Source organism: Emys orbicularis, chromosome 10 (assembly GCF_028017835.1).
Source record: "Emys orbicularis isolate rEmyOrb1 chromosome 10, rEmyOrb1.hap1, whole genome shotgun sequence".
Lineage (NCBI taxonomy): Eukaryota > Metazoa > Chordata > Testudines > Emydidae > Emys > Emys orbicularis.
Genome location: NC_088692.1, coordinates 25,744,494 through 25,816,582, shown reverse-complemented (window position 1 = coordinate 25,816,582; position 72,089 = coordinate 25,744,494). Strand labels below are relative to the sequence as shown.

General features: G+C 44.3%; 1 protein-coding gene across 3 annotated transcripts; it reads left to right on the top strand.

Annotated features, from left to right (window-relative positions):
- Positions 1 to 18,962: 18,962 nt before the first annotated feature.
- On the top strand, positions 18,963 to 44,658 carry HAPSTR1 (HUWE1 associated protein modifying stress responses). 3 transcript variants are annotated; one of them, XR_010561712.1, is made up of 5 exons: positions 18,963 to 19,188; positions 20,145 to 20,225; positions 25,548 to 25,823; positions 41,409 to 41,795; positions 44,143 to 44,658. XR_010561712.1 is itself a non-coding variant. In XM_065411917.1 (5 exons), the coding sequence occupies exons 1-5, from the start codon at positions 18,963 to 18,965 to the stop codon at positions 44,176 to 44,178; spliced, it is 681 nt and encodes a 226-aa protein (XP_065267989.1). In that variant the 3' UTR covers positions 44,179 to 44,658. The 3 variants fall into 3 exon arrangements, 2 of the variants coding, with proteins under 2 accessions (XP_065267989.1, XP_065267987.1); XM_065411917.1 differs by having other exon boundaries at positions 41,409 to 41,470; XM_065411915.1 differs by having other exon boundaries at positions 41,409 to 44,658.
- Positions 44,659 to 72,089: the final 27,431 nt, after the last annotated feature.

Genomic DNA, 72,089 nt, shown 5'->3' with positions numbered 1-72,089 from the left:
ACCCTAAGAAGGGACCTTCATAGTGCCCATCCTCTGAGGCCCACAATGATGCAGTTACTAATTAATGAAGCTTCTCAGTGACCCCACTGAAGTAGAGGTTTATTATCCCCATTTTGCAGATATGTAACTGAGGCCCTGAAAAGTGAAGGGCCTGATTTGCGGAGATGCTGAGCACCCTTGTCTCCCATTAACTTCAATTAAAAGTTGCGGGTGCACTGCATCTCTAAAGACCATGCCCCAAATGACTTGCCAGAGTTCAAACAGCAACTGAACCTTTCCAATACCTGAGCGGTAGAATTACAAATACTGTCTGTACCACTTAGTGTACTTAATCTTCAGCATGGTTACCAAACACTAACTAGTCAATCCTTACAAAACCCCAGGGCAATGGTTGGTTTGATTAGCTACATTTGACAGATGTGGGAGCTCAGGGAAAAAGTCAAATTACTTGGTCAAGGCCAAGGGCACGGAGGGCATATTGTCAGAGCTGAGATTAGAACGCTAGCCATTCCTGGCACCCAGTCTCCTGCTCATACCACTACTTTATAACTTCAACCAACGTGCTAAAGATGTGTATGGTACTTGTCAGCACTCATTCTTTTAAAATGATATGAGACAATGAAGGGGAAAATTCTGTGGTCCTTCACCAAGCAGAATTATCCATTGACTTCACAAGTAATTGCACTTGATGAAGGACCACATTATTTTGTCCACATTGTTCATGATAGTAGAGGATTTATAACCCAGGCTAGAGCTAAGAGTTATATGGATAAACACGACCCTTCCCCACAAAGCTCTGCAAATGCACCTCAGCCCAAAACTGCAATACCCCTATTCTGGGGCCAGATCTACACTATAAACTCACAATGGTATAACTACATTGCTCAGGGGTGTGAAAAATCCACATCCCTGAGGAACGCAGTTACACTGACTTAACCCCTGTTGTAGACAGCACTATGTTGATGAGAGGGCTTCTCCCATCAACACAGCTACCGCCTCTCATGGAGGTAGATTAACTACACTAAGGCCTGGTCCACACTACCCCCCCACTTCGGACTAAGGTATGCAAATTCAGCTACGTTAATAACGTAGCTGAATTCGAAGTACCTTAGTCCGACCTTACCGCGGGTCCAGACGCGGCAGGCAGGCTCCCCCGTCGATGCCGCGTACTCCTCTCGCCGAGCTGGAGTACCGGCGTCGACGGCGAGCACTTCCGGGATCGATTTATCACGTCTAAACCAGACGCGATAAATCGATCCCAGAACATCGATTGCCTGCCGCCGGACCCTCCGGTAAGTGTAGACGTACCCTAATAGAAGCAGCTCTTCCATCAGCATAGTAGCGTCTTCACTGAAGCGCTACAGCAGTACAGCTGTGCTGCCACTGCAGCGTTTTAAGTGTAGACCCACCCTGGTAATTCTGGGCTTTTCTTGAGGAGACTGTCAACTATGTTGAGATATGCACAAGTGTAGGATCGATTTGTGGCACATGGTACCGGGGACTAGGACTGTACAAGCAAATTAATTCCCATTTGTGAACAGAGGCAGAATCTGGACCAGTTCTAAAAGGCTACACGGGGCCCTATTCTTCAATCCCAACACAAGTAAAACTCCGTTGACTTTAAAGTGTCTTTGAACTGTCTGACTGGGCCCTAAAGTGTGTGTAGCAAACCAATTTCCCCATCTCTTAATTTAACAGACATCTGCCAGGAGGCATCAGCAGCCAGAGCCAGCTGAGTTAACACATTGAAAAAAGAAAACTATTATGGTGGGCCATGTTTATACTATAAAAAGTGTTTTCTGTTTCTATATGTGTTCGAACTGGGCAGAGGGTTAACTCTGGAAAAATAGGTGCAGCCTAGGACGTCAAGACATTCTGAAAACCATGACACAGCATCAAACTCCCCCCGCCCTCTCCCACTTTTTTAATCCCATGGTGTTCTAAGGAAAGGGGAACTAAATGCTGTAGTGATTCATAACTGCCTGTGGGATTGTGCAACTACCTACAATAGACATCTGGGGCCTGCCGCTCTCTCATATGAGTCATAGTAAGCAAGATGTGGCTAGCAGCAGCACCAATTTACTCAGTGCCAAATATCTAAGCATCGTTCCACCAACTTCATGAAGATCTGCTTTCATTCAGACACTAATAAAGATTTTTAAAAGCGTTCACTTCCTGTCTTCTAAATCAGGGGTGGGCAAACTACAGCCCGCAGGCCACGCCCGGCCCATCAGACATTTTAATCCAGCCCTCGAGCTCCGGGTGGGGAGCGGAGTCTGGGGCTTTCCCCACTCCGGCATTCCAGTCGGGGAGCAGGGTCGGGGGCTTCCCCCGCTCCGTGCGTGGCTCTACGTGGCTCCCGGAATCAGCAGCATGTCCCCCCTCCAGTTCCTACGCATAGGGGCAGCCAGGGGGCTCCGCACGCTGCCCCCGCCGCAAGCACTGCCCCTGCAGCTCCCATTGGCTGGGGACCGCGGCCAATGGGAGCTGTAGGGGTGGCGCCTGCAGACAGGGCAGTGCACAGAGCTGCCTGGCCGGCACCGCGGCTGCACATAGGAACTGGAGTGGGGACATGCCACTGCTTCCAGGAGCTGCGGGGATGGGGCAGCACGCAGAGCCGCCTGGCCGTGTCTCTGTGTAGGAGGGACATGCCGCTGCTTCCGGGAGCTGCTTGAGATAAGCGCCGCCCAGAGCCCTAACCCCCTGCCCCAGCCCTGATCCCCCTCCCGCCCTCCGAACCCCTCGGACCCAGCCAGGAGCACCCTCCTGCACCCACAACCCCTCATCCCCAGCCCCACCCCAGAGCCCGCACCCCCAGCCAGAGCCCTCACCCCCCCCGCATCCCAATTCCCTGCCCCAGCCCAGAGCCTGCCCCCGCACCATGAATTCCTCATTTCTGGCCCCACCCCAGAGACCGCACTCCCAGCCAGAGCCCTCCCATACCCCAACCCCCAATTCTGTGAGCATTCATGGCCCGCCATACAATTTCCATACCCAGATGTGGCCCTCGGTCCAAAAAGTTTGCCCACCCCTGTTCGAAGTAGACTGGAGCACATAATCTACTCTATAAATTTAACCTCTTTTGCTCACAGAATGAGCATGAGCAGATCAGTTTCTTTCAATTCACTTATTTGAATCCACTCTAAGCTTTTTTCATTGCATTAGCTGGTTACAGACAGCTCACTGCAAGTATCTAAGGGTATGTCTACACTACGAAATTAGGTCGAATTTATAGAAGCCGGTTTTATAGAAATCGGTTGTATACAGCCGATTGTGTGTGTCCCCACATAAAATGCTCTAAGTGCTCTAGTCGGCGGACCGCGTCCACAGTACCGAGGCTAGCGTCGACTTCCGGAGCATTGCACTACGGGTAGCTATCCCACAGTTCCCGCAGTCTCCGCCACCCATTGGAATTCTGGGTTGAGATCCCAATGCCTGAATGATGCAAAACAGTGTTGCGGGGGGTTCTGGGTACCTGTCGTCAGGCCCCTCCCCCTCCGTCAGAGCAACGGCAGACAATAGATTCGCGCCTTTTTACCTGGGTTACCTGTGCAGACAACATACCAGGCAAGCATGGAGCCCGCTCAGCTCAGCTCACCGTCACCATATGTCATCTGGGTGCCGGCAGACGTGGGACTGCATTGCTACACAGCAGCAGCAGCTAACTGCCTTTTGGTGGTAGACGGTGCAGCATGACTGATAGCTGTGGGGCTGGCAGCCGTAGGGCTGCATTGCACCAGCCCCTTGCCTTTTGCCTTTTGGCAGTAGATGGTATATTATGACTGGTATCCATCGTCGTCATATTGCGGTTCAATCAGAGGCACCTGGGCAGACATGCTCAGTCCTATTGAACTGTCTTGATGATGATGGCTACCAGTCGTAGTATGCTATTTTCTGCCAAGCGCCCAGTATTTTCTGCTAAGCACCCAGAAGAGGCCGAGGGCGATCTGGGTGCTGGCAGACGTGGGGCTGGCAGACGTGGGGCTGCATTGCTACACAGCAGCAGCCCCTTGCCTTTTGGTAGAAGATAGTATATTACGACTGGTATCCGTCGTCATCGTACTGCAGTGGCTATCAGTCATGCTGCACCGTCGGCTGCCAGCTTAAGATGTAAAAAATAGATTTGTTCTGTATTCATTAGCTTCCCCCTCCCTCCGTGAAATCAACGGCCTGCTAAACCCAGGGTTTTGAGTTCAATCTTTGGGGGGGCCATTCTGCGTGACAGTTGTTTGTGTTTCTCCCTGATGCACAGCCACCTTTGTTGATTTTAATTCCCTGTACCTGTACGCCATGTCGTCATTCGCCCCTCCCTCCCTCACTCCCTCCCTCCTTCCTTCCCCTGGTCCGTCAGATACTAGTTTCGCGCCTTTTTTCAGACCAGGCGCCATAGCTAGCACTGGGATCATGGAGCCCGCTCAGATCACCGCGGCAATTAGGAGCACTATGAACACCACGCGCATTGTCCTGGAGTATATGCAGAGCCAGGACATGCCAAAGCAAAACCAGGACCAGCCGAGGAGGCGATTGCAGCGCGGCGACGAGAGTGATGAGGAAATTGACATGGACATAGACCTCTCACAAGGCACAGGCCCCAGCAATGTGGAAATCATGGTGTTACTGGGGCAGGTTCATGCCGTGGAACGCCGATTCTGGGCCCGGTAAACAAGCACAGACTGGTGGGACCGCATCGTGCTGCAGGTGTGGGACGATTCCCAGTGGCTGCGAAACTTTCGCATGCGTAAGGGAACTTTCATGGAACTTTGTGACTTGCTTTCCCCTGCCCTGAAGCACCAGAATACCAGGATGACAGCAGCCCTCACAGTTGAGAAGCGAGTGGCGATAGCCCTGTGGAAGCTTGCAACGCCAGACAGCTACCGGTCAGTCGGGAATCAATTTGGAGTGGGCAAATCTACTGTGGGGGCTGCTGTGATCCAAGTTGCCAGGGCAATGAAAGACCTGGTGATATCAAGGGTAGTGACTCTGGGAAATGTGCAGGCCATAGTGGATGGCTTTGCTGCAATGGGATTCCCAAACTGTGGTGGGGCCATAGACGGAACCCATATCCCTATCTTGGCACCGGAGCACAAAGCCACCGAGAACATAAACCGCAAGGGGTACTTTTCAATGCTGCTGCAAGCCCTGGTGGATCACAAGGGACGTTTCACCAACATCAACGTGGGATGGCCGGGAAAGGTACATGATGCTCGCGTCTTCAGGCACTCTGGTCTGTTTCGAAAGCTGGAGGAAGGGACTTTCTTCCCGGACCAGAAAATAACCCTGGGGGATGTTGAAATGCCTATTGTGATCCTTGGGGACCCAGCCTACCCCTTAATGCCATGGCTCATGAAGCCGTACACAGGCAGCCTGGACAGGAGTCAGGACCTGTTCAACTACAGGCTGAGCAAGTGCCGAATGGTGGTGGAATGTGCATTTGGACATTTAAAAGCACGCTGGCGCAGCTTACTGACTCGCTCAGACCTTAGCGAAAAGAATATCCCCATTGTTATTGCTGCTTGCTGTGCGCTCCACAATATCTGTGAGAGTAAGGGGGAGACATTTATGGCGGGGTGGGAGGTTGAGGCAAATTGCCTGGCCGCTGATTACGCGCAGCCAGACACCAGGGCGGTTAGAGGAGCACAGCAGGGCGCGGTGCGCATCAGAGAAGCTTTGAAAACGAGTTTTGTGACTGGCCAGGCTACGGTGTGAAACTTCTGTTTGTTTCTCCTTGATGAACCCTCCCCCCACCCCCCACCCGGTTCACTCTACTTCCCTGTAAGCCAACCACCCCACCCTCCCCTCCCCCCTTCGAGCACCGCTTGCAGAGGCAATAAAGTCATTGTTACTTCACATTCATGCATTCTTTATTAATTCATCACACAACTAGGGGGATAATTGCAAAGGTAGCCCGGGATGGGTGGGGGAGGAGGGAAGGAAAAGGACACACTGCAGTTTAAAACTTTAACTCTTATTGAAGGCCAGCCTTCTGATGCTAGGGCAATCATCTGGGGTGGAGTGACTGGGTGGCCGGAGGCCCCCCCACCGTGTTCTTGGGCGTCTGGGTGAGGAGGCTATGGAACTTGGGGAGGAGGGCTGTTGGTTACACAGGGGCTGTAGCGGCGGTCTCTGCTCCTGCTGCCTTTCCTGCAGCTCAACCATACGCTGGAGCATATCAGTTTGATGCTCCAGCAGCTGGAGCATCGACTCTTGCCTTCTGTCTGCAAGCTGATGCCACCTATCATCTTTAGCCCGCAACTTGCTCTGTTCATCCCGCGATTCAGCACGCCACCTCTCCTCTCGTTCATATTGTGCTTTTCTGTAATCAGTCATTGACTGCCTCCACGCATTCTGCTGTGCTCTGTCAGCGTGGGAGGACATCTGGAGCTCTGTGAACATGTCATCCCGCGTCCTCCGTTTTCTCTTTCTAATCTTCACTAGCCTCTGTGAAGGAGAAACATTTCCAGCTGGTGGTGGAGAAGGGAGAGGTGGTTAAAAAAAACACATTTTAGAGAACAATGGGTACACTCTTTCACGTTAAATTTTGCTGTTCACATTACACAGCACATGTGCTTTCGTTACAAGGTCACATTTTTCCTCTTATATTGAGGGCCTGCTGGTTTGGTGTGAGAGATCACTCACGCAGTGCCAGGACACAGATTTCGGCTTGCAGGCAGCCATGGTAAGACACAGTCTTTTGGCTTTTTTAACCTTATTAACATGTGGGAATGCGGTTCCCGGCTTAACATGCAGCACAAACCCAACTAACTCCCCTCCCCCCCACACCCAATTCTCTGGGATGATCACTTCACCCCTCCCCCCCACCGCGTGGCTAACAGCGGGGAATATTTCTGTTCAGCAGAGCAGGAACGGGCACCTCTGAATATCCCCTTACTAAAATTGCCCCATTTCAACCAGGTGACCGTGAATGATATCACTCTCCTGAGGATAACAAAGAGCGATAAGGAATGGATGTTGTCTGCATGCCAGCAAACACCGGGACCATACGCTGCCATGCTTTGTTATGCAATGATTCCAGACTACGTGCTACTGGCCTGGCGTGGTAAAGTGTCCTACCATGGCGGACGGGATAAGGCAGCCCTCCCCAGAAACCTTTTGCAAAGGCTTTGGGAGTACATCCAGGAGAGTTTTCTGGAGATGTCCCTGGAGGATTTCCGCTCCATCCCCATACACGTTAACAGACTTTTCCAGTAGCTGTACTGGCCGTGATTGCCAGGGCAAATTAATCATTAATCATTAAACACGCTTGCTTTTAAACCATGTGTAATATTTACAAAGGTACACTCACCAGAGGTCCCCTGTGTGCCCTCAGGGTCTGGGAGCACGCCTTGGGTGAGTTCGGGGGTTACTGGTTCCAGGTCCAGGGTGATAAACATATCCTGGCTGTTGGGGAAACCGGTTTCTCCGCTTCCTTGCTGCTGTGAGCTATCTACATGATCTCCATCCTCATCTTCCTCGTACCCCGAACCCGCTTCCCTGTGTGTTTCTCCAGTGAGGGAGTCATAGCACACGGTTGGGGTAGTGGTGGCTGCACCCCCTAGAATGGCATGCAGCTCCGCGTAGAAGCGGCATGTTTGCGGCTCTGCCCCGGACCTTCCGTTTGCTTCTCTGGCTTTGTGGTAGGCTTGCCTTAGCTCCTTAATTTTCACGCGGCACTGCTGTGCATCCCTTGTATGGCCTCTGTCCTTCATGGCCTTGGAGACCTTTTCTAATATTTTGCCATTTTGTTTACTGCTACGGAGTGCAGCTAGAACTGATTCATCTCCCCATATGGCAAGCAGATCCCGTACCTCCCGTTCTGTCCATGCTGGAGCTCTTTTGCGATCCTGGGACTCTATCACGGTTACCTGTGCTGATGAGCTCTGCGTGGTCACCTGTGCTCTCCACGCTGGGCAAACAGGAAATGAAATTCAAACGTTCACGGGGCTTTTCCTGTCTACCTGGCCAGTGCATCTGAGTTGAGAGTGCTGTCCAGAGCGGTCACAATGAAGCACTGTGGGATAGCTCCCGGAGGCCAATAACGTCGAATTCCGTCCACACTAGCCCAATTCCGACCCCCTAAGGCCGATTTTATCGCTAATCCCCTCGTCGGAGGTGGAGTAAAGAAACCGGTTTAAAGGGCCCTTTAAGTCGAAAGAAAGGGCTTCGTCGTGTGAACGTGTCCAGGCTTAATTCGATTTAACGCTGCTAAAGTCGACCTAAACACATAGTGTAGATCAGGCCTAATACTCTACACCAGGGGTCGGCAACCTTTCAGAAGTGGTGTGCTGAGTCTTCATTTATTCACTCTAATTTAAGGTTTTGCGTGCCAGTAATACATTTTAACGTTTTTAGAAGATCTCTTTCTAGAAGTCTGTAATATATAACTAAACTATTGTTGTATGTAAAGTAAATAAGGTTTTTAAAATGTTTAAGAAGCTTCATTTAAAATTAAATTAAAATGCAGGGCCCCCCCGGACTGGTGGCCAGGACCCGGGCAGTGTAAGTGCCACTGAAAATCAGCTCGCGTGCCGCCTTCGGCACACGTGCCATCAGGGCTGGCTCCAGGCACCAGCTGAGCAAGCAGGTGCTTGGGGCGGCCAAGGGGAAGGGGCGGCACGTCGGGCTCTTCGGCCGCAATTCGGCGGAGGGTCCCTGTCCCTCTCGGAGGGAAGGACCTGCCGCCGAATTGCCGCCGAAGAAGAAAGCGGCGTGGTGGAGCTGCCGCCGATTGTGGCTTTTGCTTTTTTTCCCCGCTGCTTGGGGCAGCAAAAACCCTGGAGCCGGTCCTGCGTGCCATAGGTTGCCTACCCCTGCTCTACACTCAGACTTTGAGCTGTGTTTGTTAATTGTGGCTAGCACATAACTCACATGATATTGCTTCTGTTCACAGACTGGGTGAGTATAACTTATAAGGCCCAATCCTGCAACCTGGTCCAGGAGGATAGATCCCTGCCTCCACTGGAGCCCCACTAAATGGGCTCAGAGACCCTCTTCAAACCAAAGGATTCAGTTGTAGGACTGGGGTTTTCCTTGTACTTAACAATAATACCTACCTCTTACATAGCTAACAAAGCTAGGTGAACTCATCACCATCTTCATTAGCTTGTATGTTGTATCCGCATTCCCATCCTCTTCCTTTTGGGTTTCAACTAAGTCCTTCATGACGGGAATAGTCTCTTGTGGTGGGCACTGTCCAGACACAAAGGGGCCCCGTTTCCAAATGGGGCCTTTGGCTGCTATTATAATATAAAATATTTACTACTAAACCCCTCTGGCTTTGAATCTCTCAGGGAGAGCGAGCAGTTTAGGGAGATGCTGTAAAGAATCTAAATTAGGGAAGTTACAATGTGCCTGAGGTATCAATCTTAGAAATATTAGGCTGCTGTAAAGTACTGGCCCAGACTGTGCCACTCTCCCAATGAGTAGTACTTTACTTTTCAAGTAATCCCCTGGATTACAATGGTGTTGAGTGTGCAGTAAAGAACTACTCAACGTGAGTAAGGGTCATGAGTAATGGCTCTTTGAGGCTGGGTGCAGAGATTACGTTTAAATTGTCTTGGCATATTCACACAAAAGAACTGTCTGAATTTAGTCCTAGTTACAAAGGGTGTGGTCGGGTCCTTGTCTGGCTTGTTTAATTGCTTCTCTGTCAGGGCTCTGGCAAGGGGTTTGGGGAATCCTGTTCCTCCACAATCAAGCAGCATTCCATTCCATATAGAATATAGCCTTTCAGGTGAGTACTCTATTGACCTCTATTTGAAGTACAGATTTATCGATTCCACTGCAATTATAGGACCATGCATAAGAGTTTAAAATTTGGTATCTGCAAGCACTTGATCATTTCAGCTTAGAAACTCAGGTGCTAAAACATTCACCTAACACACCCAAGGGGTACAAGCACCAGTGCAGTAAGTTTATTTTAAAATTCAAGCAACTATTCAAATAAGCTTCTTTGCAACACTCAGCTAGTTCAATGCCTGGGTCACCTTTGCTGAAGCAACACCTTTGGAAGGTGTGCCACCTATTATGTCATCAGGGAAGTTCAGAGAAGGGGGTAGGAGTTCTTCCTTCCCTTCTCTTTCTGCTTCCCATCTTTCTACTATGCAGTGGAACACTGCCCTGGTAGCTATAAACATCCCACACACATCTAACACTGTGGACTCTTTACAAACAATGCATCGCTATTTCAAGCCCAATCACATAGTTCTACTGACATGGGGCCATATCTCCTGCTCTTATGTGATCCATGGTAGGAATGGACCTAGTGCAAATATCAGCCAAAGTGGACCAGTTTGCATAAAAAGAGAATGGATCCAAGAGGCGAATTTAGCCTATTGTTATTACCTTGATTAGCCATGTTAATTTCCTTGCTTTTTCATTTAGGCTATCCATTTTATTTTGATTGACATTTTTATCCAAGGAATATGAAAGATCCAATCTGACCAGTTTTCCTCCCGCGCAGCTTTGTCTTTGATTGAGCCATCTCTCTGATAAAACATCAGAAGAGGTGGAGGAAAAATATTGTGCTGTATCAACATGAGAGCCTTCTTTCCCGTTGGTGAAATTAGCATTTTCTCCCTTCAGTCCTGCTGAAATCTCTTGTCTAACAGAAGGTAAGCCTGAATTCTCTTATGTGGGCATTTACAAATCTGGCCATGGCATTGAGAAACTATTGCCACGGTTAAATCTTCAGATACCTCCAATATTTGTCATTTCTTCTAAGAAATCTTTGTCGTCACTATATCCCAGGAAATCCCATCTCCTTAATCTTGTTTTCCTTATTTATCATTAAGCCCAGCTCCCAATAACAATCTGCATATGGGAATAAAATAACTCTTTAGAATGATCTACAATTAACATATCCTCTGTGTATCCCTAAAGACTTCAGCTTGGTTTCATTATCACAGTAATCTCACGGGGGGAAATTAAAAGGCAAAAATCACCAAAATTACTCAGCTGCCTCATTCACTGTGCACCAATCACACATCACACTTCTCGACCTTGTAGTCTACCAGTGTGTGACACTAGCCATCAAAATGTGTGACCAGTGACCAAGATGTGGGACATCTGTGTTTTGCTGCATGTTTTGCCATAATAGGCAGATCAGAACGGTTTATTAAAATAACAAAAACAAACAAAAAATGTTGTGTTTTGAAGGATGCGTCGTCACTGTGTGAATTAAATGAGACAGTTTTCCAGTCTGTTAAAATAGGGATCATTTGAGGAGGGGTTTCCCTGCTCACTGTTTGGGGGCTTTGGATTTGGGGAGAAGGTTCTTACCTGGGCTTCTTGTGGGGCACCAAGGAGAGGGGTATTTGGTTAAGAGGGGTGGTGTCTACCCAGGCTACCCCCAAATTCAGTTAATGTTGCCCTCATGCTACCTACACACTTATACACAGGGCCTATACAATACACTTAATGATGCTGGTCCTACAAGCAGGAGGACTCAATTACTGCTACCCTATTGCCCTCCTGGCCCCAGAGGCCCTTAACCTCTTTTCTGGCAGCTTTGGGCTCCACACTCCCCTTTTTCCTCAGGTGGATAAAAAAGTTAACTTTCTAAGTTAAAGTTCTTTATCCATCTTTAATAAAATGACTTAATGTTTCACCAAAAGAAAAGCTTTACAGTGGTTTCAATAGAATGTTGAATTTACAGTTGTGCCTGGGTCGGGGTCCTTTGTTGGGGGGGAGGGGCAGAAGGGATGGCCTTCCAGGCCTGCATGCAGCTTTGGAGAAAGAAGGAGGTGATGTTGGTGGGGAGGGTGGGGTTTTAACTTACCAGCCTCAGGTTCCAATTCGTACTGAGTCTCAAGGTCCTCCGTGCTTGTCAGGAGGGGCTTGCTGAACCTGCTCCTCTGGATAGAGGTGCAGGATAACATGCTCCTTTTTCTTCTGGGCCTCCTCCTCTATGTTCCCCGCTAGCTCCACACCCTGGCCTTCATCAGCATCCTGTCGGACAATGAGGCCAGCAGGGTTGAAAAGGGATCATGTGTCACCTCAGCCTCAGCCCCAGCTCCTTGAAGAGTAGGCATATTGGAGGACCCCTCTTGGAGCGACTGCTGGAGTCTTTTGCCCTCCGGTACCAGACCAGTGTTTTATCCGTTCCCAGCACTGGGCTGGAGTATGAAGAATGCCCACTGAAAATTCCCAGTAGAGGTGTAAGTTCCTGGTGCTGCAGGAGAAGTCATGGAGGACAGTGAACTCCAAACACACATTTATCAGGATCCAGGTACTGCGTAGGTGAGTAAAGACACTCCCGAACCCTGCAGTATGTACCCTACAGGGATCTGTACTCACCCAAACAGTGCTTCCTCTTCTACACTACTGCTTTTAGCAGTGTAGTGTCCTGTTACCTCAATGCTGCTGGATTCTTTTTCTGCTGCAGGGAATTCAAACTGGAACAGAAACAGAGAAGGGCTACTAGGATGATCCGAGGAATGGAAAACCTGTCTTATGAAAGGAGACTCAAAGAGCTCGGCTTATTTACCCTAACCAAAAGAAGGCTGAGGGGAGATATGATTGCTCGCTATACATATATCAGCGGGATAAATACCAGGGAAGGAGAGGAATTATTTAAGCTCAGTACCAATGTGGACACAAGAACAAATGGATATAAACTGGCCATCAGGAAGTTTAGACTTGAAATTAGACGAAGGTTTCTAACCATCAGAGGAGTTCTGGAACAATCTTCCAAGGGGAGTAGTGGGGGCAAAAGACTAATCTGGCTTCAAGTCTAAGCTTGATAAATTTATGGAGGGAATGGTATGATGCGATAGCCTAATTTTGGCAATTAATTGATCTCTGAATATTAGCGGTAAATATGCCCAATGGCCTTTGATGGGATGTTAGATGGGGTGGGATCTGAGTTACTACAGAGAATTCTTTCCTGGGTGTCTGGCTGGTGAGTCTTGCCCACATGCTCAGGGTTTAGCTGATCGCCATATTTGGGGTCGGGAAGAAATTTTCCTCCAGGACAGATTGGCAGAGGCCCTGGGGGTTTTTCGCCTTCCTCTGCAGCATTGGGCACGGGTCACTTGCTGGAGGATTCTCTGCACCTTGAAGTCTTTAAACCATGATTTGAGGACTTCAATGGCTCAGACATAGGTTAGGGGTTTGTTGCGGAAGTGGGTGGGTGAGATTCTGCGGCCTGCGTTGTGCAGGAGGTCAGACTAGACGATCATAATGGTCCTTCTGACCTTAAAGTCTTAAAGAAAGGTTCCAGGAGAGGGGAAAGACTCCGTCAGCAGGAACGCAGTGGGGAAAGACTCCAGTAGCTTTCTGCTCCAGGACTCTTTTCTTGTGTGTTTGGGGGGGGGAGAAGCTCCAGCAGCTCCCTATGGCAGGGAAAGGCTCTGGCAGCCTTTCCCCATTGCCTCCCACCTGCTAGAGCCTTTCACTAACACTTGTGTAGCTATACACCACAATGTAGACACTGCCTGCTTTTCACTGTGGTGTGTACCTACACATTCCATACATGTCACCCCTTGAGGTGTGCAGCGTAGATGAAGCCCAAGCCATAAGCACACATTTCTGATCTCAGATGTTGATAAGAATGTCTACAATGGCCTGCTCTAAATCCCACTGATGTCAAAGGGAGTGTTTCTAATGATCAGACCCTAAGAAGAGGAGTTGACTGAAGAACTGTATTAACTGAGTACTTTTGGACAGTCCCATCACACATTACTGTTTGACTCATTTCAATGTTTATATAATTTGATAAGAATTTAAGAAACTGTAGCATTTATAATTTGTGGACAATTTATAATATAGCATATACAGAGTTGATCATACTATTGCTAAAGTGTCTGATTGAGATGTTTTCTTTCCCCGTTCTTTGGCTTGTTTAAAACATGAATGATACACATTTAAATATCCACATTCTACTACTGAAGTCTGTAAAGTACAACTGCTTGTTTACCAACCACTATATAATTTATAAACAAACTCCTGTAGCAATTTTTTTAAATTGGGTAGGCATTTTTCTCAAGTCACCCTTTATATTTGTTTCCTACACTACAGGTATATGTTCACTAAAATTCAACAACTTGTCCATGGACCTGATCCAAATCAGATGGAAGTCAACAGGAATCTTTCCATCAACTTCAGTAGCCATTGGACTGAACCACACACAAATAACACATTTATTGGTATACAAACTTCTTAAACATGGTCAGAGTTCAAGTTGCTGTTTCTAATGAGGTGCGAGTATATTTACTGAATTATGAATGAGAGAGGAAGTGACTTTTAGAATTTAAGAACCTTAACTCAGGGTTTTTTGTTTTTAAAGAATGGAGTTCATTAACTTTAATCCCATGCAAACACAGGCCTGCATTTTCCAGGCCATCAAGTCCACTTTGCTCACCCAGAGCACCACTATGCCTGGTTCTTCACTGCTGCAAGCTCTCTGAGGGACCCAATGACAGTTGGATCAGATAACCCACAACTCTAACTTTTACCAGGGCTAAGCAGCTTAGGATCAGGGTGCTGCAACCAGCTCCCTGACTTTCCCCTCTCTTGGGTGGGGTGGTGAATCTGCTGCAGTTTTTTTGTATTTGAATTCCCGTTTTTGCAGGAGGCTTAAATGAAGAACCAGGATCAAAGCGATAACACATTTTCATTTCTTATTCATGCTTATTTGTGTGTATGGACTGAAGCATCATGCACAATAGAGGAAATGATTTCCAACATTTGTGAACATTTTACTACCCAGATGTTTAGTGTGGGAGTCTTAACTAGCAGCAAATATATAGTGCCAGTATAATGGTATGGAAGAGTTTATCCGAAACCAGCTGTGCATGTACAGCACTGACATTATGGTAACAAGAGAGTGGATGTGATACCAGCTGCACATATATAGTTTTTGTATATTATGTTAAGATAAGAGCTGATGTGAAACCCTGCTTGGCATGTGTACCCTGACCATTATATTAAGGGAGTACCGGTGTAAAACTCTTTACTTGTGTACAGATCCACCGAAACCCAGCCTGGACCCATCTAATAAGCAGTGTGTTTGGGGAGGAAATATTTGATTTTCATATAAATTCAAGACAATGGGCCTATTCTTAGTTACACCAATGCCACTTTATGCCTCTCTGGTAGCATAAAGAGACTTTAAAATGGGCAGATATTATCCCATGAGAATATCCCCTCTGCTGGGGGCTTTCCAGCTGGTAGACAGGCTCTACACCAGCCCTATTCCCAGCATAGGGGATGGACTGGGATGTGGCCAGGGCATACTGCACAATGGTTGTTCTTCTTTGCTTTCCAGGGCCCACAGGATACAGAATACAGGTTAGAGCAGCCCCAAAGATGTTCTAATTTACATCAAAAGCTAGACAGGGCCCTGCACTGGCCCAGAATAGGAGAAGCATGAAGTTGATATAGAGAGTTGTAATGGAATAACTGAGAATCCGGCCCAATACGTCCCTAGTTTAACATTTTTTTTTCAATGCAACCTTAATTATGGAGTCATGGCCAGCACCACACTAATAATTATATATATTACTGCAACTGTAAAGCGTGGGAATGTAACATACGCAACAGCAACTCACCTGCTCTGGCATTAGGATGCAGCCATTGCCTCAGTTTCCCCTCTGGCTGGACAGTTTATTTGGGTTTGTTAGAGAATTGGTGCCCTCTAGCCAAAGTAAGCATTCTCGTTTTCTGGAGCAAACTAAGGGAGCATAAATAAGACCAGGACTCCCTCAGCCCTCCTTAAGCTCAACCCTAAATCACGGGATAGCTATGTGTCCCAACCCCAAGATTGCACTGCTACCTTGTTTCCCAGGATCACTTCCTTTCATGCCTGTCACTGGTCATACCTCAGTCACCTCCACACCAGGAGATCCAACTACCAGCCTGACCTCTTCCAATGAGCTCAAAAATCCTCCTACATCCTTTGCCTAGAGAGATCCCCACAGTTTACTGTCACCCTGGCTCTTTACCTAGCTCCCACACCAGGTTTTACCACAGCATTGGTGTTTCTTTAGGTAACCACAGACTAGCTCTCAAACTCATCAATCTCGCTGGTCTGAGAAAGGTTGCCTTTTATAACCTGTCAATTTCCTATCATGCATTGCAGCCCAGCCTACAATTACCAGACATCTCTTTGGGAACTACAATGTGCAGAATTCCCTACTTCTCCAGGCCAGAATTCAGAGCAGGGTGGCCTGGATCCAGACCTGCCCTTCAAAAGTCAGACTGTCCTGTTACAAGGTACAACTATATACATATACACAAATATATTGCATAAATATATATGCAACTCCATATTTTATACTTGCAGTATGTGGTGAACTGATACTATACTGGTGTTTCCCAGCGGACTGCCCACTCATAATGATTTCTAAAGCATAAAGAGGAGATTCATAGAGTCACAGATTTTAAGACCAGAAGGGGCGATAATATTAATCAAGCCTTACCTTCTGCATAACAGAGGCCACAGAATTTCATCAGTAGATCTCAAATCTCTTTAAAAGTGAGGTAAGTATTATTAGTCACATTTTACACATGGGGAAACTGAGGCGTATCACACAGAGCAAAACCAACTTCATATTCATATATAATATTATTAACAATTATTATTATGCCATATCATGGCCCAACTCGCATGGTGGCTAAAGAGAATAAGGGCCTTAATTAGGGGAAGTAATATGGTCAGAGTAGTGAGAGCGGAAGATGATTTTCATATCAGTATTTTGGATGGATTGTAAGGGGATTGTGAGGAGAAGGATGCAGTAGTCAAGGCGAGATGTGACTAAGGTATGGGCAAGTTATTTAACCAATAAGGACAGATAGAATATATTTTCAACAATTTCTAAGTGTGCTTAAAGTTATGAACGTGCTCAAGTACTTTTCTGAATTGGGACCAGTGTCTTGCTATTTGTTTGGATAATGCCTAGCACCTTATGAGCACTAACATAATAAAAATAATAAAATAATATTAATAAATAACAGTGCACTAAGGACCTGCTTTTCCGAGGTGATGGGCCCCCACAATTCCAGTTTAAATTAACAGGAGCTGAGAGCTCAGCACGTCTGAAAATCAGGCCTTAAGATAATTTGGTGTGACTGCAAGGAGAAGCAGGCAGAACCTGCTTTTAATTAGCATGACAAAAAACACTTATCTTTTTATTTGGGTCGCAGCATGGTCTAGTAGACAGGGCATTGGACTGGGAGCCAGGACAACTGAGTTCTATTCCCAAATTGCCCACTGACCTGCTGAATGACCTAGACCAAATAACCTTCTGTTTTCCTTCCCACCCTTTATCTTGTCTTGTCTATTTTTAAGCTCTGAGCAAAGACTCTCTCTTATTACGTATATAGCTACCACAATAAGGCCCCGGTCTCATTTGCGATCTCTAGCTGCTACCAGAATTCAAATAATAAAAACAACGTATACACATAGATATATGTAATTATATATTGTGAGAAAAATCACATTTGATTTTTGGAATGTTTCTGTATATATAAAATATTTTATGCTTTACTTATTTTAATATTATTTTTCAATACCAAGATTAATTTATGCTGACATGGTCATCAATCAAATGGTTATTATTATATAATATGTATACTGTGGTAGTGCCCAGTGGTCCAATCAGGGATTGGGACCCCAGTGTTCTAGGTGATGTACAAACACTATGAAGATGAAGACATAATTTCTCCCTTGAAAAGTTTAGGAGCTATCTGTTTTAAGGAACTGTCTTATTACAATTGTGTGCAGGGAATATTTCTCCATGGGACCATTTGTGAGCCTTTTTGGTTAACTGTGGAAAGACATTAAGAAAGAAAGACTTACTTTGTTTTGGTAAGTGCTCACTGGATGAGCAAAATTTTCACAGATCTCAACCTCTGCCATCTACATGCACAAAAAACACATTACACATGAATATGCGTGGGTCTCTCTATTGCTACAAAATCATGCATTTGTACTTTAATAGTATCTGTTGTATTTGTGCACAAATATGATCAGCTGGACCTGTGGGCACATGCATGTGTGAAGAGCCCATCACCCAAGTACTCATTGGGGGTCTTTCACTCACGCATGCAGGCCTCATTGCTTGATCCCCAGTATCTGAGAGAACCTCACTTGAGCACCAATATTTGTGTGTGCACACTTGTGTGCCAACCCCATCACCAAAGCCCATTATATGTGTGCGTGCCCAGTCCTGCACATACACTCATTGGCACAGTGGCTATTGCTGTGGGGGCCCTATGCAGGTGGGAGCAGAGGCAGTGGCTGTCTCTCCCTTTGCACTGTTTACTTAGTCACACAATGATGAAATATAAAATCACAGGGAAGCCTCAGAACTCCTCATTAAAATCATGCTTGGAAGTGTCAGGGGATGAGGCCCCAGAGCACAGACCTCAGCAGCATGTGTCCCTCCCTTACCACCAGACAATGGGAGGAGTCACCACCAAGACCCCAGTACATCACGATAGGGGGAGGGGAAAGGATAGGGAAGGCTGGTTCATTGCGTTCCTCAGGGCGGTGGAAGAGAACGACTGCGCCTGCGCACAGCACGCAGCCCTATTGCGCTTGCGCAGAGGCTTTTGGTGTCGTAACCAATCTTGTCCCTCTTCCCGCCCCTTTGTGACACTGGCTTGGTGATGGGCACGCAGTTATCCAATGGATGTGGGCTTTGCCATTCAAACCGGCAAAGGTGGAGCCAAGCCTGCCAGTGAGAGAGCGAGGGGCGGGTTTTTTTTGACAGCAGGTTCGGCAGCTGCCTTTCCTGGGGTTTTACTGGGATTGGGGCGGCGTCTGCGGCTCAGTGTGGTTGGAGCCGGCGGAGGGGTTGGAGCTAGGGCGAGCGAAGGCCGAGAGCATGGGGGTTAGGTAGGAGCGGCCCGGCCCCAGCAGCAGCCCGGCCGGCCGGCCTCCGCCGGCGGGGAGGGCAGGCGAGCGCTGCCGTGTGACGGGGGTCTGGGCGCGGCGGCGGCGGAGCTGAGCCGGCCGGAGGATGGAGGACAAGAAGGAGGAGGGCGAGGCCGAGATCCAGGAGCACGGGCCCGAGCACTGGTTCAGCAAGTGGGAACGGCAGTGCCTGGCCGAGGCCGAGCAGGAGGAGGCGCTGGCCCCGGAGCTGCAGGAGGAGGCGGCGGCCGCCGCGCAGCCCGAGCACAAACAGCAGAAACTGTGGCACCTCTTCCAGAACTCGGCCACCGCCGTGGCGCAGCTCTACAAGGGTGAGCGGGGCAGGCTAGCAGGGCGCCCGGCGTGGGGGAGGCCGGGCCGGGGCAGCCATAGAGCATGGGGGAGGCGCAGCGCTACGAGGGGGAGGCTCCGCTGAGAAGTGAGGGAGGAACCGGGTGGGGGGGGGTCGGGGTAGGCCCCAGGGGAAGCCGGAGGGGGTGTGGTGAGGACGCGGCTCCGCATAGGGGCGGGGGTTCCCCGGGCAGTGTGAGGAGCGGGGGCTCCGCACCCATCCATAGAGGCGGACGGGAAAACAAAATGGCGTGAGGTGGAGCCGCCGCCTCCGCCGCTACCCTGGAAATCACCTTTCCAGCCCCCCGGGGAGGGGACGACCCCGAGGAAACCCGCCGCTCTCGCCCCCCTCCGCGACTCCTGTCTCCAGCCGTGTCTGGAGCCCCGGCCCCTCCCCAGAGATCGCCCAAAATGGCGGGGGTGGAGGGGGGGCGGAAGGGATCGGCCCCGGGATGGCGGCGAGGGGGCCCTTTGGCGTGAGGGGAGGAGCAGACTCCCGGCAGCGCTCAGCGACCGCCGGGGGGAGCGAGGGGCTGGGTCCCACCGCCGAGACCCACCCCGGAGGGGGGGGAGGGTGAGAGGGAGCCCTTGGTGACCCGCAGAGCAGCCGAGGGAGGAGAGCCGAGCCGGGGACCGAGCCCTCCCGAAGGCGGCTCCTGCCGTCTAACCCAGGGAAGAAGCACCGACAAAATGGCGAGCGCGGGGCCGGCCCCATTGTGCACTGGGTTCTGAGGGGAGGGGGCAGGACAGGGCGCTGCGCCGGCAGTCCTGGGGCACCATCGCCTATCCCGGTTCCGGGTAGCAGGCGCGGTCGGCCCAGCCACACCCCGGTCCCGGGCTGCCTCCGGGAGGCTGAACAAAATGGCGAAACCTAACATGGCCGTTCGGAGTTAGTGTCTCCAAAATAAACAGCGTGTGTGTCCTTCCATTCCTGCAGACCGGGTGTGCCAGCAGCCAGGGCTCTCCCTCTGGGTCCCCTTCCAGAATGCCGCCACCGCAGTCACCAACCTCTACAAAGGTAAGGGCCGGCCCGGGCGCTATCCCTACCCTCCTCCCAAGTGCCGGCCTTACTCATAAAATCCAAGCTGCTGCCTGAATCTTGCAACCTTTCCTTGGCCACTATAGTTTGGCAGCAGCTAACTTTCTTCCATGTTGGCTCATGTGAGTGACTAACTTAAGTTGTTCCATTCCTAGGCTCTTTCATAATGAAGCTCTTAACATGTGCATGTCATTCTGATAAGCTCAGGAGAGGAGTACAACAGGCCATAGCATAGAATTTGACAGTGATACCTTTGTGTCACTTGTAGTTTTAAAATAAGTTGTTTAAAAGGCAGACTCCATGTTCCAGATGCAAACCTCAGAGGTTTTCTTAGTAAGCATACCTTCAAAGGTTTAATGTCTGCCAGTGTTGAAATTTGGTTGTAGGACAGTGGTGCTCATTCTTTATTAGATCTCTTACCTGTATCAGTTAAATTCATGCTGACGTCTTTTAGTGACTACTTAAGGTGTCCAAAGGAAATGGGGAAAGTTAACTTTCACTAATATTATAACATACAAACAGAACCTGCTGGACACTTATGATACACAAAATGCACCAATGATGCACAAAAATGTAAAGTCATATTTAGAAATTTGATGACACTTACATTTTCTACAAAGATACGCTGAGTTTAACTATCAATCTGTAGCCTCTGATTGGAAAAGGTACTTGTAGGTCACTGTTGCAGAATGATCCTGATAGGAACAGAAACATTCAGTGACTTTCCCAAATCAGCCGTCTGAACAATGCAAACTATGGCATTGTGGCTCTCATTACCATTGTCTGTTTGCTAATGGTGATGAGTCAAAAGCAGAGCTTTTAAAAAAGGAGAACCCTAAAATAAACTACTCTTTTGCTTGAGTTTTGTTTTTTTTGCATGATTTTGTTTAGCTGCATGTCTGTTTTGCTTCATGTCTAGAATTCTAAATGGAACCACATATATGCATGCTTTATCTTTGATTGTTAGCAGTTGGCTGATTTGTCAGTCCATGGATTTGTTTTAAATGACTGAACTGAGTTTAGCAGTGTAGTATTTCTGATAACAGATCAGGCTTCTCACCATGCAGTAATAAATGGGGAGGAAACAGTAGGTGTGTAACCATTACATTGGAGACTTGCTTCTCCCTTGTAGACCATCCATGAAGAGTTAGTGAAATAGACATTGTAATCTCTGCTTTTATGTAGTTCTCAAAATGGAATGTGGGCTTGATGGAATAGCCAGAAACACTAGTCCTAGGCTTTGACTTGGCAGCTACAAAGTGTTAATCAGCCATGTTTCCTTGATGATGGTCAAACTACAACAGAGCTTCCACTTGCTCATCTATCACTATTGGATAAAGAGGAGCTGTTGTGTAAATCAAAGCTATAATCTGGCTAGAATATCTACTGCCTATATGCAAATTTTGATAAACTGGAATCTTATTGATTTGTGGCTCTTCAGAGTACCTCCCCTTTTTAGGAAGTACTGCTTGGATTCAGTTAAAGAATTTGTGTTAAAGTTTTGCAAGAAAAAATAAATTCATGGCATTGTTCTGCCATGATTATGTAACAGAATAACTTGAAAATACATTACCATGAAATTAAAATGATCTGGCTCTCACTTGAATAAGATCATTTAAATTGATAGTCATTAAATTACACACTTTTTTGAAAAGGTTTATCTGTTTTTTCTTCCAAGTAGCAGTGGAAATTACTATGAATATTTTTAGTCTTGTGTATTTCACAGCCTTTGTCAAAAGTCAGTTTTACTGTTTCCTCTATAAAGTCTTATTGGCTGCAGCCATGTTTACACTATGGGTTCTGTAGTGCCATAGCATAGATGTTTACTTTGATGGAAGGGGTGTTTCCATCAACTTTGGTAATCAGCCTCCCGGAGCAGCAGTAGCAAGATCAAAGAGAGAATTCTTCCATCTATCTATCTAGCTACTGTCTCTTTAATGGACTACATTAAATTGCCTACATTTCAAGGGGACAGAATCCCTCTGAATAAAGCTATGCACAAGGAGAGCTAGCAGGGTAGAATGTTAAACACAGATGTAGTACTAAAAAGTTCTAAACATTCTTGTTGCTCTTTAAAACTTGGTTCATTGTGGTTACTATCAAAGGTGTGGGAGGCCGTGTGCTTCACATGAAGCTGCAAAAAAGTCATCAAAGGAATATTGTATGTTGAATCAAGCATCTCAAACTGCCTACATCAGGAATATCTGTTAAATATATTTAAAGCCATTTTTTACTTGGTAACAGATTATTGGCATATATATATATAATTTCCTGACCGATCTGGCCATAATGAGATCTGGATAAACAATAAATTTTTTCAAGTATATTCAGTTCTCCTTCACACCTCAATTCATCTGCATATAGTTTTCACTTTTAAACTTGATTCAGCTCTTAGCATTTAATCACTCTTCATACAATATTGTCCAATCAGTTGCAGCACTGGGCACCAAGAGTATTTTAAGTTTTTTAGATCTACTGACAGTATGTCCATCTAAACAAAGAAAATGGGCTGTTGCTCACTAACTGTCCTCCAGATCCTACTTGGTTTGCCCTGAAAATGGTTTAGCTGCTTGTTCAGAGGGGACACAACTTTTCAGTACCATTCCAGAAAGTGTGTTAGAGACCTGTTGGAATATGATGTCTAGAAATCTTGTTGGACATGACTTCACTAGGAAAAAGGGATATGTTCATTAGGATATTAGGTGTTAGGTTAGACAAGTCAGTTTTAGTTTTAACACAAGTTTAGTTATTTGTAGTCGTAGCTGATGGAGCTGAACCTTAAGGGGAGTGTAAGCTGATCTAGGTCAATCCATGTGTTAAAACTACAATTACCTGGTCTATACTATATTAATATATTAAAACAGCTTTTTTTTCTAATGAAGGCAAGGCATGTACCATCTATACTAGCAGCCAAATACCTTCAGCACCATATGACTGGAGATAGTGGTCAGCCCATTGTTCATGTATCTCAGCAACAGACCACTTTTCATAGATGGCACTTAACCTTGATGGCTTTATGTGGACTCTGTTCTGTCCTCTTACTTTCTGTGTTGAAGGTGATCCTGGCAAGCAATTAAAGGAACACTGTCAATTTGAAAACTAGTTTAGAGTTCTTAGTAGCTTCCATAAGTAGATCTGTATCAGAGTCTTTCCACCAGCTTTTGTAATCTCATATTTTCCTAGTCTCCAAAAATGTTTCTTTAGCTGTGTGATAAAGTCAACATAAATATTGTGGTTTTGACCAGGCAAAATATGGTCAAATGCACATGATAAACTGAGAGGAAGTTATTTGTTTCTCTTACTATAATCTTTTTGGTGTTCCTTTTAACAGTGTGAATTGAGCATCCTGTTTGAATAGTAGCTATTAGACTTGGACATCAGAATATTAATATGGAGGAGGAATCTTTCATAGGCTTACCACTTCAAATATTTTTATCGTAAAGGGTGTGAAATTGTGTATGTGTTTTATATTTACACTTTATACACTAAACACATACGAACTGCTTCTAGTTAAAGCTTTGGGACATGGTATTTGCCAAATATGTTTTGAAGTGCTGCTAATTTTTAAACTCTGATGGCTGAAGCAGTCCTACTTGTTGTGGTCAGAATAAACACCAGTTTTTTTTACACGAATAGGGTAATAGTGCCTTGTAAACAAATCTTAAATGATTGTTCTACTGACCATGATTCTCAAATACAATATGGCAGTTTTGTATATTATGTGTAAAAACTAGTTTGGAAGCTGGTTTGCAGGTAAATCATGTATAACGCTGTTTCAGTGAGAAACCTGTATGAATTATTTGAATAAACAAGTATGAAGGAGCTATTGACATGGTTTAGGCATAGAACTCTTTGTTCATTAGTGTTTCCCCAATCGGGGAAAAACACCAGAGCTTCAGAAACACTCATTTAAGGAGCATTGCCAAGTTCTTAAACGTATTTTCTCTGAAAGATTAAGTAAAGGAAATTGGAGTGGACTTTCCAACACTAAGCTCCATGTCTTCATTATGGAGCAAGAGCAAACATGGTGTCTTGTTCATATGCTGAAATCACTGTTGGCAAAGCACTGAGAAGAAACTGCTGTGGCAGAAACAGTAGAATGAACACAATGAGTACAGAACATTGTATGTCCTATGTAAAATGCGACTGATTTCAGTAACATACTGATGTAGTTCTTAGACTAATTAGCCAGAGTTGTTAGAAATTCCTTTTAAAGTGGATCAAATGATCTGAAAGGATCTACTAGAAAATAAAGTGGCATGCACAGGGTGACAACTCATGTCAGTATCCAGAATGAAATTCAACTTCGTAGGAGATCTAATACCTGAGGGAGATCCAGCCAAAGATTTTGTGCACTAAACTTGTCCTGGGCTTTGCAAGTAGAAGGCGTGAAAGGCTTTTACAAAATATACCTTCATGGATTATGAAATACATGAATATAATAAGTCAGGGAATAATTCAAGATGTCCCACATGAGACAATTTACAAAAAATGAAGCTTGGAACATTGCTAAAGTACTAGTACATGTCTGCCTTGAATTCAAGGGATGCTTTCTAAAGAAATCACACCTCTGAAAATTGTTTACCTAGAGCAGAAGAACAAGAGGTTTTGTGTGATAGCACCTGGTGTTTAGCTTGTTTCCCTAGTTTGTGGATATTCTTGCATACAGTGGAAGAGAATAACTTTAAAAGGGAGCATAAAAAGCCAAAACTCATTAGGGGGACTTGCTCAAGTGTAATACCAGAAATTATTCTTAAATTTGTTTAAATTGACTTTAGATTTGATAATTTCTTCAAAGGTTCCACTGTTAAGTACTGACTTAACTGAAATACCATAGATAATGCTTTAGTTCAATTTAAACACAACTCTGTCTGACTCTTTACATCAAAACTTGAGTATAATCAGTCCTCACTTATTTATAGCAAATACTTCTGATGGCACCATAAACACCAACTTGGGATTGGGAACTGCAGTGTTGGGTCCTATGCAAACATGGAAAAGAGACCATCCCTGCTTAGCAGTTTAATATGTATAGGATATAAACTATCTTCTATGAAGGCAACTTTTAAGCTTGTATATACCAATGTTTGTGCTGATTGTGTCTCTTGAAGATGTTAGATAAGTGTTACTCAGAACCCCAACATGAGGAGGGAACTGGGGTGGGCTGTGGTCTCTTGCAATCTCATTCTTGTCTAATCAGACACATGGTAACCCTTATGAATGAACAAGCTACAGACTAATTATTCTGCTTCAGATGCAACACTTACGAACATTCTTTGTCTTCTTTTTTTTTCTTTTCAGAAAGCGTGGATGCCCATCAACGAAGCTTTGATGTAGGAATTCAAATTGGCTATCAGCGTCGCAATAAGGATGTGTTAGCTTGGGTTAAAAAACGCAGAAGAACTATTCGTAGAGAAGATTTGATCAGCTTCCTATGTGGAAAAGTTCCTCCTCCACGAAACTCTAGAGCTCCCCCAAGACTGACTGTAGTATCCCCTAACCGAGCTACTTCAACAGAAACTAGCTCATCTGTAGAGACTGATTTGCAGCCCTTCCGTGAAGCCATAGCTCTGCATGGTAACAGTAATTTTTTTCAATATTTCTTTTTAAAAGATGGGTGGGAATCCTTAATGGGGAGCATACCTGTCTGTTAAGCTTTGGAGTTTATTTTGAGGCTCCCTTCACTACAGTGTAACCAGAGAGGAAGTGTAGCTAGCATCTTTGAGTAAAAGCACTTGCTCTGGAGCAGTTGTGTTACTAACATGTTAGTTAATTGCTAAGAAGTGGTGCAATTGTTAAATTCGAAGTGCAGGCAAAAGTTTTTCTGCATTAAGGAGCAAAGCATTTTTTGAAATTGGTATCTTGTGCAGCAGTAGTCTCCTAAAGTGAGTTTAGGATGCACTTGTAGCCACCCTCTTTCAGCAAAATGATTTCATGTTGAAGAAAAAGGACTAAAAAAAAAAAAACACGTACCGGTCATCTACTGATCAGTGCCAATACTGATGATGGGGTGCTTGTCTGTATCTTCAGAACCAGTTTCTGGAACATGCTGTTGAAAAGCCATACTTAGTTCTGGAAAGGAAACAGCCTTTTTATAAAAGCATTGATCCTACCCACTGGTGGAAGAGTGGATGGCATCTTTCATGTTTAGTTTTTGATGTCTCTGAAACCTGGATTTCACCAGTCACTGGAAGGCAGTTTTGTTTTCTCCTCTCTTTGCTTCTGGGGAGCCTGTTGTCTTACCCCTACTGTCCCTTTGCCTTTTTCCTAGGAAGAGGGAGCTCTTGATTGGCCTACACTCCCTCTTATCTGTTCCTTTTTAGTAATGCCCTTCCACTTTGCTTAGTCAGTTTCCCAATTTCACTGGTATGCTTAGCATCCTGACTGGTCAGGAATGAGCCAAGTGATTGCATTTCTTCTTGAGTGGATCAATCAAACTTTGGTCAGCTTTTCATTGCTCTGCACTACTAGTGAAGGCATCTTTCAAGCCATGCTCATAGGAGAATATTCCTCATAGGAAAAGCTGTAGCACTTTTAGAGAAGCCATTACTAGTATTGCACAGCTGCCATTTTTATTTCTCGGAGTTCTCATTAAGATAATGTGGTTCAGGGGTGTACGTCAGAGGAATGGTTCTTACTGTCTGAAAGCGTGATGTATTCGCTTTAGAGAAATTGATTCAGGTATAGAATTTATCTGTTTGAACTTTTATTTAGCCATAATGGCTTGGTGTGGCTCCCAAGCCCTAGGAGCTGGTTTCTTTTTTCCCTAGCCCTTACTAGGGATCAGTTTATAACATTTCTCCTAGGTAGCTTTAATTTAACAAATATCCATATTCTAATACTCGTATACCTAAATTGATGGTTACTTGCTTTTTATTGCTGGCTTTTAAGTGCTTTCATCTTTTACCTTTTAAAAAAAAAAAATTTTTTTTATTCACAATGGATAATTTATACACTCAGCTCTCACTTCTTCATCCTTTCAGAGTAAAATAATCCCAGCATCTCAAGTGTCATGACTTCTCTACTCAAAACATCCTAAACCTTTTCCATTCTTTGGGTCATCTAAAAATTTTGATGTGAACGCAAATGAGCAGAGTCCTTAAACTGTAAAATGATGGGCCGGTCCAGCCCAGAAGTAAATTACAAAATGAGTTTTAGGAAAAATAACTTAATTCAACTGTCCTATGAGACTGAATAAATTAAAACTTGAGTTAGGGAGATGGAAGCAGGACCAGGTAGAGGAAGGGGGTGTGCATGGAAATAAATAGGCTGCTGGCATCTTCAGTTGAGGAAATAATTTAAGAGTGCAGTACTATCACACTACAGACTTCGTTATAAACTTAAAGAATTTCAATAGCAAAGCCACAACCAAGATAAGAAGATACAGAATGTTTGGTTTGGTCTCTCTGGTTCCGCATAACAACTCCCCCTCCTTTTGAGAGAGTCCCTTTTTGATCTCTGTGTGTGGGCCTCTTGGCGTTGTCTCTTAACCTTCAAGTATTTGTGGAGAAGTGGCTTAGCTTGAACCATTCTTTTGGTCCTGGGTTTTTTCCCCCTTACTGCTTCAGTTAAACAAAACCAACATTCGTATAGTAAACAGACCAATAATTGGGTCACTATTCATATTCATAAGTTACAGGGCAACTGGAGATGAGGGTGGCAGTCTGATTCTGGTGGCGGCTACATCATGTAGGTGCCTGAATTCTTTCGGATGCCTGCTAAGTACCATTCTTTAGGATTTATGCAGGCAGACTTAATCACCACCAGGCAAAAAATAAAGTTACATTGCTTTAGGAGCAAGTAATAGTATCTTTTAATCATTAAAAGAGAATTATGTGCAAAAAAAAATTAAAAAATTCTGCACACAATACTTTAAAATTCTGCATATTTTATTTGTCAAAATAACACAATATAATCACACCATTTTCAATTTGCTGACAAGTATTTTGAAACAAGTTACCAAAATAGTTGAAAATGGTGTGATTATATTGTTGTTACTGTTGTTTTGCCATATAAAATTATGTAGAATTTTAAAATTTTTAATTTTTTGGTGCAGAAATCCCTAGAGTACCAGGGTTCTGTATTGCACAATCTGAGTGCAAGCAGCTTGGTGGGGGGTCCGGGTGCATGGTGAATCTGGATGCACAGGGGCTTGTTGGGGAGTTCTGGGTGCAGGGGGAATGGGACTCTGCAGGGGAGTCCAAGTAAAGGTGGTTATGGCTCTGTGTGTGTGTGTGGGGGGGGGGGGGGGGGGGAATGGGGCTTGGTGGCATGTGGGGGTCAGTGTGTAGCTTGTTTGGGGCTCAGTGGGGTGGGGGGGTATGGGTGTGGAGGCTCCCAATGCAGGGGGAGACTTGGTTCGGGGAGACGGGGGTTCTGGATATGTTAAAGAATGAGGCTCGACGGGGGGTTTTGGTATGGGGGGGGGGTGGGGGGGTCCAGATGCACGGGGGTTGTGTGGACAGGGGGAGCAGCTCCCTGTACAGTGACCCCTCGCCCTATGGCTGAGGAGTGATGGGGCCAGGAAGTGGGAGAAGGCAGTCAGTGTATTGGGAGCTGCTTCTGCTGTCCACCCAACCCCCATGTATCTGAACCTCCCCATACCCTGTCAAGCCTCACCACCTTCTTCTTCCTCCTTTCCTCTTCTCCCCCCCCCCCCCCCCCCCCGCTCCCCCACAGGGTTCAGAGCTTCCTGCAGGCCAGCTAGGGGAAGCTTCTGAGGTTGATTTCCACCCCCCCCACCCCTCAAAGCTGTGACTAATGTTCCTGGCTGGCCTGGATATCCCTAGTCGTCATCTCCTTCCCCCACCCCAGGGTGACTTACCTCTCCCCTGGCTGCCCAAACAGACACTGCTGAGGAGGGGTGAGTGAGCACTGGTGCAACTTCTCTTTGCTTCCCCACAGAAACAATTTTTCTGCAGAAAAGCAAAGAGAATCTACAGGGTGACATATTTCTGCATGTGTGCAGCAGTGCAGAATTCCCCCAGGAGCAAATAATTTAGAAACTGTATGAAAAAGTTCATCAAGTTCCTGTCTAGCTGCCCCCACTCTTCAATTGTACTATATCTAGAAATGTCCTTCCACTTCTTCACTTGGCATACAAGTCTACAAGTCAATCACACACTGGATTAGTTCCTCCTGATACACATTTTCTCTCTTCCTCACAGTCTCTTACACTATTCATCTGGTGACCAGGTTCATGTTTACCTATTCTTTTTAAAATGACTGCATTCCTCTACAGTTCCTTCTGTCTGAATACATTAGACAGATTTCAAGAATCTGTCACTTTCCATATCATTCTCCTTACCAATCTTTAGACTCTTTCCAAAACTCAGTTGTTTTTCAAGATTTGGAATATTGTATGCAATTTTGGCCACTGAGACTTGTGTATAATCAACCATCTCTTGTTCTGCTAAAGCTGGCAGAAAAGCAGCACTTGTAGAATAACAAAGAGCATGGAAGTGCACATAAGAAACATTAAGTACATGTTTTTATTTAATAGTTAGTTTCTTGAAGTGTCACTTTTTAATAAAGTGACACTTCAAGAAACTAACTATCTTTATGTCTGTTTCACAGAAGTGGGCATTAGTTCTACAGTTTTTCCAGTTGGCTAATTTTTGATTTATATGAGCAAATCATACAGTCTGCAAGATAATGAAGTATTCCAGTATAGACATTGATTCCTATGGAGTTATCCTTGCTATGTGATACATCTATGAAGTTATCTCTGTGTTTAGAATCCATTGAGAGGGAGAAGCTATGCTAACAAAGGAATAGGGAGGTGTTCAAAGTGTTTGAGTAATTGCTGTTTGAATCTGTTTAGTGCTTTGTTTTCTCAACTTCCAAAAAAACATGCATCCTGTAGCCATGAGTTAATCTGGGAAAGTGAACAGTTCTACCCAAAATGTGTAGGGAAGAGAGAAGGTTCAGGTTCCTGCAGGGAGACTATCACTCCAAAATTGCACACTGTTCAACTTCACATGTGTTGTAAAGACCTGATCTCCCTTCTCTCCCCAACTCTACTAACTTAATATGTGAGATATGACAGGGCTCTTAAATTTCTTAGCTGGCAGTCTTGTGGACTTTACCCGCGGTTAGGCCTTTGCAGAGTCAAAGTAGGAAACAGTACCAAATCTCTGAAAGTGGAGCAGCTCTCACTTTGGGCTTGTCTTCACTACTGGGGTAAGTCAACCTAAGTTACGCTACTCCAGCTACGTGAATAATGTAGCTGGAGTCGACGTAGCTTAGGTCGACGTACCCCGCTATCTTGACTATGCTGCATCGACAGGAGATGCTCTCCAGTCGATTTACTTTATTCTTCTGTGGGAGCTGGAGTACCAGACTCAACTGGAGAGCGCTCTGATGTCGATTTAGCAGGTTTTTGCTAGAACTGCTAAATCAACACCTGCTGCATCGCTTGCAGCAGTGTCGATCTTCCCGGTAGTGAAGACAAACCCCTAATCTTTGGAGTAGTTTCTATAAAACAGTTCAGTGTCTTATTAGAAGTGAAAGGAAATCAAGTTAGGTACTGTACAATGTTAAGATGAGGTAAAAGTACAGGCCATCATCTCTATGAAACCTTATTTATGTATTATCATTGAATTGCATTAGTTACTGTAACTTTTCCTTCCAGAAAACTTGTGTTTTGTGTAGGCAAGATTCTCTGATTTAACATAAAATAAAAAAAAATTCTGAGTCAGAGAACGTGCTATCATGAACCAATTAACTCCGTGATTTGTTCCCAAATCCTTGCCTTGAGCATCAGTACACTTATATTCATACAGTGTGTTAAAGGTAGCCTTTCGAAAACTACATTAACCCAAAGATAGTCAAACACTGCCACAAAAACAAATGTGATGTTGCAGGTTGCTACCTGCTCAAGCTCCCTCTCTATGGCTTAGCTACTTGAACTGTTGGGAGTATATTTTAACTATTTGACATAAACTGATGTCCAGATTGCCTTTTTCTGAAGCATGAGAAGAAATGTAAATTAAGTTTTGGTTTCTGCATTGGGGTGTTTATGGGGATGTGTGTGGTACAAATGGACGATAGGTCCATCAATGGCTATTAGCCAGGCTGGGCAGGGTTGGTGTCCCTAGCCTCTGTTTGCCAGAAGCTGGGAATGGGCGACGTGATAGATAACTTGATGATTACCTGTTCTGTACATTCCCTCTGAAGCACCTGGCATTGGCCACTATTGGAAGACAGGATACTGGGCTAGATGGACCTTTGGTCTTACCCTGTATGGCCGTTCTTATGAGGCACTGCTTTATGGTGAAACTATTTTAAAGTATATTGGATCCTGTTGCAAGACTTCCTTTGCAACAAGTTTAAAGCTTCAAGAAAACTGTAGGGCCAATTTTTCAAAACTTGTATGTGTGCTTTCTCTAATTACACATGCATGCTTCCACAACTTTGCTTTCTGGATGTGTATTCCAGTTTTAAATTGAAACTGTCAAGCCACTGTTTAGAACACCTGTTCGTAAAGAAACTTAGTCACAAGATTTCCAGAAGTAAAAATTCACTTGGTCTTCCCCTTGTTTCCTGAACTTACTAATCTCCTATGAAAGACAAGGAACACTCAAATTTTCTCAGAGGATCCCTACAGTAATGTTAGTGGACCAGGTACCTTCCTGTTTGTGATCATGCAATCAATGTTCCTGTAATAACTAAGGCTACTGTATATGGGGGAAAGTGTATATTGTAGCATAGTATAGCATATCATCTTTACACACTTAAGTCTTCCTTTGTTCTCCTTTCAATTCCTTTTGCTCTCCTCCACATGGCTCCTTTGTCTCCTTGTGCGCCCCCTCATCCCCACCCACACACTGGCTTCCCAGTTGCCAACACTTCCACGTTCCTCTCTCAATCTAGAACCAGTAGTATCGTGGTGGGAACTATACAGAACCCTAAAATAAATAGTGACTGATTCCTCTGTCTGATAGCAATTCCTAGTAGAGGCAGCTAGACTGGCTCTTTATTTCCAGCTGCTTCTACAAGCATCCATGTGCTCTGTAATGAAGACCCTGAAAAAATGGAAGCAGCTGAAGGGGCGTACCCAGCAGCTTGTGACCTACCAGTGCATGCTCCCTAGACCAGTTTTAGAACCATTTAATTAATCACAACTCCCTCAACATACAGTACCTCTCTTAAAGGAGTTTAATGCATGAACACTGTTTTTCCCCCACAATGAGTAGGAATGGCATGCTTACTGTGCTGTCTTACCCTGTGCCACAGGATCTCTGTTGCAGCTCTGCTTTTCTCTGATTTATTAGAATAGTAAAGTAGCATCCTGGGCTATGAGGGATCTGGATGTGACACTGGAGTTTTCTGATGAGTAACACTATGTCTGAAATAATTCATTTTCAAGCCACTTGAGTTGTAATGCTGCTCTGATTGGTAAATGCGTGGTCAGTGTATACTGTATTCCAAAGTTTTAACAGTCTCTGCTACTCCATTCTGAATGTACTTCATCAAAAGGGCAGTAACTCTGGGTCTGTCAGTGATTGGGATTCTTTCACCTCTATTCTTCTGGAACAACTGCAGTGAGCCTTAGGCTAGGTCTACACTGCAGCGGGGGTCCGACCTAAGATACGCAACTTCAGCTACGTGAATACCGTAGCTGAAGTTGCGTATTTTAGGTCGGCTTACCTAGCGGTGAGGACGCGGGAAAGTCGACCGCTGCCGCCGACTCCGCTGCCGCCTCCTGCCGAGGTGGATTTCCGGAGTCGACGGCAGAGCGATCAGGGATCGATTTTACCGCGTCTTCACTAGACGCGGTAAGTCGATCCCCGAAAAACCGATTGCTACCCGCCGGATCGGCGGGTAGTGAAGACAAAGCCTCAGAGTGATGGGAGTGAAGGATGTAGGGAAACACTGATAAAGTGGATTAAATACATGGATATCACTCCTCCGAAAACTTTGACAATGATTTAATTGCTTTAGCCCTAATACTACCATAGCAAAACGAACCTGGTTACTTGATGATTTAACCTAATCATCACGTCATCCCCAACCACATTCTCTTCACCATTTGCAAAGGTCACTCTGGCTTCATTCTCTAGTATATAAGAAAGATATGTAACTTTCCCTGCTGGAGATGCCAGCCTTCCATCACCCTTTTACTTTTGTATTTTGATGTTGTACTACACAACATCAATAGCAAATAGTGCTTGCTAAAGGTGCAGGTTTGCACCTTGGAGGTGCGTGGGTTGAAAAAGAAGAGCAGAGTTAATGTGTGCTGTAGTCATAAGAACATAAGATGGACCATGCCACATGCCAGGTGCCCCAGAGGGAATGAACAGAACAGGTAATCATCAAGTGATCCATCCCCTGTCACCCGTTCCCAGCTTCTGGCAAACAGAGGCTAGGGACACCATCCCTGCCCATCCTGGCTAATAGCCATTGATGGACCTATCCTCCATTAACTTATCTAGTTCTTTTTTGAACCCTGTTACCGTCTTGGCCTTCACAACATCCTCTGGCAAGTAGTTCCATAGGTTGACTGTGCGTTATGTGAAGAAATATTTCCTTTTGTTTTTAAACGTGCCACCTATTAATTTCATTTGGTGACCCTTAGTTCTTGTATTATGAGAAGGAGTAAATAACACTTCCTTATTTACTTTCTCCACACCAGTCATGATTTTATAGACTTCTATCATATCCCCCTTTAATCTCTTTTCCAAGCTGAAAAGTCCCAGTCTTATTCATCTCTTCTCATATGGCAGCCATTCCATAATCCTAATCATTTTTGTTGCCCTTTTCTGAACCTTTTCCAATTTCAATATATCTTTTTTGACATGGGGTGACCACATCGGCATGCAATATTCAAGATGTGAGCGTAGCTTGGATTTATAGAAAGGCAATATGATATTGTTTGTCGTCTTATCTATCCCTTTCTTAATGATTCCCAATATTTTGTTTGCTTTTTTGACTGCTGCTGCACATGAGTGGATGTTTTCAGAGAACTGTCCACAATAATGCCAAGATCTTTCTTGAGTGGTAACAGCTAATTTAGACCCCATCATTTTATATGTATGGTTGGGATTATGTTTTCCAATGTGCATTACTTTGCATTTATCAACATTGAATTTCATCTGCCATTTTGTTGTCCAGTCACTCAGTTTTGTAGCTCTTTCCAGATCCTTTTGTAGCTCTTCGCAGTCTGCTTGAGACTTAACAGTCTTGAGTAGTTTTGCCACCTTACGGTTTACCCCTTTTCCCAGATCACTTATGAATATGTTGAACAGGACTGGTCCCAATACAGACCCCTGAGGAACACCACTATTTACCTCTCTCCATTCTAAAAACTGACCATTTATTCCTACCCTTTGTTTCCTATCTTTTAAGTGGTTACCAATCCATGAGAGGACCTTCCTCTTGTCCCATGACAGGTTACTTTGCTTAAGAGCCTTTGGTGAGGGACCTTGTCAAAGGCTTTTGGAAAATCTAAGTACACTATATCCACTGGATCCCCCTTGTCCACATGCTTGTTGACACCCTCAAAGAATGCTAGCAGATTGGTGAGGCATGATTTCCCTTTACAAAAAAATGTTGACTCTTCCCCAACAAATTATGATCTGTGTCTGATAGTTTTGTTCTTTACTGTAGTTTCAATCAGTTTGCCTGGTACTGAATAAAATGTGTGGAGTAGAGAGTATTTACTATTGGTATGTCACTTCTGTATTAACATAGGTTGCTATAGCTTTATAGAGAATGAAACTTTACTTTTGCCGTTGCTGTCATGGAGTGCGTTGTGGAGAGGGGCAATAAATAGGTGGCTATATGTAGCCGTAGACATTTAATGAATCCTGTTTTTCCACAGTACACTTCAGATAATGATTCCTTGTGTCTCCACTTAATTTTTTTTTTAAATGGACATTTAATCTCAACAAACCAAAATTTCTCTGGAACTTGGATAAATTATCCAGAAGACTTCAGTAATTGCTACTTAAACTAAATCCTGTTCCTATTTTGCTGATTATTATTATTTCCCTTCAACTACAGTGGTTCTCACACTGGTCCAGAGACTTTACTGGTTGTCATCTGCATTCGAGATACAAGTTAATATTTCCCATGGACCACTTCTACTTCCAAAATGAATCTTTTTTGCGAACTTCATGAAAGATGGGGAACCATTATTCTACTGCATGGCACTGAGTTCTTTCATGAAACATGTCCTCTCTAGTTAACCATTCCAGGCTCTTGTTTAGTTTGCTAATGTGTAAGGTTTTAATGTTTGTACCTGAAATTATTTGAAACAGTCATCAAATTTTAATGTACTGCAACTTCCACTAATATTTTTAGATGGTTTTTCATGCTTAATATATGCATCTTTAATATTGGACTCTAAAAAAGCTCTTGACTGTACTAGCACTTGAAATACTAGTGTTGCTTTCTTGTCTTCACTGGAAGACTTCGGCAACAGTTGAAGAATCTGAATAGTGATGTCATGCGTTGTAACTTAACCCTGGAACTCTTCCTTTTCTTTCTTTCACTCCTAAATTGAGGGGAAGGATATGCTGAATTTCAGTCTAAAGTGATACAGCTGCTGCTACTCAATCTCAAGCCTTTCAGTAAAGAGAAGGAAGTCCCAGCCTAATATTTCAAATGCAAAAGCAAGCAGAAGTTTTCAAAAACGCAGTCTTGATGCAACATAAAGAAGCAATGAAGATGAACACATTTTCTTGCTTTACGTTTTTCTTAGTTTCTCTATTGTATGCACTACAATTGTTTATATAATCATGCTGCATATGCACCAATACTTAAAATGCAGTTCTTGTGCTGAACAGTGACTGGCCAGCATTGATCATGTAATGAAAGGTCCCCTCCAATGTAACACACAGCATGTATGAAGGTTGTATGAATGTCCTACCTTGTGTGGCTGAAATATCATAGTTACCTGCACAGACACTAAAAAAGTTGTTAGCTTATTTCTTACTCTAGAACTTGTAATAGTGAAACGTCTTATACTCCTTACTAATAATGTTCTCTCCTTCTCACTACTGCTATCTAGTATCTGTTCCTGTTAATCTAATCACTTAAGCCATTTAGTTGCTTGGGTAGTGTTCTAGTAGGAGCACGCTGAAAACTAGAGCCTGATACAGTGTACAGTAAGGAAGATATAACTTAAGTTTATTGGAATGGTTTCTTCACACAAGGATTGTCTTATGATCTGAACTGTGGGTCATTGCCCTACAACAGTTTTTTAATTTGTGGACCCCATAAACATTTTGAATAGAGGTGCAGACCCTTTGGAAATCTTGGATATAGTCTGCGGACCCCAGGTTGAAAACTACTGTTCTATGGTAACAAGCTTTCGCAGACCCCTTCAACATAGTCTGCGGACCTTCATTTGAAAACCACTGCCCTACAATGTCTTGTTTCTTGTTTAGTTTAGAGTATTGTTCTGTTAATAATACTGACATCCTCCTTCAAACATCCAGCTGCTATGAAATAGCAATTTGCCATTTCAGTAACTTACCCTACAGTGCATTTGTTAAACCTTCTATATTTGAATTTGGTAACATAGCTTTAAATTGTGGTACAACAGTCACCAGAACAGCAGTTTATAAGAGAACAATGAGCTGTGTTTACCCTGAGTAAAAGGATTAAATTGTGTGTAATGCTAGCCTCTGTTAACTGAGACAAAATTGGTAATGAGTGCTCTATTAAAGTTTTCTTAAAATCTCATTATTACAAAATACACTACTGTTTGCATATTTGATATGAAGTAGTGCAAGTTAAAGTACAGTTAATAAAGTACATCTTGTGATACATTATCATTGCTCTCCAGTGTTCTCTTTCTATTTGTAGAAGTTAATAATTCAAAATGGGTTCCCTGGTCCTTGTGAATTAGCAGGCCTGTTTGTAATCTCATTTTAATACCTTTCTATGTGTCCTGGTTATTGCATGGGCATTTAAATGTACCATGATGCAAATTTATCTAAATCTCTTGAAAGTAAGGTGGATGTTCAGTATACGCTTCAGGCACTACTGTAACCTTCACAACCTTGATTTTTAAAAAAACTAACTTTCTTCAGGCATAACAAGTGCACTTTTTTCAATTCTGTGCTAGGTATCTGTTCTAAAAAATCAAAACACTTTTATCCTAGTGTTTAATTGTCACTTGGACAGACCTCTTTCAAAAAGGTAGCACTTGACAATGGTGTCTGAAATTAAACCTCAATCTCGTCCTTACAGAAATACCAAGTTAAAAGAAGCTTCAGTTCTGGCCCTTGAGCTCACTGAGCTTTGGCTTTAAAATGTTCACTCTCCTCTATTACGTGCACAAGTCAAACAGGGGAGACTGAAATCACAAATGAATCTTGACTAGTCAAAGCATTGTAGTCCTTTGGCTGCCATAAGTGTTGCATATAAGGTTAAATGAGTTGGACAAGTGTCATAAGTTGATGACCATTTACTTGAACTAATGCTGAACATGTATATTGGACAAGCCTTAGAAGAGGAGTGGAGCAAACTTTTTTTTTTTTTTGTAAATTGAATTTGAAACATTTGATCTCTCTTTCAGGAACCTTCGGGTACTCTATACCAGAGACAACACTACTAAAAAAAATTTCCATTCACCATTTTGTATTTTAGCTTGTAAACCTTACAATTCTTAATCAAATTAAGAACTTCACAAGAAACTTGCTCTGATACTTAGACTTATTAGTCATACAATCAGTATTGTGACTATTTAACCAACATAACTAATAGTACAGGCTCTATATACTCCTGGGGGAATTCTGCGCAATGCAGAATTTTGCGGAAATTAACATTGTGTGTGAAGAATTTCCTTTCTCCCGCAGAAATGGACAGCAGAGCCCAGTTCTCACATAGAAGACGCTGCCGAGGGGTGGGAAGGGAGCTAGAGGGTCCTTGGCAGCTGCAGTTCCCAGCATGCCCTGAGGGAAGGAGAGTGGCATGCAGGAAATGCCACACAAGCCTGGGAATGAGCATCAGGCTGTTTCTCCCTCTGGATCCCTGGGCTCTGGTGGGGGTTGGGGGGTGAAGGAGGCAGGTATCTGGGACGGGGGGGGTCCACAGCTGGGCTCTGGGATCGGAGGGGGCAGGTCTCTGGGTTCCAGGGGGGAGGAAGTGCAGGCCCTGTGGCTGGTCTCTAGGAGGGGACGGGCATGGGTATCTGGGCAAGGGGGGGGGCCCCCATGGCTGATCTCTGGGAGGGAAGGGATGTGGGTATCTGAGCCCTGGAGGAGAGTGGGGGGAGGCTATCTGGGCCAGGGCTCTTGGGGGAGAGGATGTTCGGGAGTATTGGCCGAGGGGCGTGGGGGCATGGCTGGGCTCTGGGAGGGAGGGGTTTGTGGGTATCTGGCCCCCCAGCTGGGCTCTGGTGGGGGGTGGGGGGGAGGCAGAGAAACAGGAACTGGGTTGTCGGGTTTCTTGAACGCTCTACTCCTGGGGAATTTTTGTGTCTGTATTGTTACAGACATACTTGCTGACAGATATTTTGAAACAAATTACCAAAATAATTGAAACTGGCATGATTATGTTGTGTTATTTTGAGAAATAAGATGTGCAGAATTTTTAATTTTTTTGGCGCAGAATGCCCTCAGGAGTAGCTCTCTAGTAATCTGCAAAAATTGCAAATTTATGACCGCATGCAAGTTGTAAATTCATAAGCAGGAAAAGCATCACTATCACACTTGTTGCCCTGCACTCCTTGTTAGTAATACTATGTGATTCTCAAAAAAGGTTTGTTATGTAACTTTGGTTGTAGTCATAGGAATAGTAAAGCAAATCTTATTTTTGTGTTAAATATGTCTTTATATTTTGAAGATATATTTAACACATCTCTTGCTTTAGCAAAATAGCTGTTCCAGTGACTTTGTGAATTGAAGCATTATTTGGTAGTGCCCAGAGGACCACTATCGGGATGTCTTGGATTTTTATCTTGCTTTAGAAATGTTTGGGAAAAGCACTTACTAGTGCTCTTAAACACAGGCTTCCACTAAGAATATGTCAGAATTCTTAACCCGTTCTTACTACCTGCTCTGTGAGGAGCCCCATTGACTTTATTGCTGGTTTGTGCTCATAGGGCTCAGTTTGCGGTATTTAAGCCCTTGTTCAGCATTAACGTACAAGAGGTCAGTTATGCTGTTAGTATGTTTCTCCTCTCACCACCACACTGTACCTTTTGCATGCAATCTCCCTATCTCTGCCCTCTCAAAAGGGGTTTCTGGCAACTAGAAATGGACTCCAAAGTGCTGACTTGTTTTTCTTTTCCTTTCTGATGTATCCCCTTATTTTAATGTTGCTTTTACTGATTGTTCACTCTTGTGTTATGGGGAAAAGCAGGTACTGTGATGCTGGCACGTAATCTAGCAATTTAGTTTTTAACTCTAAATGCACTTCACTCTAGCTTTCAGTAGCATGAATATCCATGGAGTCTCTGTGCCCTTAGAGTACTTCATTTGCTGTTTGCCCTGTATTTTCCTTTTTAATGAGAACTTTTATTAAGCTGGTGGTTTTGCAATATAGGCCTGTGAAAACAACCCCTGTAGGAAGCTTAAATAAGAATGAACTTTTAAAGCTTGTCTAAAGTTCATTTAAAAAAAATTAATGAACCTTACACACTTGAAGTTAATTTATTCAACAAAATTCAAGTTTATTTTAAATGAATTTGTCAGATTTCCGGGTAGTTTGTATGGGCTGCTTGCAGCAACACTAGGCAGACTATTTTTTTTTAAGTCAAATTCCCAAAGAATCTAGGCAGATATAATACCTCAAATAGATTGTAAGTTGACCGTACAGATCTAGGTTATATATTCAAGATCCTATACTGAACTCTTTGTAACGAGTGGATGTGACTTTCAATAGTTGCTTCTTTACTCTTCCTCTTGCTAGAAGTGATGTGTGTTGACAATCTGGTTCTGCTGGCTGCTTTCCTTTCCGGTTGCATTGTTTTGTGCTCTGCCAGTATACCTGAGTAAGCTCTTCTATGTGATATTGATTGTATTTTGTTCTCCAGTTCACAGCTTCCATTTGATTAGCAATCAGTATAGTGAATATACTCCCCTTTAGGTGCTCTTGAAATAAGGTGTCATGAATCTGAGCACTTGCTTATCTTAACTTGAAATTATCAGGACAATGAGTTTGTAGGGAAAGAATTGGTAGATTCATATGTTCTGTGGAAACACACAAGCATATAAGGGCTGATCATGTATTAGAACACACTGCTTTTGCCAAATTCTTACACTGCAGTAATATGTCCTAGTGTGCTTATGTAACAGAGAACGTTATTGAATATTGTTGTAATTATCAGGAACAGTCACAAATATTTCAATGGTAAAATAGTGTTAATTCAGATACTGAAAATGGAAAAGTTCTAGTGATCACAATCTAGAAATGGTTCATGAATCTCATCCAAAATGCTGTCACAGGTACTTTGCCCATCTCTTAAAATGTTTGTATAGTTTTATTCAGACATCTCAACCAAGTTAAGAGCTTGTTTAAACAACTTTAGTGGTATCTTCTGGCATTTCTGAGCATAAGCAACTTTAAAGTAAAAACTTTGCTTTACTACTTTTGAAACCTTGTTCAGTTTAGTTGCTGTATAAATCTCTGTCTTGTTTGTCATATCAACACAATTCCTAACAAATGAAAATGTAGCTTTGTTTGTTTCCTACTTGTACTAGTAATTCTGGGAGTTAGAGGAAGTCAGATCAAAATCCAATGCCCTAGAAACTCACTACTAGGGCAGTCTCGAACTGGATAGTTAAAGTACTTATATAGTAAGAATAGTTCATTTTTAAATGGATTACTGCTTAAATTGAAAGTCCACATTTCAGGATAGGTTGTCTATACACTCAGATATCTGGATTTGGGTGAAGCAGGTTTTATTCCTCACTAGTGATTGATGCATATCACGACATTGTAAACAGCTAATTTCATATGCATTGTATAGGAAGCAACTTTAGTAACTCTACATGCTCAAATACACTACATGCTGAAAAGGGGCTGACTTTCAGTGCCTACACAGGCATACATACATGCAAGTGGTAATGGAATGTTATCTGACCTATGAATTTTCTAGCATATTACAGAAACTTCAGTGTCGTTCCTTATAATGCGCAGGAAACTAGCTCATCTTCTGTCTTGCATTATTGCCTTTTTAAAATATTGTCTTTCTTTTTTTTCTAGGTCTTAGTGGTGCAATGGCTAGTATAAGCGTTCGTTCAAGTACCCCAGGCTCTCCCACTCACGTAAGCAGTGGTTCCAATGCTAGTCGTAGGAGAAATGGACTCCATGATGTTGATTTGAACACTTTCATATCAGAAGAAATGGCACTCCACTTGGACAATGGTGGAACTAGAAAGCGTACCTCAGCCCAGTGTGGCGATGTCATTACAGACTCACCAACTCATAAACGCAACCGAATGATCTAAACTGCAAAAATTTCAAACCCACCATGCTGCTTGAAAGCCACTTGATCCTCAGAGTACTATTGAAAAGGAAACATGAGGCCATCTTCCCATATTCACTGTTTAAGACAAGTGAATTCAATAATTGCCATAAAGGAAGTTTTAGGTATTACAGTAGATGCCTCTTGTAACTACGGCTTTCTTAAACTATATTCTTAGCAGAGGACATCAGATATTGTGTAGTAGTTAGCAAGATCATCATAGGCGAACATGTATCCGTTCCAAGGCTAAAAGTGACCTTACTTGTATTCTTAAAGGGAAAGGAAATATCAGATGTTTTATTTGGTTATAGAATGCTTTGTCCTTATTTCCTGCTGTGTTGAGTATTTGCTTCAACAGTATTGCCAGTTTGACTGAAATCGTCTAAAATATGACTTGGCATCTTTGTCAAATCTGCAGGCTTCCATTTTCGCAGCACTGTATAAGGCACCTAGTTTCTATATAGTAACAGTGTGCAAGTTATAAATATTGGACTGTGCCCTTTTTAGTTTTAAAAGCAGTTGATAATTCTGGTGATTGTGTGATAATGTAAAGAGGTGCTATGATGGTCATGCAATTAATACTTAATATTGAATCAATACAAGGATCTTTATTGGATTCACTTTGTGTGTTTTAGTGCTCTGAAGTAGCAATATTAAACTTTTCCCCCAATTAACTTCATAGGGTTTTACATTTTCAGTTTAAGAACATATATGTACTTACTGGTATTATCCTTGTAAACATAAACAGTGCAAACTGCACCAGTGCTGACCTAAATTTAGAGAAAAATGTCCTGTAATTGGAGAATAGGCTTTTTTGTTCAGTATTAGTGAAGGGTAGGTATTGTGTACAACCGTATCCCATTTTACATTTTGTGTGAAGTAATTGCCCATGTTGGGGAGGGGTGGGAGGTGAGGGAATGGGGAACAGTTGGAAAAGGGTTGTGTTCTGTCTGCTGATGAGCAAGATTTCTGGTCACTTATGGAAACTGCTTGGAGTGACTAGCTTCTGTGTGACATCATCTTTAGGATGAAGTGAGGTGCAGGTTTTGCCAAGTGCTAAGACAATAACTTAACTTCTAGTTTTAATTCTGAAGAAAAGATCTTTCTTTTCAGTAAATGTAAAATAACATATTGGATGGCTTTCAAAGATAAAACCTGCATTCTTACAGTGTCTTTAACTGAATGTCCTGATGAATATGTAAAGTTGAAAACTGGCTACACAGTTTAAACTTAAATCCAAAAAGTCAGGTGTGGATCAAAGATGCTCACTCTGCAAATCAGTACTGTTAAGTGCAGACACTTCAAAAACTCATTACTTAAAGGAGAACAATTTCTAAGTTAAAACAGTTTTTTTTACATTTAGAAATATCTGATCTTGATTTCCTCTTTTTGGCAAAGAACTTTCGTTCAAAAGCTTCTGCTTATGAGGAGGGCTAAAATAGGGAGGGATAAGGAGATGAAGAGCTGCTGACTTGAGGGGGAGGAGGGAATGTTTGAACTGGAGGTCCCATCCACACTGTAATAGAAAACAGACATTCTTTAAGCTTGCCTTACATTCACTTGCAGCTAAACAGAGGTCTAACACATGGATGGGGCCAAGCTATGCTAGAACCACCATATTGAAAATTCTATTCTAGTTTTCTGCCTGTTAGATCATGATTTTGAACTCTGTTCTAATATATCTTGGCCACAAGTGAGTGTACGCTTAAGCAATTTAAGGTAAGTTTACATTCTAGTAGCCAGCCTCTGATTCAGCATTCTCCTGCCTGATCAGCTGGGGCAGGGTCACAGCTGTTTCAGTTTCTTATAATAAAAAGTCCTCTAGCATAGAAGTTCTCCATCAAAGGCAGGGCAAAGTCCAGGATACATCATGTTGTATTTTTCAAAAATTTTGGAGGCCATCTTTATATATTCTAAGAGGAATGATTTTGTTTTTAATTTGTATATAAATCAACAGGTTCAGGAGTTTTTCAACAGTTCCATAGTACTGTACTAAAAGTTTGCAGTTCATGGAACCATATAAGAATCTTAAAAAATAAAAATAAAAAATCTGTTTGCAGTCTAATGGCAAACCATGTAAAAAAGCTGCCGGTGTATGTACAATTAAGTTACTACTGTTGACCTAAAGCCATAGGGCTTTGTGTGATATTTATAATTCTTTTATAAAGTATAGAACTAATTTCAATTCTATGAGACTTTGCATTTTAAACCAAGATTGACTTGTAAAATGGGATTGTAAGACAGTAGAAAAGATGTTAAAGCAACTTTAATTCTGCAAAATGACCTACTTGTAGGATATAAGCAGAGGTATTTCTTACCCATGAAATAGAAACAGCAGGTGGGTGTCATGATCAGCCTTGAATAGACAAATGTGCCACTCAATGAAAACATTCTGAAACCCCCTTCCACTTTTAGTTGAACTAGTTCATAATTGTGCAATTAAACCAATTTAGGATATCTTTGTTTCCTTAGATCTTTGATGCCGAACATTGGGATTTCTTGATGTGAGACAGTTACTACATGTAGTAGTACTAATGTTGGAGCTCCACACATACTATGGAAAGTACTGGGTTAAATGTGACTTACGCTTAAATCTATCCAAATATGACTACACATGGAGCCTGATCTGTTTTAATTTTTTTTCAAGTGGAATAATAAATGCCTCTGTTTAAGTTAATGCTTTGAAGCTTTGCATTCAATTTAGTACCATTTAAACTAAATTCGTCAAGCTTTTTTGATTTGTGCCATTTTTTTGGTAAGAGAAAGCAGGCTTTAATATCTAACTGGTTGCATTAATATTTTTTTGCTTGTAACTTAAATATTTGACTTATTTTTACCATCTTCCATTGGTATTTCATTTAGCCCCAAATGTTACTTGTTCTTTAAGTGTTAACCCCACCCAAAAATGACCTAAAATGCATGTATTCACCTGATAAACAGAAGGAGAGCAGATTGTTTCTTTAAAAAAAATAAACATTCAATTCCAGTACCCATGGTTTTGAAGACTTTATTTCTTGTGCCAGTGTAGGAAACTCAAATTGTGGAATATTGCTTTCAGGCACTCTATCTGAGCAAGAAGCAAGTTTATCTCTTTTGTACAGTAAACATTGAATTCAGACCTCTTTTGTTTGGGGGAAATGGATGCTTTATATTTTGCTTTCCTCTGACTCTACTTAACTCATACAATTGACCTGTCTCATCTCCATGTAAACAAAACTTAACATGAATATGTGTGGAGCAAATTACATACAGGACATCCTGCACTGAGGCTACTGAGCTTGGCTTGCATTTTACTAAAATAAAATTAAATGTTAAATTTAGGGTTATAATAAAATAATGCAAAAACTGGGTTTTTTGGCTGCAACTGAAGTCCTGCATTTATACTTTTACTCTGAAATGTGGTTTATCCATCTGGAGTAATAACGCTTTAAGTCATAATAAACCTAATAAATAAAAATAAATGCAACTAATTGGACATTTTGTAGTTTTTGTTAGCTTCTTGAGTAGTCCATCAGTAAGCTCAGAATGGAACAAGGCAAATCTGAAGGCAGTAAGTCTTGACTACTTTCTTTAGGGTATGCAAACCTGCAGATTCTTTTTAAAGTGTAACTTAATGGTGGTATCTGTTCATCCTAGTATAGTTAGGGGCCTGTTTCCATTCTCTCTTTCCGGATATGAGTTTTATAACCAATCTATACAGTTTTCTGTGGGCTATAATGTAGTGCTTACAACATGCCAGTTTAGGAGTTTTACATACTCAAAAGTGAGGGCAACGATGTTGGTTTGTGACAAAGCTTGTATACCAATAGTACTTACATTCTGTAGTAATAAGCACATTAGAATTATAGCCTTTTTAAAGTAGGGCAATTCTAAGTGACTTAAATGGTTAAACTTCTTAATTCATATGTTGCTTACAGAACAGTCTTCAAATTTAACCAAAGAGGATATTGATCAGTTTGTATTTAGTTATTGTGCAGAACATTTTATATTGATCCTTCTAGATACTTTTTAGATATTTTTGAACTGGCATTTACATCAGCAGGTCCTTGGACCTCAGTAACAAACAGTTTAATTTTTTAATGGAATATTCAACTTTAAATTTGGCACAACTTAACACAAATCAGGTTTTGTGTATAAAAAACATTTTTACAGTTAATCCTCAAGTGTTTTCATAATCCAATGGAAAGCCTCTTATTTAACCCTTGTACTGCAACAGTGAAAGTTAAACTTGCTTTATTGCTCCAGCTTAAGTGCAAAAATTGTAATTCACTTAAATTCATTTCTAATGTGTTTTCAAACTTTCCCTTTCATGATCCCAGTTCTAATTGTCCAAGTACAGCCTCTTCATAGGCAGCCACATAATGGAAACAAGTAGAAAAAATTGGCCCCCATCGAATGTTTGCACAGGGACATAGAATATACACCTGCCTCACCCAGCAAAGTTCACTGCACCAAGTGGGAATGATGCTCTCCTCCAGACTAGTCCAATTTCTTGGCTTACCTCACTCCACCCAATTTCGCTCTGCTGGGTTCTTTTTCCTTTTGGTGTGGGAAGAGGCAGGGTCTCTAATACAGCCTTGAAAAATTGATCACTCTGGATGATTCAGCATTAACAGTAACCTGGGGGGAGGGTGAGCTGTAGATTTTGTGCTTGGGTAGGCACATGTCACAATTTTGCAATGCTCTTTTACAGTCAACATTGGTGCTTTCTGCTACCAGCCCCCCTCGCCAAAAAGAAAAGTGGTGTGGTTCTAAATCAAGCAGAGCCTTGCTATGGGAGACAGCTATAACTAGAAACTTATCAGAGCCCTGGCAATATATTACGTTCACCATATAATTCAGTTTGACGTGTGTGTGTGTGTGTGTGTGTGTGTGTGTGTGTGTATATATATATATATATATATATATATATATATATATATATATATATGTGTCCCTATTTTTCAGAACAAGTTCTGTTAAGCGCTAGATTTGTTTAATATATTCATTTTCTCTAATCTTAAAAGTAGGAAGTTGACACCATTACAGAATAACTTCTGTTTCACTGAGGTTGCAATCCAGTGTGGGGGCACACCTTGAATTTGGAGTGGAGGGGAAGAAAGATCATTTTACAGTCTAAGGTAGCATCTAAGGCCACTTAATTCTAAGATCTGGATGTTAAGATCTTCCCATACCACTTCTATGGTCTATACTTTTCAGGGAAAAAAGTGTAATTAATGGATCGCTATTGGAAGTTATCATCAAAACCTGTCTTAGAAGCTGGTGGTTCTGGATACCACTTAAACAAAAATATCAGTTGTATACATGTGTAAAGGAAGCAAGCCAGACCGTCAAGGAATGAAGAATAGCATGCCTGTAGTCTGTCATTCTTTACTTTTTCCATTTCTTGTTGGCACACAAATTGACACTACTCCAGTTTCTAATGTAGTGTTCCATTACACTAATTTTTCCTGCATCATATACCTTTGTGTCCTGTTCTTATAAAATAACAAGTGAAATGATACAAAACATGCATGTTTTAAGATAGCCAGTGTTAAGAATCCTATGCTTCCATGTCTACCACTGCACTTTTGGCAAGCTGAAGTGTAACTGCATTTCCAGCTCCTGTAATAATAACAAGGCGTATCTGTGCCAGTTATTGAACACCATTGGTGTGGGTTTTTTGTCAACCCATCTAAGATCAGAAGGTAAGAAGCACTTGTCACCATGTAATGTATCTTTTTGTTTGCATGTACGTTATAAGCATTTGAACCTAAAGCTGGTGACGCTCTTCTTAAAGCAAACTAGTTTGTGACCATCTAATGCAGTGTACAAGACTGTGTGAGAGAGTAAAGGAATAGGGTTCCAGTAAACTATAGGTCACCTCTCCACAGGCAATTGATAGGATGCATATCTCTCTGACACTCCCCCCCCCCCCCCCCCGCTCCCCCCCAAAAAGATGTAAACAAGTCGCTGCCACTTGTACTAGTCTCTTCCTTTCAATGGGCTTCAGAATGGTCTTAGTTTTCATTGGTGAACATTCTTTTTGGAATACAAGAAATTAAAGACTTCTTATAGCAGCTCTACAAGGAGAAACTTCAGACTCTGCAAAAATGCAAGATGAGTATTTCCCTGTACCTATTTCTGCATTTAATGAAATACTTGAATTCAAGATCAACTGTGAGCAGAACCATTGTCTAACCCATCCAAAACCCTCGTGCCCCCAGCCCTTTCCAAAGACTCGGGGGGTTGTTTTGTTTTTGTTTTTTTTGCAGATTCTGAAGGCCAGCAGACTTTATGACCAAGGTGGGGCAAGTTCTAGAGAGCATCGTAAATGCCTTACTAGTAGTCCATTCCTTTCTATAATTAGGGGGTTCCATCTTAAGAACCTCTGAAACGCCTAATGCTATGGATTGCTGCAGGAACAGAGAATTTCCTCCCTTCCTGTAAGATGGGTTTCTGCCAGAGAAGCTGCAGTAAATTTTAGGCCTGACCCTTAGTTGCTCTCTACTGAGGCTGGATGTTAATCAGAAGTTGGATGTTAACCTGTGTGCCAGAAGCAGTAATATAATTTATATAGTGGGAGATGTCTCTACTTTTCTGTCTGCCTCCAGTCTCCTGTGGATCCACTAGCGTGGATTACTAAAGCTGTTCTTACAAAAACCCATTTTACAGGTGTTGAAAATTCTCTTCTCTCTGACTCTCATCATCAATAAAATGGGGCTAATAATGTAGTTAGCTATGATAAGATCAAGTGAGGTCTAAGCACTATTTGCTTTGTCATAGGGTCCTGTGTGTTTTAGCATTTCACAATGCAATTGTGCATTTCAGTTAGAGATCGGATAGTGTTTCACAGCCAAAGATTGGTTATAGAGTGACATTCTTATTCAGCTGCCAGCCTAATTGAATGTGTTGCCAGCTAACCACTGAACTTGACTGTCGAGGGCTGTCTGTCTTTGAACAGCAGCTGGCACAAATGAGGTCCTGATCTAGATCTGGACATTTGAATAATACTTTATATGATCCCATGACACCTTTATTCTGTCTTATAGTAGTGTCCACATACAGCATGCACAACCATCAGTTTTTAACAGCTACTCTGAAAGCTCCCTGTGCAGTGAGCTCTGTGTATCTGAGAATGATGAAGGTCCAGTCAGTTTGCCAGCATGGGTCATAGCGCCTGTGGTCTCTAAGCAGAGAGACCTGCTATAATTGAATTCCAAAGCGTTTTTTAAGGAATTCTTATGATTTTGGTTAGCTTGGAAGTCTCTTAAAATGCTGAATATTCCCCTCCACCACAATTAAAAACATCTTTCCTTTGTCATGGAGCTGTTCTTTCTGTTTTTCAGGCCCTGGTGATGAATCTTAAGTTACCCAGTAAAAGATGCCCGGGCAAAGGGGTACATTATAGTGAGGAGCCAATGCTGGATTTTTATAAAAGGATTTACTGTCAGCAGTGAAAGGAAAGCCAGATAGACTACTGCTTTAATTTTACATCAGTATGCTTAAAATTTCCCATCTAATTTCACATCCTTGAATAGAGTCTCATTCAACTCATTCCAATTGTGGACTATAAAGAGAGAGATTCTTCTGGTCCCAACTTCTCTTCAGTCATAAGTGTGTGGCCCATTACCCCTCACTGACATAATGTCTCTGCTGCTTATAGCCACTGCTTACATGGAAAAGTGCTATTAAACCACTGGTGTATTTTTAGTTAACATTAATGTGATAGGCATTGGGTCCTTTTTGTATGAAATTCATCAATGTCAGCTTTGTCTACCTTGTCATCTGGCCTGTTTCAGCTAGAAGCAAAAAGAATCAGTGCCCTGTCACAGGCCAGCTTGCTTCAGACTATCAGCGAGTCACTGATTCCAGCTTGGGTACTCATGAAACTACGTCTTCCATTTGTCAGATGCACTCTCCCCCCTAAGAAATTTCAAAGCTGTAATTGGTTCTAGTACGGGGTGGGCAAACTTTTGGCCCGAGGGCCACATCGGGGTGGGGAAATTGCTTGCAGGGTCATGAATGTAGGGCTGGAGCAAGGGGTTGGGGTGGGGTGCGGTGTGCAGGAAGGGGCTATGGGCAAGGGGTTGGGGCACAGGAGGGGTGTGCGGTGTCTGAGGGGGCTCGGAAGGGGGTTAGGGTGTAGGAGGGGGTGCACAGTGTGGGAGGGGGCTCAGCACTGGTGCAGGGAGGGGTGCGGAGTGTGGGAGGGGGTTAGGGTGCAGCAGGAGGCTTGGGGGAGGGTGTTGGGTGCAGATTGCAGGAGGACATTGGAGTGCAAGGTGCAGCAGGGGGCTCAGGGCAGGGGGTTGGGGTGCGGCAGGGGGCTCAGGGCAGGGAATTGGTGAAGGAGGGGTTCGGGCTCCAGGGTGGCAGCGGCGCACACCGGGGCCAGGGCAGGTTCCCTGCCGGCCCCAGCCCTGCACCGCTCTGGGAAGTGGCCAGCACCATGTCCCTGCGGCCCCTGGGGGAGAGGGAGCAGAGGGCTCCACGCGCCTCCAGGTACCTCCCCCAAAGCTCCCATTGGCCACGGTTACCCGTTCCCGGCCAATGGGAGCTACGGGAGAGGTACCCACAGGCAAGAGCAGTGTGCGGAGCCCTCTGTCCCCTCCCCAAGGGGCCACAGGGGCTTGGTGCTGGCCGCTTCCCAGAGCGTTGCACGGCCTGCAGCACCATGGGGGGGGGCAATCCCCTGGGCCGGATCCGGCGCCCTGAGGGGCTGGATCCGGCGCCCTGAGGGGCCATAGTTTGCCCACCCCGTTCTAGTACTTCTCCTCCATAAGTTCCCAGGGACTTACAGCATTCCTACCTTTAGGAACAATTGTTACTTTCCATATCCTTAACACATCACTCCATTGTGTTTGGTAGTTTCCAGGACTTCAAATGCAGACAACAGAGAGAACCCCCACATAAACTTCCACTATATTTTGGTGTCAACTTCTTTGTAGTAACTACTAGGTTAAATATTTAACCTATGGAATTATTTTTGGTTCTAAATGAAACGTGATATTTCCAAACAATTTAACATTGCCCCCCTATGCTGCCTTCTCTCTAGTTCCTCAGCGTGTTCTCTTGAGCTGTCATTCGGTCATGTAATTTGGCTATTGCAACATCTTGCGTGTGTCTTGGTATTGTGTTATCCTATCCATACATGTGATTTATAGTAATTGAGTTCTCAGACTAAACTGTGAAACTGACACCTTGTGGTGAACAATTGAAATGCGCCATCTACTCAAAGCTTCAAAATTCAACTCCTACCGCTCAGGTAGCTCCATTGAAGAGGCATGAACTGAAGATGTAGAAAGATGGGGAGGGGGAGATTGCATTGGAACAGCTTCAACAAGTTGAACTTCTGACTAGAAACAGTTTAAATATTTTTGCTGTGTCAAAGACATTCAGATTTGTACTTTGATATACAATTTTAATTCTAAATTATCTTAAGGGCTTGTCTACGCTGAAGTGCTACGCTGGCACAGCTGTAGCACTTCAGTGTAGATACTACCTATGTCTGGGAGGGGTTCTCCTGTTGGTGTAGGTAATCCATCTCCCCAAGAGGGGGTAGCTCCTCTGTTGACCTAGCACTGTGTCTACACTAGGCCTTAGATCAGCTTAACTATGTTGTTTAGGGGGATGGATTTTTTCACACCCCTGGGTGACGTAACTATGCTGATCTAAGTTCCTAGTGTAGACCTGCCCATAGAGTTTCACTAAGTTAGATTTTTAATTACTATTTATTTAGGAAGTATTCATAGATTCACAAATTCTTGCCATGTAAATATTGGAAACTACAATCATTACAATAGTGAGCTTTTTGGAATATAGTCATCAGATATCTCTAATAGGGTGTTACCATGTTCTTCTTTGAGTGATGGTCCCTATTATATTCCACTCAGGGTTTAAAAATGCATACCATGTGTCTAGTTTTAAATTCTCCAGCTCCAGTGCCTGTTGGTCTGCGCACACGCCCTGACTCGCCTCATGGTTTCATCAGAGATGATAAAGGGCGAGGGAAGGCAGACTGACCATGTCTCCAGTTCCTTCTCACTGCCACACGAGTGCCAGAAGCTCCGTAGAAGTAGGGGGGCAACCAGCGCTCGAACCAAGGCCTTGCCCTCATGATATCTCTATCCCCGGTGCTTTTCCCAAGGCCCCAACCCCCACTCCTCTCCTCCCTCTCCCTCCCATCGCTCGCCCTTAAGGCTGGTAAAAAGTGGAGGGTACACGTCAGAACTATCAGTGTCTGCGTGCATGTGACGCGCTTTCAAAAACCAAAATTGTGTATAATCGGGGTTTTTTTGTTTTTTTTTTTGTTTTTTTACTGATTCACTGTTTTTAGATTAGGGGGTTGTTTTTTTGTAAACTCCTAAAATCTGTGCCTCTTGCCCATGTTCCTTCTTGGTGAGCAACGAAGATCAACACTGCTGCCTCTGCTGCTTGGGAGAAGGCCATATCACATCCGGGGCAGTATCTGCCAGTCCTTCCCCAGATGCACCTGAGAAGGTCAGGCTCTCCACCTCCAGAAGCACCTCATGGAAGTTGCCATGAGGCCTCGTTCGGAGCTAGGCCAGGGAATCCCCCCAGTATATCGGCCTGAGACTGCCAAGCATGCTCCTCTGGCTACGGAGTCTGAGCCCAACTCTGATGATACTATCTCTATGGACCCCATGCTAGGGCCTAGTCAGGAGGCAAGGAAGCATGGCCATAAGCATGGAGGTAAGTCTTTCTCCAAGACCAAGGAAGGGGATGCTCCTTCCACAAGCTCCAGTCATGGAGAAGGAACATGCTCCAAGTCTCATAAGCATGAGAAGAGGCCCACAAGATGACGGATCCGCTGGTACTGGGTACAGAACTGCCAACACCAGCACCCCATAAGCCACAAGACCTGCCCACTTCAGGGAAGTCTGCCACTCTGGCACTGGTATGGAGAGGGAAACTTGGGAGAGGGCCAGAACCCCAGGAAGTGTTTGCATTGGGAGACCCAATATCTCCACACCTTTCTGGACCCTCTACTTCAAGGGAGATTATTCTTCCCCCTCAGGACACGTCGCAGTTGACACACCACTCCCCTTCTTCGACGATCTACACGCTGCTGCCGGCTCCGACAGTACTGCCTATGGAAGCTGTGTCCAAGTTTCATCTTCAGACGAGTTGAATGATGGCCAGAGACCATCCATCCCATACCGCCAACATCAGTATTACAAGAAACAGTCTACACGGTAGCAGTAGCCACAGAGCCACTGGTTTCTCACACCGTGGGTACACCAGAACACCCTCCAGATCTGGCATGTTGGCAATATTGGCCCCAGTACCCACCCTGGGAACCCGCCTGATCCGCAAGGGAAACTTCACCGATTTCCCCATCTCGTGCACCTTCTAGCATATGCTTGGAACCGGTGATGGTGGAAATGCTGCTCAGTCTGACTTCCATCAGTTCCAGGACCTCCTGCACATGGTGGCAGGGGAGCTTCACAAACCCCTGGAGGAGGTCCAGAATACTCAGCATCAGCCCCTAGACATCCTTCACTTGTCACCAGGTAAAGTTGTGTTGTCCATCAATGATGCTGTCCTCAAGCCAGACAGGATAGTCTGACATACACTGGCCATGTGTACGCCTATCTCCAAAGAGGCAGAGAAGCATTATTAAATAGGGGTCTGAATTTCTGTTTTCTTGCTTTCCCTCCACCCCCTACTCTCTTGTGGTCCAGGCTGTGACAGTGTTCCAGGCAGCAACGTCCACTCCATCTGATAAGGAGGCAAAGAGATTGGACCCTTCTTCCTTGATTGTGGTATTGTGCTTTTTGGGTATCTAGTAAAGTGATTTTGAACAATTCCCAATTATCATTCACATTTTTTCTGATTAAATTCTTCCTCCCAGCTGATTTGGCTGATGATTGCTTTCAGCTTTGTGAAATTGGCCCTTTCAAAGCACTAAGTATGTACATCACTGGTCTGGACTTCATTCTGTTTGTTTGCACATTATAAATAAGTCATGATCACTTGTACCTAAGTTACCATTAATTTTTAGTTCTGTGATCAGTTTCTTTTTATCTATCAAGATATGGTCTAATATAGAATTCCCCCATGTTGGATGCAACACTTTTTTGAGTTATGATATTGTCATCTTTTATAATTAGAAATTCCAAGGAAGTTTTAATACTGGGAGCATGAGACCTCCAGCATATACATCACTCAGAATGAAGTTCCCCAGGGTCACACAGGTTTCCCCCCCTACACATTATAGATAGGTGCATAAGGAGGTCTTCATCCTGTTCCCTATTGTGATTTGGTGATCTGTAGCACCTTGTGCTTTATCTATTAGGACACTGATCCACAGTCATTCAAGATAATTTTCTTCTGAGTTGTCAGTGACTCGGAAACAGGTAATGCCATTTGTGACCTAAAATGCCACACACACACCCGCCCCCCGCCTTCTGTCCACTTGATCCTTCCTAAATTAGTTCTAACTATGGAGTTTAACATTCCAATCATGGGAGTCATCCCACCAGGTTAGGGTGACCAGACGTCCCAATAAAATTGGGACTGTCACAATATTTAGTAGTTTGTCCTGCATCCCGACCGATGTATGGTCAGGACGCCATTTGTTGCAATATTTTGGCTCGGTGCTGGAGGAGTACACTGGTAAGCGCTCACCTGGGGTCCCGGCAGTGCTTATTTGGGGCGGCTCCCAGGAAACAGGCAGCACGACCCTGCGGCCCCTAGGCACAGGGGCGGCCAGGGGGGGTCTCTGCATCCTGCACCTACCACAAGTGCTGGCTCCATCATGGCCAATGAGAGCTGCAGGCGCGGACAGGGCACAGACTCCCCCTGGCTGCCCCTGACCCTGGGGCGCTGGGTGTTACTCACGCCCCCAAGTAAGTCCCACCCCCACAGCTTCCAGCCAATGGCAGCTGGAGCCAGTGCTTGTGGCAGGCACAGCACGTGGAATGGAGACCCCACTAGCCACCGCTGACCTTAGGAGCCAGAGGAACCTGCCAGGTGCTTCCCAGTGGGTGGGAACCATCCCCCAGGTAAGCGGCAGGGCTGGGGCCCTGTGCCTGCGGCTTGCTGTGGGCAGGAGGTGGGGCCGTGTGCTTGTGGTGGGGGCCGGGGCCAAGCACCCCCAACCCGTGGCTTGCAGCAGGACTGGAGCAGGGACTGTGTGCCCCTGACCCGTAGCTTCCTCAGGCTTTGTATCCCCCTTCCCCCTTGCTCCCGTGGGGTGGGGGGTGTGAGCCTGTGGCTGCCCCTCCTCTTCCCCCCATGTGTCCCGATATTTTGTTCTTGTCATCTGGTCACCTTACACCAGGTTTCAGTAATATCAACTAGATCAAATTTCTGCTCATGAATGAGCAATTCCAATTCCTCTTGATTGTTACCCAGGCTCCTAGGTGTAATATGCAATGAAAGAATTTCTTCTCTTCGTGTCCTTTGGTTCCTTGATTAATTTTGTTCTCTGCATCTTCGTTTTGTGCAAATTGAGTGTTCATATCTTCCCTCTTTTTATCTTCTCCTTTTGTTACTAGTTTAACGCTCTCCTGACTACTCTAGTTTGCCTATTCCTGGTCCTCTTTCTACTGAGATGGAGGCCAACCAACCTATACCATCTCCTCTCCTCATAGAAGGTGGACCAATATTCCACAAAACCCAAACCCTTCATCTTCCCCCACTTACCTAGACAACCTAGAATATTCTTTCGAGTATCGAATCCTCACAAGGGTTGCCTGTCTTACTTGGATGGTTAGAGAACTCTGTGGACAAGCTAGATTTTCTTACAGGTTGGGCTGAGCTGCCATCTGCAGGTGTGTCCTCTATATCTCTGTTTCCTTGTATCCACTGGATCTTGAGAGGAGATTCCCAAACCTGAGCCATTCTTTTTAGGTGACAAATCTGAAGAACTGTCCCAGATTGAGGCGTCATTAGAGGAGGTTTTAGAACCAATTGGTAAATCAAACAGTAATAAGTCACCAGGACCAGATGGTATTCACCCAAAAGTTCTGAAGGAACTCAAATGTGAAATTGCAGAATTACTAATTGGTATATAACCTATAATTTAAATCAGCTTCTGTACCAGATGACTGGAAGGTAGCTAATGTGATGCCAAGTTTTAAAAAAGGTTCCAGAGGAGGTCCCGGCAATTACAGGCAAGTAAGCCTAACATTAGTACCAGGCAAATTGGTTGAAACTATAGTAAAGAACAGAATGATCAGACACATAGATGAACACCATTTGTTGGAGAAGAGTTAACATGGTTTTTGTAAAGGGAGTTCATGCCTCACCAATCTATTAGAATTCTTTGAGGGAGTCAACAAGCATGTGGATAAGGATGATCCAGTGGGTATAATGTACTTAGATTTTCAGCAAGCCTTTGACAAGGTCTCTCACCAAAGGCTCTTTAGCAAAGTAAGCTGTCATGGCATAAGAGGGAAGGTCCTCTCATGGATCAGTAACTGGTTAAAAGATAGGAAACAAAGGGCAGGACTAAATGGTCAATTTTCACAATGGGGCGAGTAAATAGTGGTGTTCTCCCTGAGGAGTCTGTCCTGGGACCAGTCCTGTTCACCATATTCATAAATGATCTGGAAAAAGGGGTAAACATTGAGTTAGCAAAATTTGCAGAGGATACAAAACTACTCAAGATAGTTAAGTCCAAAGCAGACTGCGAAGGGATGTCACAAAACTGGCTGACAAGACAACAAAATGGCAGATGAAATTCAATGTTGATAAATGCAAAGTAATTCACATTGGAAAACATAATGCCAACTATACATATAAAATGATGTGGTCTAAATTAGCTGTTACCACTCAAGAAAGAGACCTTGTGGAAAGTTCTCTGAAAACATCCACTCAATGTGCAGCAGCAGTCAAAAAAGTGAACAGAATTTTGGGAATCATTAGGAAAGGAATAGATATTAAGACAGAAATATAGTATTGCCTCTATATAAATCCATGGTACGCCCACATCTTGAATATTGCATGCAGATGTGGTTGCCCCATCTCAAAAAAGATATATTGGAAAAGGGCAACAAAAATGATTAGGGATATGGAACAGCTTCCATATGAGGAGAGATTAAACAGGCTTTTCAGCTTGGAGAAGAGACAGCTAAGGGGAGATATCATAGAGGTCTACAAAGTCATGACTGGTGTGGAGAACGTAAATAAGGATGCGTTATTTACTACTACTTATAACACAAGAGCTAGGGATCACCAAATGTGTGGTTGATCAGGAGAGTCAGGGATGGGAGGGGGCAGCATATAAGAGAGGGTTTTTTTTCTGGTGGTTGCAAATAGGTATTGGGATGTTGCTTTTCCCTTATTGCTGAATAGGAGAGAAGTCCTGTTATGGAAAAGGTCAAGAACCACCATCATGTAACAGAATCATAGAAGATTAGGGTTAGAAGAGACCTCAGCAGGTCATCTAGTTCAACCCCCTATTCAAAGCAGGACCAACCTCAACTAAATCATCCTAGCCGGGGCTTTGTCAAGCTGGGCCTTAAAAACCTCTACGCATGGAGATTCCACCACCTTCCTAGGTAATCCATTCCATTACTTCACCACCCTCCTAGTGAAATAGTTTTTCCTAATATCCAACCTAGACCTCCCCCACTGCAACTTGAAACCATTGCTCCTTGTTCTGTCATCTGCCATCACTGAGAACAGCCTAGCTCCATCCTCTTTGGACCCCCCGTTCAGGTAGCTGAATGCTGCTATCAAATCCCCCCTCACTCTTCTCTTCTGCAGACTCAATAAGCCCAGTTCCCTCAGCCTCTCCTCATAAGTCATGTGCCCCATCTGCTGGCAATACTCCTACTAATGTAACCCAATATGCCGTTATCCTTCCTGGCAACAAGGGCACACTGTTGATTCATATCCAGCTTCTCGTCCATTGTAATCCCCAGGTCCTTTTCTGCAGAACTGCTGCTTAGCCAGTCAGTCCCCAGCCTGTAGCAGTGCATGGGATTCTTCCATCCTAAGAACAGGACTCTGCACTTGTCCTTGTTGAACCTCAGATTTCTTTTGGCCCAATTCTCCAATTGTCTAGGTCACTCTGGACCATATCCCTACCCTCCAGCATATCTACCTTTCCCACCAGCTTAGTGCCATCCGTGAACTTGCTGAGGGTGCAATCCATCTCATCATCCAGATCATTAATGAAGCTGTTGAACAAAACCAGCCCCAGGACCGACCCTGGGGGCACTCCGCTTGATACAGGTTGCCAACTAGACATCAAGCCGTTGATCACTACCCCTTGAACCCGACGATCTAGCCAGCTTTCTATCCACTTTATAGTCCATTCATCCAATCCATACTTGCTGGTCACCTTTGGGAGGGTTGGGTTTCGCACTTGGGGGTCACTAGGATCTGAGCCCCAAGCTGGGGAGTCTTTCTCATTCCAATTCTGTTCAGTTATTTAACTTCCTTAGTATCAGCATGCTCCCTTGAGGAAGAGACTTCAATCTTCCATTGTTTTCTTTTGTTTGCTGAGCCATTCCACCAATTTAAACCGCACCCTTCTGAATTGCTGAGAGAACTATTATAAATAAAACATTATCCACAACTTACTGAATCAAGTGAACTTACTGAAATTTTCCAGATGTGAAAAATAAGAATGGTGAGGTTGCGGATGCCTTTGTGCTCAGATGGACCCAAAGATGGATTATCACTTTACAGACAAGCTGTCTGCTGGCCTAGAAGTATAATACTTGCTTAGGGTGCTAGAGAGCCTAGATTCATATCCCCAAAAAGCTGAGGTGGCTGATGTGAAGACTCAGGCCCCTTTTGAAGTTTTCTTTATCTACCAAGGGGTATGGATGAAATCCTAGGCCTTCAGTATGTCAGACTAGATCAGTGTTTCTCAATCTTTTTGATACCAAGGACCAACTTGCTGCCTTCTGAAACTGTGTCAGGGAGATCTCAGGGACTGACACCAGTCCACGGACTGGATGTTGAGAAACACTGGACTAGCTTATCATAACTATCCCTTTTGACCTTAAAATCTATGGTGTGACCCTGGCCTTGACCACAATGGGGCCAGGGTTTCACCTTGTGAATCTGTCTGCTGGAAGGGTGCTCTGCTGCATTGCTGTTGGAGCTCTGATTGCTTCTTGGGCTGGGATTATTTTATTTGACAAATGGCTTATGATCCCCAGAGGGACTGCTCTTGTATTCAGAAATAAGAAGGTTTAGGGAGCTTGAAAGAGCAATACTGCTGTGGGTTGAAAGTGGCATTTGAGGACAGAATATCTCTATGGGCCTCACTCCAGTGACCCAGTAAGTGGAAATTGGTTTATGTTGCATTTAAAGACTTGTGTTTTAGTTAGCGATGCTACAAGCCTGAATATATTTGTCATTCCTCTGATATCTCTGTACCCTGCTGTTGTGCCAAATCTCATTAAATCAGTCAGAATTGCTGAAGCTTCTCTTGTGGGCATGTTCCTCTAGCTGCTTCTTTCCTTACGGTCAACCAACTCCTATGTAACTGGGTTGAGTCTCCATATTTGTGTAAATCTGGGCATTTGCACTAATTCACATTTGGATCACATTGAACGTGTGGCAAAGGCACACATGGGCATGATCTATATCCCTCCTGCTTGCAAGCATCCCAAATAAACTCTTTAAGCCTTCAACAGTGCCCCCTATCAACATATGTTCTCTTATAATTTTGGGTGACCTGCAGTTGGAAGGTCAGGGTTCAGATTCTTTTTTTTCCTGTGCCTTCCTGTACCCTTTCTATCTTAAGAGCCCCCATCTCTACAGATGACTGCTACTGAACCTTTTGGATTCCTTCCTTCTTCTCTGCTAGGTGAACAGCATGTAAAAGGAAAGATGGTGTTGCTTATAGTGCTCAAAATGTAAATATACTGGGCCAGCCTGATCCTCAGCTGGTGTAAATCAATGCAACGCCATCTGAAGTCAACAGAACCATGCTGATATGATCCTGTATCTCTAAAGGCCACTTGGACAGCTGAAATTCCATGAAAGTGTTTGGTGAACTCTGAAGGAAAGGTCAAAAATCAGCTTGAATGCGTACCAAAGATTCTAGCTCAGCAGGAACCTGGATGTTGTCAGTCAGCCACTTGTCTTGTTCCAGATGCCTGCTAAATTAGTTCATGTCTCCATTTTGTCTTATTGACTAACCAAACAGCATAGAATTTAGAACTTAGGCAGTCCTGGATTATGACACTTAATTCTGTACAGAACACTTTCAGTCAGCAACAGCTGCCAATGAGTCTCTTAAAGTGAAATTCATACCACATTTTCTTGCATCTCCAGAAGGCTGGATACACAGATGAGGGGAGAGAGGCCACATGAGCATACCAGTATGGTGGCCAAAACTTCGTGAAGTAAGTCTTGTTTCTGTATTTCTGTGAATTAGGGCTTAACCCATGCCTCTTAAAGTCAATGCGAATCTTTGGCTCAGTGCCTAAGAAAAGTATTGGACTTGGCTACACTAAGTTTTGCAGTCCTTGTATTTTCCTATAGAACATGTACAGGAAGTGGCAGTGTATTGACCTGTTTCCAGGACTAATCAGTCCTTGGGCTTTCTGCTGAGGTATCAAGGGGTACTTCAATTAGGGTGGTGATTTTTGTGTTGTGGACATCTAGCCCAGTTCTTATTGGATGACATCATCAACTAATCTCATTCAGTTGACCAGTCCTCAGATGGGCACAGCTTTTGACCAATGTGTATGTGTGTGTATTTGGGAGGCTATCACCAACTTTTTGATGTTTTGTCCAATCTTACTGTGCTACAACCATTCCTGAATAGAGAGAGATTTACCCTATCACTCGTAGACTCTTTAGATTTACAAATAGCACTCATCAGAGTCACTTGCAGAATTATTTGTATTACTATAGCACCTGGAAGCCCCAACTGAGACTGAGGGCCCCTCATACTAGGTGCTGTACAAACACGTGGTAAGAGACAGGCCCTGTCCTGAAGACCTTACAAACTGAACAGACAAGACCAAGGGCAGGAGAGGAAACAGGCAAAGAGAGGGAAAGTGACTTGCCTGAGGTCACCGCTCTCTTCTGGAATTGCAGCTGTACACGTGCACTTCAGATCATGAGACTGGCGTGTGAAACAAGGGCAGGTTCAGTGCTGAGGAAACTTCTAACCATTGAGAAGTGATGCAAGGCAGGTGGTAAGCCAGAGAGAAGAGTAAACCAGCTTGGATAAAATAAATGGCCCAAACTGAATGCAAAACTCAGGTTGAGGTTTGGAAAGTGTAGTCAACATGATGAGTCCTTTTCCCCACAGTATTTCTAGCCTGGCAGCTGAAAGTGGTTCCAAAAAGTATCCAAACTATTGCTTACACTTGAGAGAGGAAACATGGTCTACGGACTCAAGCACTGAAGCATATGCCTGCCTTTAAGCACAAGTAGTGCCATTGAAATGAATAGCTCTAGTCACATGCTTGAAGTCACTCGTGTGAGAGTGGAAGTGGACAATGCAGCATCACGTTTCCAGAGGGGCCTAGTTCAGTGTGCCATCGGCGGGCTCAAGAGTGCCAGCTAGGTCAGGCTGCTAAGCAGCCAAACACAGAGCTATCAGCATGCAACACCAGTCTCTGCGCATGCACAGTAAAGCTCTTTCCTACATCCCACCAACTGCATCACTTATTGCTAATGAAACAACATGCTTAAGCGCCATGCCAAGCGGAGGCCTGCAGCACAGGGGAATAGCGGGGCCTGAGTTCGGTTCTCTCTCTCGTTGAGCCAAAGCCTGGCTTTGGGGCAAGATAAAAATAAAGTGTGCGCTCATGCCTGGTGCAATGAGAAGTCTCTAGAATTCCAGTCTGTTTAGCTGAATGCAGTGTCCTCTCCTAATTAACACAATAATTGACCAAACCTAGGAAAACAGGAGTTAATGTGACCTTGGTTGCTTTAATTCCATAATCTGCTCTTTTCCCAAATTATTTGAAGAGTAATATGGTGGGAGTGAATAAGTATCTCTCAAAGGAATGTGCTGAGGCCATCCTCTTGAACAGATCCTTTGTTATCTCCAAAGGGAATACACTGCCCCTCAGAGCAGGCCAGTTGGCAACCTCTAACTAGGCTTACCCACACCACTAATAAAATCTTTGTCAAGCTGAGCCAGATGTTCAACTGGTGTAAGCCATTGATGTCAATGGAGCTATGCCAACTGCGGATCTGGATCAAGCTAAGGGTTCTTTCACACTGCAAAGTTTCACAGTATTTTGGTGCTGGGGAAGATGAGGATTTACCCTTCTATTGATAGATGTGCAAATTGCAGCTCCCATTGATGTGAAGGGGATTTATGGGGAAAAAACTTATGAAAGGGAAGAACAAACCCTTAAATGTATCAAGCATACTTGTGACTGTGAAATTTGCAGTGTTCAAGGGTCCTCGTAGTGCTTTCTCTATGTGCTAGGGCAGCGATGACACTGTTAGCACGCTATGCTCAGTGTTGATGTAATGCGCTCATGCTGAGAACGCTTGGGCTGTGAGTGATTTCTTTCTTACATTGTTTCTGCTTCTTTTAACGTTGTTTCTTTTAGAATACTGTAAAGAGGACACAGAATGTTGTGGTTTTAGAAATGCTACGCTGATCCCAATTTTAAGCAGCTGGGAAAGCAGAGATGGTGCCCCAAAAAAGAAGGTGTTATGGTCAAAGCAGGATTCCGGGGCTAAATCCTGACCTTACTGAAGTCCCTGGGAGTTTTGTCATTGACTTCAGTGGGACCAGGTTTCACCCCAGGTTTTTATTCTGGCGTGTGGTTTTGCGTAAGTTGCGTAGTAACTTTTAGGTGCCTTGATTTACCCATCAATGCAGTGAGATAACACTGATCTCATGGGAATTGTGAGGTTTAATTGATGAATTTTAAGATTGTTGGCTGAACAGTGCTGTAGCATAAGGTATTGGGTCCGAATTCTTTACTTGTAAAACATTGAAATTGCTAATCTGGAATAAATTTGCCATATTTGCATGTTTATTGTACACCATAGAAGAAAATCTCTACACTGCCATCTTTTCTGTGTAGCAGGCATGAGTTTAACTTGACTGGTTAGCCTGCCTCTTTCTCCTTACATGCCTTTCCACTGGGCAAGGGCAGTTTTTCACTGTCTTTGATTCACAAGTTTTGCTTTATTGTCAAACCTGTGTTAATCTGCACATGAAACGTATGAAAATTGGTCTGTGCGCTTTCAGTTTGAATTCCTTAGAATGATAGTTTTGTCATGCAACCTGAAGACTCAGTATAATCCCATGCAGAAATCTGTTCCACTGCTGACCTTCTTTGTGGACATGTGTGCAGTGAATGACCAGCTTGTTGACTTTCTGGTTTCAGGTAGGTTGGACTTCAAAGGAAGAGTCTTCTCCTGATTATATTTGTAATCAAGTGAGTCCCCTTTTCTTCAGCAAGCTGGATTTACCTCTATCTCAAACCAGGACTTTTGAGTCTTCAGCCACCGCCATATCTGAATGTTTCAGAAGCCGCAGGGAATTTATCTTCACAACACACTTATGAAGCAGGGAAGTATTATTACCTCCATTATACAGATGGGGAACTGAGGCGTTTAGGTGGTGTTGTGCTTAGTGTTGCAATGCCTAACTGACTTAGGAACTGAAGTCTCATTTCAAAAGGTATTTAGGTACTATGGGCCAAAATTCTATCGACAGTCCATGAGATTTAGGCACCCAAATGCTTAAATCCATTTTGAAAATGAGACTTTAGGCTTCTTTAAAAATCTGGGTCAGAGATTAAGTGACTTGTCCACACAAGGTCTGTGGTAGTGTAAGAAACCTCCCCTACACAGAACTTCTGAGTTCCAATCCTAATGTCTTAGCCACATGAAGATAGTATCTCTTGTGTTGTTTATGCGGATAGGATTATTCCTTTCCTAGTTTTAATTCTCTGGTACCTCCCGTTTGAATTTTCCATTACCTGCCATATAACTTGCAGTCTGCCCCAACAGACTGACACTTAACCAAGGGGCCTTGCTGTAGAATTTAGATCCAGCTTCCCACAGAGTAAATGGGACTTTGATAGTACATGGGGTATTTAATAAGATGATTGTCCCCATCATTTGACTTTGTTTCTTCACAGGACATGACCAAGAAGTGAATGATGGGAGCAGAAAGTCAATATTCACTGATGGTAAAATGCTCTTTCAGAATGACTTTTTTACAGAACAGGTGGATGTAGTGTCCCCAGGGCCGGCTCCAGGCATCAGCTTGTCAAGCAGGTGCTTGGGGCGGCCACTCCGGAGAGGGGCGGCACGTCCAGCTTTTCGTCGGCAATTCGGCGGACGGTCCCTCACTCCGGCTCGGAGCGAAGGACCTCCCGCCGAATTGCCGCCGCAGATCGCGATCGCGGCTTTTTTGTTTTGTTTTTTGTTTTTTTGGGCTGCTTGGGGCGGCCAAAACCCTGGAGCCGGCCCTGAGTGTCCTGGTGACAGCCCTGCCTTATTCCTGACCAGGATTTGGAACAACCATAGAAGAGACTGATCTTTGCAATATCTGGAATGGATTCTTAGTTACCCCAACAGATTCCAGGGCAAGACTTTGGGAGTCTTGTTAAATAGCCAGTGCTGTGTGGCTGTTTGTGCACCGCAGGCATGATTGATTGATACAGCTTATAGTCATGTACCCCACTACTGAGTCTCAGTGCTTTGATTTAAGTGACTCACAGTCAGCTGGGATCCCAGCACTTGCAAGGAGGCTTTTGCAAGTTGTTCCGGTAGGTCATTGACCTCCATGTTTTATGAACCTATAGGGCCTGATTCTCATCTACAGGAAGTTCTCTTTATGCTGCAGGAGTGGTGTAAAGGGCCCATAGTGTGTAAGGCAAATCCACTGGCTGTTTTTTTAACCTCTCTGATGCTCAGTCCAGACCTTAGGGGAGGTTCTGTGCTGTACCTTCAAGATGCTCAGCATAGAATGTGTAGCCTGCCCAGGCGTTGTGGGGGCTAAGGTGGCTTTGAGGCCCCAGGGTCTGTCTAAGTTATGGCAGCCTCCATGGGCTGCCCCCTACGGGCTCCTGCACTGCCTGGAATCTCTGCTGGGCTGCACATAGTGGCCCTGCCCCTAACATGCCCTTTCCATTCTCAGCCCTGGGCCAGGGCTTGTGGAGGGGTTCCTGGAAGCAGCCTTACAAGCTGCCGACCACAGTGTCTGCAATGGCAGAATTCTTCCCTGGCGGGAGCTGTGGCTTTTTTAGGGCCCCTTTACACTGCCCCAGCCCTTTTACATGGTGTAAAGGATCCAGAGTGGGGGGTGGAAATCTCACCTCTTACATAAATGGTTGCGCTGAGGCTCAGACAACTGTGCAATGGGGCCGTTCTTTTAACAGACTCCCCCACCCCCTAATTTGGCCACCTGATAATCTTGACAGTAATATTATTAAGGTAAGTGAGAAGAGGAGCATAGGGGAGCTAGGTGAACTTCTAGGAGCAGAACCATAAAATCGTGGTGCAGCTGAGTCAGGGAAAGGGTATGGGGGGGGAACATGAATGAGAGCCAGGGAGAAGGAAAGAGTCCGAGAGCTAGACCTGTGTGATGGAAGTAGCTCAGACAGGAGTCCCTGGCCTATGCTATGCAAGAGCTCAGACTAGACGATTATAAAGATCCCATCTGGCCTTAAAATCTATGAAATGGTGCAGGGGGATGCTGAAAAGTGTCCAGCTCTTTGCCCTTGCAGGGTCGTTCTCTGTAGTAGGATTTATTATTTTAGGTTTTAACTGATGAATATGGATAAAGCACCCCAGATACAGCAACAAACACACACAAAGAAAAGAAAAGAAATCAGCGTTTTATCCAATAAACACCAGAAATAGTTACTTTGTTCCTAAGGAGCTTGTTGACACAGCAGTAATTGGACTATGGGGGGGAGTGATGTCTAAAGTGCACTAATATGTTGCGTGTTAATTGGTCCATGTGGACCCTGCTGGAATCCACTACAGGTTCCATTGTGCTGTTTCAAAAAGCACTACATTAACCTCCTTGCAGTGTTTCCTAGTGCACTTTACTCATTACGGTATATACGTCTGTAATGAGTAATATATATGACTCATCACTGTATATACAAAGAGAGCCCCCCAAAATCCTGATTTTTGGATTCCTACAGAAAACAAAAAATTGCTAACCCCCTCCCACCCAAAAAAACCTTGGAAAACTTAAATTAATAAACACTGAAAAACAGAAGCCTTATCTCTAGTATACTCGGCACTGCTTTGTGTCCAATTCAGCCTTTTAAAATCTTTGTGCCCGAGTCTTGTTTCACACAAGATCTACACTGGTTTGTCTCCATTGACTACAATAAAACTTACTCCTGATTTTTGCTCTCATAAGTGGGAGGAGAATCAGCCCCTCCCCCCTTTTTAAACAAACTGAGAATGTTTGTTTCTTTCTGGTGAGGAGATAAGAAGCAGAAAATCATAGCTGAGGTTTTCATCTCAGGTGGAGTTTTCAAGGCTGGACAGTTTAAAGCAAACAAACAAAAGCCAACAATAATAAAACCCAATAAAAATAATTTGTCCTTTGAGTTGTGAACTGAGCCAATCTGATGTAGAATCATTGAGAGAATAAAGGCCCACAAAGTCATTTTCAGAGAGAGACATTTCAGAAGCTAGTGGCTCTATAACTAATGAGCTCTAGTTATATTGGTGATGCTGAGATTTTGTCTGGGAGTGAGGCAAGGGAGGGGACAGCAGGCAGAGAAGAGCTATTTGGGAATGAATGAGTTCAGTGAACCATACAGTACATGATCTCCTCCTGGTAGTGTGTCCACAGCTGAGAGAAAAAGCACAGGATGACCTGAGCCATATTTGGTTTGCTACATGAGTTTACTTCAGCTAGAAATTAGTCATGAAGGCATAAATTAAATCAGCTCCCTGTAGGACTAGACTTGTCAAGGTCTTTCTATAATGGTGACTGAAGGCTTTTGTGAAGCCACTTCTGGGAGAGGCTTTGCAGGGGTCAATGAGCACCAATCAATTGCTGAGGATGAAATTCACCTCTGTGCAGAGGGGCTGCAAGAGGGCTGTGAACCACACAAGTCCCACTTTGAGGGCTTACACAGGGAGCAAGTAGTGAGTAGGCCTTGACTTGGTTCTCTGCATAAGGGAAAATTTCTCCCATGAGAATAGATCGTGCCCCGAACAAGAAGTGTGTGGAAGGGGAAGAGCTCCAGATGTGTAGCATCCGCCCTCCTACCAACCCCCCCACATTCCCGGTGAGGTGTGTAGCTGGGGGGCTACCGCTACTGTCCATGTTGTCATGCACGGAAATGCCCGTGTGGAATGGGCATGTAAAACAATGATCGTGTCAGCATTACGTTAGTTCTTCCACCAGCTGTGTGAAACCTCTCTGGGGCTGAAGGCAAGCAGAGAGCCCACGGGATGTTGCTATGCAGACTGGGGTGGGTGAGGTGACCAGTGGGAAGCTGTGGAAAGGTCCAGGGCATCTGTGAGGACCCCAAGACCCATGAGCTTAGATAGTCAAACTGTTTTACACAGTATACATGATCCCTGTACCATACCATGCATGGGAATTTGCAGATTCCTGCTCACTGTGTGGAAACTTTCCGTGTAGGGGCTGATCTGGTCTCACCTATTCTCTACCTATGGCACATAATAATTTAGTCTCCTGTAATATTTTGGTCTAATTTCAGTTGCTAGGGTTAGCGTGTGGGTGCTGGGTAGTGTTGGTGGGCTGCGATAGACAGGAGGTCAAACTGCATGTTCTGGTAGACCCTTGTGGCCTTAAATTCTATGACTCTGTTGCCCAGTGTTCGGGTAGTTTGTCACCAGGCTCTCACCTTCCCCCTGCCCCCCTCAGGCATTCTCTGCTCATTCTTACTCCCATCTCTTTTACTCTAGGTCGGCATGATGTATGTATTTAACTCAATGTTCGGAATTGGAATCTTAGCCCTGCCCAAAGCCTTTGCTGATGCAGGCTGGCTGGCCAGCAGTGTTATCTTGGCACTTGCCATGGTGATGAGGTAAAGTATAGAGAAACACCTTTTTACATGGTCTCTCCTTCCTATCCTAGGGTTTAGTTGGGACCCAAGCTTACTTTGCAACTCTTCTAACTTTGCTGTGTAACATGAAGTGGTGTCTGATAAAATGTATGTGAACAATTCTGTAATTGTGAGATTCCTTTCTCAGGTTGTAAGCTCTTTGGAGCGGGGACCATTACCTATTCTGTGTTTGTACAGCACCTAGCACAGCCAGGCCTGATCCTGATTGGCACTTTTGGTCACTATTGTAATAGAAATATTAAATCAGAATGATCTTTTTCTACTTACAGAATATTGCAATACCTTCGTTGTCATAGGAGTTTCTTAGGTAAAACATGGCCTCAGATACTGCATAGACACTGTGTGTGTGTGTGTGTGTGTGTGTGTGTGTGTAGTGTGTGTAGTGTGACAGGGTCAGGCCAGATGGCTACAGGAGAGTGATAGAAAGCAAATATATTAGCCCCAGGTTAAGTAGGTCCCCCTTCCCTGGGTAAGGTAACAGGGAAGGTTCCAGAACAATCAGGAACTTTCTGGAAACAATTAAAGGAGACAGGCTGATTAGAACACCTGCAGCCAAGCAAGAAGCTGCTAGAATCAATTAAGGCAGGCTAATCAGGGCACCTGGGTTTAAAAAGGAGCTCACTTCAGTTTGTGGTGCACGTGTGAGGAGCTGGGAGCAAGAGGCGCAAGGAGCTGAGAGTGAGAGGGTGTGCTGCTGGAGGACTGAGGAGTACAAGCATTATCAGACACCAGGAGGAAGGTCCTGTGGTGAAGATAAAGAAGGTGTTTGGAGGAGGCCAATGGGAAGTAGCCCAGGGAGTTGTAGCTGTCATGCAGCTGTTACAGGAGGCACTATAGACAGCTGCAATCCACAGGGCCCTGGGCTGGAACCCGGAGTAGAGGGTGGGCCCGGGTTCCCACCAAACCTCCCAACTCCTGATTAGACACAGGAGGAGTTGACCTGGATGGTGGGTTCCACCAGAGGGGAAGATCTCGGAGGCGAGCAAATCCGCCAATAAGCGCAGGATCCACCAAGGTAGAGGAGGAACTTTGTCACAGTAGATATATAGACATTGCATAGATGCATACTCACATGCAGTGCTATGTTTGCACATGCAGACCGGGTTCTGCTGTGTCTGTCTCCCTGAGCTGCATTCTCAAGTGCTTATTTGGGTGCCTGGGCAAAGTGTGTTTGTGAGGCTGTTTTGAGATTGTTCTGGTCATGTGGTGTTAAGTGTTCACTTGTCCAGTTTAAAATTACTCTAGGGAAGGAAAATGGAAAGACTTCCAAGATTAAAATACCTGCACAGGCACATGGATTTGACAAGGTAGCATCTGGTCTTTGCACTGTCATGTGAGGAATGGGACAAAATCCTGAGTCCCGAGACTATAGGCCAGGGGTGGGCATGCTTTTTGGCCTGAGGGAGGCATCTGGGAATAGAAATTGTATGGCGGGCCATGAATGCTCACAAAATTGGGGTTGGAGTGTGGGAGGGGATGAGGGCTCTGGTTGGGGGTGCAGGCTCCAGCGTGGGGCCAGAAAAGAGAAGTTCAGGGTGCGGGAGGGGGCTCTGGGTTGGTGTGAGGGAGGTGGGAGGGTGAGGGCTCCGGGCTCTGGGGTGGGGCTGGGGATGAGGAGCAGGGGGTTGGGGCACGGGGAGAGGCTCAGGGGTGCAGGCTCCGGGCAGCACTTACCTCAAGTGGATCCCGGAAGCAGCGGCATGTCCCTCCTCCAGCTCTTACGCGAGGCGCAGCCCTGGCAGCTCTGCATGCTGCCCCGTTCACAGGCACCACCCCTGCAGCTCCCATTGGCTGTGGTTCCCAGCCAATGGGAGCTGCAGGGATGGCACTTGGGGTGGGGGCAGCGGAGGACCCTGGCTGCCCCTACGCATAGGAACCAGAGGGGGGGCCATGCCATTGCTTCCGGGAGCCATGTGGCACAGCACCCAACCCTGCTCCCCGGCTGGAGTGCCGGAGGGGGCCGTGTTGCTGCTTCCGGGAGTTGTGTGGAGTGGCCCTCAACCTTGCTTCCTGGCTGGAGCACTGGAGTGGGACAAGCCGCAGATCCTCCTCCCCAGTAGGAACTTGAGGGGTGGATTAAGATGGCTGGTGGGCCAGATGTGGCCCACGGGTCGTAGTTTGCCCACCCCTGCTATAGACTGAACAAAGCTATTGGCAAAGGACCTGCTCTGATTGCCCATCTTGTGAAGCAGTGTTGCTGTCCCTTCAGAATGCTGAAGTACAAGATTATTATTACTAGTGCTGTTTATTATCTGCCAGCGCCCCCCGGTGGTAAGCAGTGTGCAAACCTAGAACAGAGTTCATATGTTTATAAACTTATTACAAAGAGCTTCCAATCTCTTTAAGGTAGATATACTGTCATATCTGAGTGCCTCACAGTCTTTAATGTATTTATCCTCACAACACCCTTGGAAGGCAGGGCTGTTATCCCCATTTTACAGAAGGGAAAGCAAGGCACAGCGTCTAAGTGACTTGCCCAAGGTCACACAGGATGTCTGTGGCATGGCAGGAAAATGAACCAAGGTTTCCTGCATCCCAGGCTAGGACCCTGACCACTGGGCAATTCTTCCTTGCTTAGGTAACAACAGTATCTTTTTAACAGGACTATTATCAGCACTGTAATGGGTGGAAGGGCGTTTATTACAGAAAGATGGTGTCTGTTCCATCAATTGTTTTCCAGCTGTTATCTCAGAGATGGCTTGGGTTTTTTAATGGGAGAGGAGGACTAGGAGTGTCAAGCCACTGGCTTTGTAAATAAGCCAAGCTGTAAAAATAAAATTGAAAGGAATACTATGCTTTTGGCCATGGCCAGAATTTTTTGTTCGGGCTTCTAGGCTTTATTTGTAAAGCTCATGGTAGGATCCTTCTGATCTCCAAGTAAATTTTGCATAAACATAATTAGCGTCATAGTCACCTTGTCATGTGTTCTAAGCAGCATGTGTTGTGGAGGAACAAGAACTGTTCTTTTCAAACTTTAGACAAAAATAGATGGAGATTGACACTGGATCTCAGATCTGAGGCTTAGGTATCTAGATTACATAGGAATTTCTGGTCCTCCTATGCACTTGAACCTCAGTGTTTAAAAAAAAAAAAAAAAAAAATCCTTAAACCCTACTGCCATCTAGAGGTGCAAATGGGAGAAAACAGACCCACATACTGCAAAAGCCCAACAGCTTCAGAATTTGTGAGGCTAATTTCCAGAGGTGTTTAAGTGTGTGTGACTGAGTGCAGTTCAGGAAGTGTGTATTCACTCATCCCATTCCAGATCGTACAATAGTATTCAGGCTACAAGAACGGAACAACATTTTCTGTTCTTACAATATTTTATTCTGAGGAGGATTCAGTTTCTGGCTTTGCCACTGACTTGCTGTGTGATCATGAGCAAGTCACTTTCCCTCTTCTGTGCCTTCCTTACACCACCCACCCTCTGTCTTGTCTATTTAGAGCACAAACTCTTTGGGATATGAGTGGTCTCTTGCTTTGTGTGTCTACAGCACCTAGCACAATGAGGCCCTGAATCTCATTTGGGCCTTTAGACGCTATTGTAATGCAAATGAAAGAACTATGAGGCTTGACATATCTTGTGCGATATACTAGTTGAGACCATTGGAAATGACGGGTTCAGCCACAGGCTATGGTCTGTGCATACAGCAAGTATGAGTCACAGCACCCCGTGAGTCTGCATAAATAGACGCAAAATGGCTGCTCAGCAGCAACAGGGACATGCCCACATGCCTTACTGTACAAAACATGCTTTGCTCCGCACACATGCTGCATAGTCCTTTCTCCAGTGATCCTTATTACAAACATGGGCTCAAAGGAAAAACTTAGACTAGACATGAGATAAAGCCAGAACCGCCAGTCTGATCCCATTTGAGTTTCAGGGGGTATAGTTGGGGAAAAGGAAAGGCAGGTTGAGGTAAAAATCCCTGGGTTCTAACCTGCCGTAATGGGTTTGGTTCCAAATCAGGGCTATAAGAGGAAGAGGGCCTCTTTTCTATTTCCAGTTCAGATTCAGCTGACATTTCAAAAAAAAAAAAAAAAGCTGAAGGGATTTCAGGGGGTCAAATCCAAATGATGGGCCTGTTTCTCCTCTCATTTACACTCGACTAAAATCAAGATTAACTCCACTGAAAACAATGGAGTTGCACTGATAAAATGAGAAGAATGAGGTCCTTAAAATCAGTGGCGTAGCCAGGTTCTAAGTGCAGGGGGAGCAAACATAAAAAAGGCGCCCCCCCTTGGCTCCTCCTCTGGTCACGCCCCCATTGGTTCCTCCTCCGGCCGCTCCATGCCCCCCCCCGGCTCCTCCGGCCGCGCTGTGTCCCCCCCCGGCTCCTCCAGCCACGCTGTGGCCTGGCTGCGCCCCCCCCTCAGAGGGGCTCGGTCCGGGGGGAGGGGACCGGGTACGGCCCGGCTGAAGAAGTTTTTAGGGTG

Coding starts and splice junctions, on each gene's coding strand:
- HAPSTR1 (XM_065411915.1), top strand. CDS start 18,963: ATGGAGGACAAGAAGGAGGAGGGCGAGGCCGAGATCCAGGAGCACGGG. Junction 19,189..20,144: donor CGTGGCGCAGCTCTACAAGG/GTGAGCGGGGCA, acceptor CCATTCCTGCAG/ACCGGGTGTGCCAGCAGCCA. Junction 25,824..41,408: donor TGAAGCCATAGCTCTGCATG/GTAACAGTAATT, acceptor TTTTTTTTCTAG/GTCTTAGTGGTGCAATGGCT.